This window comes from Pholis gunnellus (genome assembly GCF_910591455.1).
Source record: "Pholis gunnellus genome assembly, chromosome: 18".
NCBI lineage: Eukaryota > Metazoa > Chordata > Actinopteri > Perciformes > Pholidae > Pholis > Pholis gunnellus.
This window is the reverse complement of record NC_136545.1, coordinates 7,293,740-7,365,828: the sequence shown is the minus strand read 5'-3', so window position 1 is coordinate 7,365,828 and position 72,089 is coordinate 7,293,740. Positions and strand designations below refer to the sequence as shown.

General features: G+C 40.3%; 3 protein-coding genes across 3 annotated transcripts; 1 reads left to right on the top strand and 2 right to left on the bottom strand.

The window, feature by feature from the left end:
* The first annotated feature begins 21,155 nt into the window (after positions 1 to 21,155).
* spp1 (secreted phosphoprotein 1) lies at positions 21,156 to 28,251 on the top strand. The gene is made up of 8 exons (XM_079178474.1): positions 21,156 to 21,250; positions 24,676 to 24,747; positions 24,895 to 24,939; positions 25,025 to 25,099; positions 25,568 to 25,633; positions 25,770 to 25,913; positions 26,390 to 26,728; positions 27,037 to 28,251. Exons 2-8 carry the CDS (start codon positions 24,694 to 24,696, stop codon positions 27,442 to 27,444), a joined length of 1,131 nt encoding a protein of 376 aa, XP_079034600.1. The 5' UTR covers positions 21,156 to 21,250; positions 24,676 to 24,693; the 3' UTR covers positions 27,445 to 28,251.
* A 5,697-nt stretch (positions 28,252 to 33,948) lies between these two features.
* Positions 33,949 to 36,620, bottom strand: LOC306710787 (uncharacterized protein). Its single transcript, XM_079179475.1, has 3 exons — positions 36,492 to 36,620; positions 36,154 to 36,235; positions 33,949 to 35,169 (listed from the first exon to the last, which is right to left on the bottom strand). The coding sequence occupies exons 2-3, from the start codon at positions 36,214 to 36,216 to the stop codon at positions 34,798 to 34,800; spliced, it is 435 nt and encodes a 144-aa protein (XP_079035601.1). The 5' UTR covers positions 36,217 to 36,235; positions 36,492 to 36,620; the 3' UTR covers positions 33,949 to 34,797.
* A 16,740-nt stretch (positions 36,621 to 53,360) lies between these two features.
* parm1 (prostate androgen-regulated mucin-like protein 1) lies at positions 53,361 to 62,023 on the bottom strand. Its single transcript, XM_079178472.1, has 4 exons — positions 61,901 to 62,023; positions 59,886 to 60,419; positions 55,305 to 55,383; positions 53,361 to 54,780 (listed from the first exon to the last, which is right to left on the bottom strand). The coding sequence occupies exons 1-4, from the start codon at positions 61,932 to 61,934 to the stop codon at positions 54,702 to 54,704; spliced, it is 726 nt and encodes a 241-aa protein (XP_079034598.1). The 5' UTR covers positions 61,935 to 62,023; the 3' UTR covers positions 53,361 to 54,701.
* Positions 62,024 to 72,089: the final 10,066 nt, after the last annotated feature.

Below are 72,089 nucleotides of genomic sequence, written 5' to 3'. Positions count from 1 at the left end.
TAATATATCCTTACAGAAATGTATTTATTGGTAACTCAGCTACTAAAACAATTATGTTCATTCAACTTGGATTACTTCTTCACCCGCCTGCAAACATGACAAATGAATGCGACAGGGGCTGCGATCGAAAAGTCCTTTTTGCTTAGGAAGGTTCCCAACCTTCCTTGACCTCATGACATTTTCCATCAAGATTAAGGAAAAGTAGTTAGGAATAGACGTTAGATTATTTTTGGACTTTGACCGCAACCAGGGCAACTTCACTCTTGTTCGTTTAGCCTCGCTCAGCAGAATTAGGAAAACAACGGCTTCGCCACGTAAACGGCGTAAATCACTCACCTGTCGTAAAGCCTGCCTAAAGCAAAGTAAAGCGCCACCCTCCCCCCTGCTGGCTACAGGCTGGGATGTACATAAGTAGTTATGCATGTTGAAAACAAAATACATTACCAGACACGTGACAACACATTGGTGGGCGTCACATTTACGTTTTATTGGTAGAAATGTGCTAACTGGTCTGCGAAGGCACAGTTCAGCACTCTGGTGGTCAGTGGTAAATGACAAAGCGTGTATGAACCTCACTGATGCATTTACAGCAGGTCTGAAAATGTATAATCCTCCCAAACCATGGGACAGTACAGAGACCAGTCTGGGGTAAATGGGGTTACAGCTGAGTCAGTCTCTGCTGTACCAGTGGGTTTACAGTCATTTCCCAGAACAGCTGGCTTTACAGTAGACATGGGTGAGTTCATTACTGTAAGTCGGGTGGGGTGGTTTTATTTAGTCTGAACCCTGCACGAAACAAGTGGCACTTGTTATTTGAGTGTGATTTATTGTCAGATTGTTTTCTTAGTACAGATATACTGCTATCTAAGTCAGCTGATAAGTAAAAATAAATTAAATAATAAATGTAAAATATTTATTTAAAGTATTTTATGATTAGTGCCTCCTCTACATTGTTAGTCCACTAGAGAACACGTTTATTTTCCAACTCCAAAGTGTCTTGTTTAGTCGGCTACGGCCATGTCAGCTGATCTGTGAGGGTGTACTACGGGACAGCTGTGCTTTGAGCTAAATGCTAACATCATCATGCTAACATGAGATATTTCACAGAATAAGTGAAATGTTGACCTAAATAGCCTACTATTAAGCCACCAAACTAACCAAAAAAATGAGTAGCTGAGTAGCATAGTGTCAAATACAACATGGCCCCTCTTCCCCGGCTCAATGACATCAGAAACACACACTCCCTGACGGTGGATTCACTCTCATTTTGCCACGATCTTTATCCCTTTGGCGTTTCGCCTCGCTATATTTGTGCTTTTTTTCTGGCGCTGTGGCCGCCCTTTTTATAGCTTATTCTTGGATGCATGCTTACGATCTGGCAATTGGCACCTCCAAAAACTGAGACCGCAAATTCTTTTCTCCTTCCGTCTACTTCTGTGCGCCTCTTCATCTGCAGATACGAAATCATTTATCAATTTTGCCCAATTTAATCCCACAGAGGCTTTTCCTCCTCTTGAAGTGACCGTCTCTCTGATTTCCTGTGTATCCGCTGCCATGGTTTGCGTCAGTGTATAACGGTTAACCGTACATATTTTTTGCACCAACCTGAAAGCCGTTTGGCAGCACAGGATGTTTGCTGGACCGGTCTCATAAGTGACTGAAAACATGAGGTTTATGTGAGGTCACTTGCAGGTCCAGAGGCAATGGCTCCTTTACTTCCTGCATTATTTTAGAATGATGCACACACATACAAGTGTAGGGAGGCCCTCTGTGGTCACAACACAAATTCTTGAGGCCACAATGAGCTACGCTGGACCTCTGGTGTGCTTCTACGCCTTCACGAGATGCCGTGATTGTGGCTGCTGCGCTTCCTTTCAGTGGAGAGTGCAAAAATGCCGACCATCAACCTAACTGTACTATGGTATGGAGTCCACAAAACCACAAAGCATATTTTTATTTATACATCAAGACCATGATTTCTTGTTCCGAATGAGTGCAATGCTGCTTTGTCTGCAAGAGCTTTTGTAACAACTGGCAGAGTGAAGAGTCAGGCAGCAACCCCCGGCTCTGAAAAGTGAAGCCAATGCAGAAGTGCCATACACTTGCATTCTTTCTAATGGCTATTAGGGGGCGACTCCTCTGGTTGCAGAAAGAAGTCAGATTGTATAGAAGTCTTTGAGAAAATGAGCCCATTTCTCTCTTGATTTATTACCTCAGTAAACTTGAGTTTATGGTCTCAAGTCTTCTTCAATACAGCATGATGTTCATTTAGTAAATTATAGTCCCATGTAGAGTAAAATAGACCATAAAGCAGGGTGTGCTTTAGGGCATGGCTACCTTGTGAGTGACAGGTAACAGTTTGGTGTTGCGTCACTTCTGGTTCCAAAAAACCAAGATGGCGACAGCCGAAATGCCCAACTGGAGGCTTCTAAACCGTAGTCCACAAACCAATGGGTGAAGTCCTGACTATCTCCACTACTTATTTACAGTGATGATAAAAGCCTGGTATAAATTGATACGTTTTCAGTAGAGGTTAACACCTAATATCTGTCGAAGTAAAGATTCATAAAAACGCATTAAGAGGTTGTTCTCAGGGTCAGGCTTGTAGAAAACAGCACTTATCTTTCTTTATACGTAAACTGGTAGTTCGACAAAATAATGGCAGTGCACTGTTTGAGTCTTTTGGCCTGGTTAGTTTTTTAGTAATTCAGGTTTTTAATAGCAGGGTTTGTTTTTATAATTGTGTATTGGTCACTGTAATAGTTTTGAATACTGCTCAGGAAGTCAGACTCAAACTGAAGACTCAAAAGGCAGATGTAGTAAAGTGAACACAGTTCTTACTTCGGTGTGCACGTTGTAGGTCAATGGATCTCACACCTTCAGGATGCAGTTCTGTGGATAAAACAAGCGAAGTGCGAGCTGTTACAGCTGTATCAATTAAATCTGAAGTGAGGCTGCTCACAGTCAGCCACATATTTTGTTCCGATGACCAATCTGTAGCTTTGGCTGCCATAACCCAAAGGACAGAGCAGACAGACCATGAATGTATAAAGAAAACCAGACAGCGAGTGGATATTTCCAAAGGCTGCTTTCTGACACAGTTAATGCTACTGGAGGAGTAAAGATTGCGTATGCTTCTCGGAGAGACGGATGCATTTGCACTTTTTTTTCAACATCTGGCCAGAATGCGTCTCAAACCACCTCTGGAGGTGTGCGCATTCACACTAAGCTTTTTTTAAAATCAGATAGCTGTCCTATCCGCCCAAGATGCATGAAGTAACTGAGTGTAAATGATTTATATATATGTATAATCATAAATGTTTGAGTTGGCAAACTGTTTTACATTAAGGTAGTTTTGAATAGATTTAATCCTTGATCTTAATTAGTTATTTTAAATGAAACAATACCTCACAAAATGCTACTCATGCAGGCTGTGTCATGTCTCACAGCACGGAATGAGGACACGAATGACCACAAACAAAAATATATCTAGAACGCACATACCTGCATGCGCTTACACACACACACACACACACACACACACACACACACTTAAAAATGCAATAACGCTCGCACACACAACAAAGACAAACATCTCAAGGCTCACAAAAACATATTTGACATTTACGGTGTTGTGTTTTTTTGGGCGCAGACTCATGAAAGAGGATGAGTCTGCTGTCATGTGTCACTGACCACACAGCTACACACACACACATGCAACTTTATTACTTTTAACCACTGGGACAGTGCTGCTGTTTAAAATATCTTCATGCACACGCACAGGCAGACTCACCGAGGCACACATATTCATACAGGTTGCAAATTGGAGGGTCAAGACTCGTAACTTAACTCTTAAACAGTAATATATTTGAACAGAACATAAACTAAATGTCAAACAGTGTAGAAAATGCTGTTTCTAACTTCAAACCCAGAGAAACCTTTGGGAGGAAATTAGGATTTAAAACAGACAGTGATTCCACAGCTGACAGTGAACGTCTGTTTAACATTAAGAGGTGCCTGAAACGTCCCACTTAAAACAAAATTAGTCACATCAACAACCAAATCATTTATTAAAGTTGCTCCCACGTGACTTTCTCTCACACAACGTACGACTCCTCACTTGCCTTCTGCAAATGCTGCATAAATAACTACGTTTTTATTTTGCTGGCCTGTAACTGGCACACTCATATGGAGAAGGGTAATGTAATGTCAGTTACACGTTTTCGAACATTTATTTTAATTTTTTTATAAAAGGTACTGAGATTTGGCACATCAGGCTTATTTCAACACATTTTTCCTTTAAACAGGACCAGCCTCCTCTGATCAGCACTCAGTCGATGGTAAAACATGAATAAATAATGGGGCAGTAACTATGAAAGATGGAGATGAAATAGATTTCTCTGAGATTGCTTCTGTCCAATTGCGTCGGCACTGTAATGGAGTTTTGTGATCACTTTAGCAAGTTAACAACTGTACATTTAAACTGTCTTTAGCAACAACTGTAACACTAATGGAGGCTAGAGATGCAGGGGAGAATGCAGCCTTTATAAACACGTGTTTTCCCTTGTATGATTGTGACAGTGTCACTGGCTGTTTAATGTTAGGAACCTTGTCCCTTGTGTTCACAAACAGGCCTTTTTCACTAGAGGCATGTTGACACATTATAGCAGGATAATCACAGGTGTAAATAATAACACCAGCAAAGGCTGAACGCCATTCTGTCCCAGTTCCAGCATTAGCCTTATATGCAGAGATTCCTGCGGGGATGCATGTCAAATGTCCCAGTTCCAACGGAAAATGTTGGCAGGTTATATTTTGACAGTCATGAACATTTAAACACGTGGCCAGTAATTCTGACATTCATTTGTTTTCAATCTGGCCGAAATAAATTTAGGGCATTTTCAGGCCATGTTTATATGACTTCAAATAAGCGTGGGGATTTAATAGCAGATACAGTAAATGAAGATGCTGTGGACAGCAATAAGGTTACACAGAGTTTATGAGCAATAAGGTTGCAGAGGGTTTATGAGCTCCATTTGACTGCCAGATGGAAATAGAATCACAAGCTAGTGTGTGCGTGTGTGTGTGTGTGTGTGTGTGTGTGTGTGTGTGTGTGTGATATTATTAGAAAAACCATTAAAACAGCAGTGTCATCCCCAACACAGTCATGTGTCTGTGGAAAAAAAACACACGTTGAGATCATCAGGAATGGAAGGAATAGAAAAATACTGTATTAAAATGACTGTTATTTTTTAGAAGGAAGAAAAACAACCCCCAAACAGCTTTAACAAGGAAAAAAAGGAAGAAACCTCTTTAGTATTTGATTTTTATCATGATTTTTTTTTCTATAATATCTGTAAAAGACCTTGTAGTATATCTTTTAAATGAGGTTTGAAAGAAAACAAAACACATTTGTCAAAACTGACTTTGTGTCTGTCTCCCCGTCTCTGAAAACACATTACTTGGGAATGAAATCTGCTCTTTCCTCTGGACTGAAAGATGTAAACACGCGGGAAGCTCAGCCCACTCACTTTGGTTTCTGAGGGCTGGGTCCCAGCTGATGTTGTGCTTTTGTTCTCAACTCACCACCTTTCTGTCTGTGAGCTGCCGTGGCCCCATGTTAACAGCTGTAACAGGTTTATTAACTGCCTTGATTCATAGGGAAATTGCTGCTGCACGGTGCAAAAGTAATGCAGTTCAGCCCCAAACTGTGGCTCCAAATGAGAAGTGAGTTAAATGTTAAAATGTGTTTAAAGAAATGAATAAAAGCACAAAAAGATCATCTTTTAAAGGCGGTTGTTAATTTGTCCCTTAACAGGCAGCGTTTTGCTATGATAATCCCAGTGTACACTCCCTGCTCAGCACCAAACAGCAGACAATCACAGTAAGAGACTAAAAAGAGAGGAAATATTGGACTCACAGTCATCAGGAGGTAAGAAAAAATAAATAAATAAAAGGATTTCTTGTGAACGCTAATATTGCTTTCTATCTATCTATGTGTAAACATGCAACTGTTTGCTGATAAATTAATCCAAGTGGTCAAAAAAGCATTAATTTCAGGTTCAACTCAATTTAAGGTTTAAGTTTTCTGCCAAACCATCAAAGTTTATCCAATCAGATTGCAGCAGAGGGAGATGCTAATCTGGAGGAACCTTTTTCTATTTCTAGGGATATTTTGCCTATGTTGTCAGTTTCAGTTCCCTTTTCACTTTTCCTCACTTTGAACAGTTCTTACAAACATAGCAGGTAAATCATTGAATGGTGTGCTACTGTGGACCGAGCACGTTGATGCCTAGGTTGCATGTGAGTACATTTCAGCGTGTTGTCAGGACCTTCCACGCACTGTAAAATCATCGGTGGTCGACCATGAAAAGAAAACAAGAGAACCGCTGATCCCGCAGTGAGACGCTTTCGGGCCTCTGATCTCACAGTTGCATTGTATCAGCCGGGATGCTTTTGCCATTATGACGCTCAGCATCACATTTGCCACAGTGGAAATTCACATTTACTACCTCGCGGCGGTCGGCTTTACTACAGATGTGACATATAAACCCTGTTCATTAGAACTTAATGAATTAGAGGGGTCAGAAGCCAGTAGGACATCTCCTGTAAATATTAAAGAGAGTTTGGGGTCACTTTGGAACAGAGAGTAAATGCGATTGAGAACCAAATGTTTATGAGGACTCAGTGCATGAGGCAGGACTCTATACATAACTTTTAAATTAGGGAAAGCACAAATGCTTTCTTTTGCTGGTTAAGTCTAGTCCTTTATGGCTGCTTGGGAGTAAAACACTGGATGATTTCTTTTTTTATTTTCCTGTGGAAAAAAATGACTGGCATGTTACTGTATGTCCTCCGGCACACATAAAATGAACTCACCATACCACTCTTTGTGCCTCAGGGGAATCTCACCGCTCCATTCTCGCTTATCCTGCAGGTGAGGGGAGACTATCCCAGCTCACATTGGGCTAGAGGGATGGTACACCTAGACAGGTTGTTAGTTAAGCACAGGGCTTAAACATGGGCCAGTTGGAGTTGAGAGTCAGTGGTATGATTTCACTTTGTGGATTCCCTGAATCTGTCCAAATCTAGCGACCACCCTACTCACAGGGCTGAGAGGCTCCAATATTGTTTACACAGCAAAACAGTTATAGATTATTCATAATTCTAATGATTCTTGTTTTCTGCTGCATCTTGGAATTCATCCATGGGGTCAAAACAGTAGCAGGGCGGCCCATCTGTTAATCACTTTGTACAAACTGTTTCTGATGACTGTTTCAGATTTGTTACAGGAACATGTGAGCCATCTGTTAATCTCCATCCATCTGACAGTAATTCTACTTTCACCTCAGAAGCTCTTGTACCGTCAACTCACTGCAGGTCTATTGACTTTCTTGCTTGATTTTCCGTAACACACCGATTTGGTGAAAACACAAAGAAGGGGTTTTCCAACAGTAGCCACCACGATTTATACTGTAGGTTTGGAGAACAATAGAGAGGAACCTGTGGCCGACGTAGAGTTTACCACAATGATACCGTATCAGACACCACAGTGAGGCTGTGTATGACATGAGGCTGGCTTGTTGTTATAAGGGACTAGACTGTATCGTTTACCGTCCAAAACAAACTGCAGACTCAGCGTAACCAGGTCACTGAGATGCAGGTTCAACACATTTACCAGAGGACATCCAAGAGTGTGGCTATAGACTTAAGTCTTTTTTGACCTGTGAATCACTAAGTCAGTGCTTACGGAGAAAGGTTTATTATACTGCATAGCACAGTTGACTCTTTACATGTCATTTTTTTCAGGTGTATATTTCATTAAAGGACCATAAAGTAAAAAACAAACTTCATAAAACCATTAAAACAATGTTATAGTTTTCTCTTCTCTCCTTTCCTCCACCTACTTTACTTTTCCTCTCTTCTCGTGTCTGCCTTTCTCCTGTTTTTTACTCTTCTCTCTTCTGCAGCGTGCAACTGTCTGATCCGGTCGGAGAGTCTGACCACAACATGACCACAGCCGTCCATCTTCACAGACAAGAATACCCCATGCAACCATTCTGCATCCACACCCTCACGCAGATATAGTACAGACGACACAGGCGCTTGTGGGGAACTAAACTGCTTTTAAACCGAAAATATATGGAGCTGCAATATAGAGCTAAATCTTCTCAGAGATGTAACTTGATCAAGCATCTAGTTATTTAGAACCAAAGTATTAGAATAAGAATTTAAAGAAAATACTCAAAAACACGGTTACATATTGGAACCAAAGATATGTGATTGGTCAGGTTCAGCAGCGCCAATAAACTGTTAAGCAAAAAATATGTCTTTGTTTTATTGACACCACAGTGTTTTATAACCGTTACGGTACAACAGAACAATATTGGAGCTTAAATTTACGGCTGGCTTTACCATGCTGCTTGTTAAATATTATTGGTGAGCAGAATAGCCCAAAACACTTGACCAACACCCGAACAAGACAGCGGCCAACATGACCGGAGAACACAAGCCGGTACATGGTGGTGCATGGCCTGAATATCCTTCAGAACTTTTTTGGCGGGACAACCGGTCAATGTGCTTTCTAGCACCAGTGTCGCCCACCACAGCAGTCTCCACAGAGCGGTAGGAGTCCTTCTCAACCAAACCCATGTTTGAAACTAAAACCTATTGTCTCCCTAAAATAAATACACAAAGACCCATTTTACACCTCGGATCATCATGCAATCTGTATCTTAAAACTGTAGATGCGTAACCAAAAGACGTACATGACATGGGAATGCAATCGAATTGGCCAAACCGCATTTTATTGACCAAACAATTAATCCATTAATCAGAAAGAAGTCTATGAGTCCACAGCCTTGCTTGCAGCTCTGTGAGACTGGTGAGAAAGGTGTGCTTTGAGCTAAATCCTGGCACAGCATGCTCAAAAAAACTTCATATAAGAAACAACTACATTTTATCTTTTAAGCTGCAACCCTATGTAAATATGATATGATGAAATAAGAAGGTGGTTTGCATTACCCTTTAGTGCTGCTAAGGGCTGGTCTGCTGTGACCAACACAGCGCGCTGCTGCCAAAATATAGAGCAAAAACATAACTGGGTGGCAGACACAGCAGTAACCTACTGTTAGAAGGCACCATTAGTGCTTTTATCCTCAATACATCGCTGGTTGCTCACAGTGACCTTTAAAAAACAACAGACGGTCAACTATGAAGTGGGTGTTGGATATTCCCCAAGGTTTAAGTCGTTCGTCACAGTGGCGCAGAACAAAAATACGAGCTCACCCAGCCGTCTGAGATCAGTTCCTCTTTGTTGGTGGTCCAGGTTCTTCACATCAGATCATCTCGTCCTGGCTTGCAGTCTCCTTTTGGGGTTCCTTTATTATTCCCAGTTTGACTTAGTGACTTGTCGACTGCCAGTGTGGGAAGGGCCAACATTGGCTCACCGTCTTCTCAGCATCATAGTTAAGCTTTTAATGGTTGTCAATAGAAGTTCTTTCCAAGACACTCACCACATCTGAAACATTGGCCGATCAGGACTTGGACAAACGTCATTAATGTGGGCATGGGCAGAGGTCATATACTGTATGTGCAAGGAGTCTCAGACCCAGTCAACAGAGGGCTCAATGGGAGCTTGTTGGCCATGACCATTGAGAAACAGACCAATCACGAGATGAGCACCTTTCTGCTCTTGTCCCCCCCCCCCCAAAAAAAACTCTCTTCAGGCGTAGTTTAACACATTTCACAAATATATATGCAATAAATACTTACTCTGTCTGGCTTAGGTTTTACTCGATACGATTTAATTCTAAAGATTGAGTTCTTGACGGTTGACTTTGTTTTATCATTTTGATGCTTTAGATGACTTCAATTAACTTTTAATTGCTTATAAAACAGTTTAAATTGTATTCTGATGCCTCTATATGACCTTCATAAGCAAACAACGAGTGAGAATATTTCTAAAATCAGATGAAACGAGTAAAGGAACAGGTCCACCAGAAACTTCTTCAGCTCATACTCCAGTGGGGCCTCCGGAAGCGACCAGTCCGCCACGGACAGACCTCGATCCGGCTTCTCTCCCGCCGGTCCCCCGCTGGTAGCCAACACCGACACTACGCTGCTGGAGACCCAGGCCTCATTGATGGACCGGCTGGAAGGGAGGGAAACAAGTGTGAACCAGAACCAGGACCGGGCAGGGCAGACTCTCCAACCGTGCTGCAGTAAAATGAGTTTTGTAAAGGGGCTCTGGTGCTCAGAAACACGAACGCTTTTCTCCACAGGGACCGACAAAATCAACACAAAATGAAAGTTCTAGCTTTGAAATAATCATAGGCTCAGAAAATACTATACATTTAATTTATTTAAACAAAATAAATGTATATTAGAATATTTACAAAGACGATTATTCTTGCGGGATAATTGCCTTTCTCCTTCATAAACATCTCAGAGTCAGATAGCGTTCTCACTCCAGTTAAATTGTCCACACAGACTCTCATAACATTTTAACATGACACACACATATACAAGATGATATCAGTGCTGTTAGCCTCCGTGTAATCCAGTTAAATGAGTCCGTTCTGACAAAGCCTCTGATTTAATGTCCGTCTACGAGCATAATTAGCTGCTGGGTCTCGTCCCATTTTGATCTCACCCTTCAAGTCTGCAACAAATTAAACCACCAACTGTCGGGAAGCAGGAGTGACTTAAATGTCTAAAAAAAAATAATGGTTGTGGTGGTCGCTAATGAGTGAGGAACAAACTCTAAAAATGACTAATATGCATTAAAAATAATGGTCATGCTGCTTGCTAATGGGTGACATACGTTTATAAGACAGCAGCCAAGGAAAACCACACAGTGGTCTTGATCCTCGAAAACAGAATAGATTGAAGAACTGAAAGGAAATGTTAGTGTTTGTGATACAAGCAGGGGTGAAAGTATAGGCTGGTATGGTCTGATACTCCACCACATACTTACCACTAAAAGATTCAGTGCCGCAGGCATCAGCACTGGGATAAGGGGACAGCAGCTTGCCAGCCAAAACCCACATACAACAACTCATCAATCACGATGCATTTCCACAAGAAAACACATTCTGCTGTGTTTAAGTCGACGTATTAGTTACCTCCACTGAGGAGATTACGTTTTCGGCTGAGTCTGTCTGTTTGTACACTAATTATTTTTCCACTTCATAAACATTGCGAGATAAGGCCTTTCTGTGCTACACTGAGGTGGTGTCTGAAGAACCGGAAAAATGAGGTCCTGACTGGAAAAATGGGGGCAGGGCAAATCAAACATTGAATACGTAATCTGAGAGTAAATGATGACAAAACAGAGGTGACCTTAATTAGCTTTATTAGCATTTTATTGGCATTACTAATGTTTATTAGCATTCATTGAAGTCCAGACAAGATATAGACGTGTAGGCAATTTACAGTTTCCAATTGAGCTGCATGCCTTTGGAATATAGGAGGCAACTGGAGCACCCGGAAAAAACTCAACGTCAACACGAGTAGTACATGCAAACGCCACACAAGAGAGAGCCGAGGCCTCAAACCGAATTCTCCACTTTCATCCTGTGAGGCCACACTGAGGCACCGTGCTGCCCTCACTCTTAAAAAGGATGTGTTTGTTTAACCATATCAGCCAAGTGGCCATTTTAACACATTTTTAGAGCTGAAACGGAGACAGCTCTACCCTGTTCAAGTACACTTGCACACACACATACACACACACACACAAACACACACACATACACACAGACACTTTTGCCTCAGGCATAATTAGGAGAGGAATGTCTGAGAACTGAGAAAGGTTGTTAGGGGAACAACCCTGAGCTCCTCGCACAGACAGGAAGCTCGACGTATATTTCAGACATGTAATCCTGCTCTGCTCCTTGTCTCTGTGAATTAAAACTGACCCAGATCCTGGTGTAAAATCGGAGAAAATATAAACCTAAAATCTGTGCCTTCTGCTGGGGTCCACATTCTTTGAACCATTTTAATCACTAGAGCTGGAGAAATGTCCATTTTGCTGAAGCGCCTCACCTTAAATATCATCTCAATAATGACACGGTCGGGAAGACTGTGATCTTCTCCACAAGATTGGATGCAAATGTTTACCAATCCCTCCTTATTTGTCTTGCAATTTTTCCAATCTCAGCACAAATAAACACACAACAATTTTGAAACTGTTGCCAATGCAGTCTCTCAGGAGAACGATCCAACCCACAACCTTAATTATGGGGCAAGGTCAAAGTTATCTTAAGGGAAGACATCCCAGGCAAACAAAACATTTCGTATACTATACTATATTTGGTCACTCATAGCCTGATTTATAGCCTGATTTATGGAATATTTCATTTAATGTATCTTTCTATGGCTGTTGACAGTATTTTCTGAATTTTGGAGTGATATAAAAGACCTCTGTAAAACCTTCAACTCTATGTGTCAACAAAATAAAATAAACACTTTGAACCTGGCTTTATCCAATATTTATCCATATTTAAACGTAGACTTTCAGAAAACTTGCAATACAAAAAATAATTGTCTTAATGTAATCAGCTGGGGAGGTTTAATGGCGATATGTATAAGTTACATGTTGTGTCTTCTTTACCTGGTGTGTCTGCCCTTAAATGTACAAGGGACGTCTATCCAACGATCTGTTCAGTCACTCCACATTCTGCTGGACTTCAGATAGCCCTCTCTACTCTGAGGAATTCCTGCCTGACACAGTTGTGAAACACCAGAAGTGTTATTGTACAACTCTCACTCAGATCCAGCGCAAACAGGCAGGATTTCAACCTCCGGAAAGTGAATCTCTTCACGCAGCAAGCACACAGCTGCACTGGTCTATATACAGAGTGCACAGTTGGCAGGATTGGCAGGAAAAAAAAAAAAAGAGCGTCTGTAATTATACAACCTGCTGTAATGTCAGAGTGAATCTAGAAGAGAAGAAAAACTACACTCTGGAACCGAGGAAGATTCTCAACAGAAGCACAGACAAAAACTAAAAAAACTCATAGATCTGCAGGTTTACACTGTAGAAAAGAAACTCAGGGATGAAACCATACGTCTGTTTAAATCCTGTAATTTGCCTCTGATTAAAAACCCGTAAAACACCAGTCATGTTTCCACCACATGACAATCAGCATGCACCAGAGCGGACAAGCTGAAGGACATCCTTCACCAAACCGGCATCTCCACAACCTCTGCCATTACGGCAAAGCTTGCTACCGCCACAAACGTGTATTTTCTTTGGTCTGAAGCAATGTCGACTCTATTACTGTAGTCGTGTTTAGTCTGTTTAGGTTCACAGTGCTCATCTACAACTGATCCAGGGCTTGTAAACAGATCAAGTAGATTCTTTGTTGGACTGTCATCCTGCCATTTATATCTGTTTTAGCTATTTATTTACTAATGTTTGGCAATAGGGAAGTCAAAACAACTGCCTATAACATGTGTTGGATTTTAGCATCGGTCTAAACTTTGTTCTCCTCGGCGTTCCACAGAGGATACATTTAGCTTTCTGGCTGTCAGACGTCAACCTCAATCTTCTTCCAACCCGTTATGTTGGTGTTTGAGTTTGTTCCCTGTAGTTTAATCAGATTATGTTCATTTATCTTGGACTGAGACTCAAACTTAGAGAGTTTAGTTTGGGGTCATCAGAATTCAAAGGTCATCAATCTCAGCTGAGTTAAGGCCTTTACTCTCCGGGGGCGTGAAGGACGAGCGAAAATGCACAATAAATAGATAGATTTACGACAAATTTGAGCTGTTAAGAGAGTTTGATGAATCTGAGTTTGAACACTCAGATGAGCAAATCTCTCAGAATAAAGTGATTCTGTGATGGTTTAAAATCATCCCTCCGTCTCAGAAAAACTGCTCTATCATATGAATGAAAGAAAATTATGATTCGGCCCCACCTAGAACATTTTCAGATGCGCTGTTTTCAAATGACTTCGTGACGACATGACTTGTCGCGCATGATCCTAAAAACACACACACACACACAATAAAAGCCATGCTATTCCATGGAAAACTTGCTGCTGGTTCCAGGAAGTGTGACACAGTAGCCAAACCAGATACAGGAAGTGAACGGCCACCAAGTCATGGTGGAAACTGGGGGTGGAAGCTAAGAATACGACAGACCTGTGTGCGTGTATGTGTGACTTGTGTATGTGTGTGTTTGTTTGTGTGTGTGTGTGATTTGTGAACCTGTGGTCAGCAAGAAAATAATCACATCAGGAAGTGATAAAAGCTCCAAAAGAACAATTTAATTTTTCTGTTTTTCAAAAACATGTTTTACTACAAGCTGTTTGTCCCTCTTTCCCCCTTGTTGGTCATATTGGTTTATTTTATATTTCATCCGGAACACGAAAAACAATGTCTGCTTCAAATTCAGCAACAACATCCCAGAGGAGTTGTTTCTTAGCTTGCCAGCTTTGGTCCTTGTCCTGCTCAGTTTTGAAGCCTGTCTCGGAGAGGTTACTGTTCTTTATTTAGGGCTTTTCACCAGATTAACTGTGTTGCAGAGGTCCAATGGTTGGCATGCTATACTCGATAGATAGACCACTTCAACTACATAAAGCCAGGAGTCTGTTTCACAATGTATTTATTTCCCGTCTCAACAACCGCGGCTTATCCAGACTTTGTTTATGGAATATGCAAAATGAGGGCAGAAAAGATCCAAACTGTGGCCGGTTTCACCATTGTTATAGCTCAGAGCTTGTTTTTTCATTTTGTTTTGTGAAAACTAAAAGAGCTGGCACATTCTGTGAGTATGTGTATTGTGAGTGACTGTTGTTGACTGCTGCTTCTGTTTGTTGTCATCTTTTCCTGTTTCTACTTGTGTCCTTTCCAACTTGCTCTTTCATCATACAGACCCCATCTATTAACTCACTCTCCGTATCTACATTATCTGGATGACGACATTTGATCGGGCGGGCTTTGGAATTACACCTGGTAATATCAAACACCGTTCTTATTTCAGTTCTGGCCACATTGACACATTAAGTGGGTTTAGGTGAAACGCTCTTGAGGGACTGCTGTGGAATGCAAGGTGAGGGGTCACATGACGGAGATATAGCTGGTGCCGACTGGACTTCCGTTGGACTTCTCAGACTATAAGAAGGTAATCAGTGTAGAAGCCTGCTAGTCGGTCATGTGACCCTCCTCTTGCACATTTGACTGATCCTTTGACAGTTGCTGTATGGGCTCTACTTATGTTTCATATAAAGCCCCCTGTAGTGTTTTGATGGGCAGCTAGAGATGTCAGTAGGGAGGTGGAGTTAAGTGACCTTTCAATTTGTTGATAATTGTCGGTGGGATTGGTTGCCTCGTCAACACTTTCCTGCTCTTCTAGGCCGGCTTTCATATATTTGATCATTGCCCTTGTTCACTATGTGCCCTCCGCTCGCTGCCGGGTATACCATCCCAGGCTGGTCTCATCCAGCATTCGTAGCTATACCTACGAAAAATGATGCGCCATAATTCACAGATATCCCACCAAATGTTTTTCTTTACGTTATCCTCGTAATCATAAACGAGGATGTATGAAGGCCGCAAAAGCCCACACAGGGCGGACTGGAGGGGCGGTGGATGTGTCCAACCACAGCGATCTATCAGAAGATCGCAGTTCGTTCCCTTTGTGAAACAAGTCAACGCTGATAGTTTTGTCACGTAACTTGCGTACTTCAATAACGCCACTTCCGTAGTTATTTTAACCCAAACGAAAATCTTTTAGTAAGATATATCATACGAACCATTGCATGAGGATACGTTGAATGGCACTGGGCTGTGAGGAGATTTAGACGTAGGAGCCACAATCTTTCTCCTGACTTTCTGGCAACATCACGTGACGTGCACTGGTCCAAAGTGTTGGGCATTTTTATCATCCACAATCATTTTGAAACAACTTAAAATATCAGATCATGTACATTTATTTACTTTAATACATCAGAATTGATGGGATGCAGCAAGAGGAAGTAAAGTATTTTTCTCATCTTTCTGGTGTTGTCCTCATAGAAGCAAAAAACACACACACACATACAGTCTAGGAAAGTTCTTATTATAGTGGGTTTCACACTTTTCTCGTTAATTTCTTGTTCCACTGTCTGCCAGCCAGTGTTCTACCACATTTACAGCCTGGAGAGTGTGTGTGTGTTTGTTCCTATGTGTGTGCTTGCATGCATTATATTCATACATGTCTTTGAGTGTGTGTGTGTGTGTGTGTGTGTGTGTGTGTGTGTTAAACTCCACATCAAGTTGTTGCATCTCCACCAGCAGCCAGACCACATCTGATCTCCCCCAGCACCCATTAACACTCTCGTATATATATTTTTTTTACGATAACAGAACTTGATGGACTAATGGACTATTAAAGATTAACGCAGCAATTTGTATGGACACACAAATATCCTGAGGTTGCTAATAAAAGGAATATTTCCATACTGAGGCGACCACAGAGATCGAGGCGAAGTTGAGGCCCCCTCAACTTCGCAAGGCACGTGTGTGTGTCGAGTTCAGTTCATCTTTCTCCAGTAAACAATGATACTATTTGATATCAGGTGGCATTGAGAATCCCGAATGTGAGTTTCAGTCCAAAGGGAATAAAAAGAAACACATATGATATATATTTACATGTCTATATGGTGCTGAGCAGGTAGTGTATAGTGGGTTGTTAGAGCTTTATCTCTGAAAACAGCTGCCTGCTGCAACTGAAAATGACACCATGAGAGTGGTGGGAGTGAACCAGTAACATATAAATCTGCAGCCGGACAGCTAAACAATGAGCTGAAAGTCACTATAGAGCCCCCTAAAGCTGGGGGGAGCTCATCGCTATGAGTGACCCCTTTCACATGGCCACGTTTTTTCACTTTGTCATTTGATACATTGTTATTATAAAAATATCTATTATAGCCGCTTTAAGGCCTTACTCTTTGCCATATCTATGATATCTAGCCCCATATGAGCCATTTTCATTGGTGTATAATCACTTGAAACTAAGAATCTTTGTGTTTTAGTTGGCTTAGAATGAGCCCTTCGTATCTACATATGGGAGCTGGTCCTCTTTAGAGTCTGCCATGTTTCTACGGAAGCCCAGAATGGACAAACCAAACACTAGCTGTAGAGAGTGTTTATTGGTGGTCAGTTAAAATACACACACATGCATATGAGGAATGCAATAATGTATAGAAGACACAGAAAGCGAGAAAACACAAACTGACAGAGAAAAACACACAAATGAGATACATTACACACACACACACACACACACACACACACACACACACACACACCCACACACACACCTACACACGCACGCACACACACTAACAGAGGTTGATTTGTTTGTTCAATTGGTCCTTTTTTTGGGATAATTTTATTGAACTATGAAACAACACTTCTGCGTTTTTTCCAAATAAATGGTTCACTCAACTCAGATTTGTTTTTGTTGCCAACGTTGTAAAATTTAAGAGTCCTTACTGGAGACTCCGTGTCCCAGACCAGTCCATCCTACGCTCATCACGTTTGATGTTTTTACTGTTACATTTATTTTTTCATCGTTGCTGGAGCAGTTTGTCTTAGTAGTCATCTTCTTCTTCTTCTTCTTCTTCTTCTTCTTCTTCTTCTTCTTCTTCTTCTTCTTCTTCTTCTTCTTCTTCTTCTTCTTCTTCTTCTTCGTCTTCTTCTTATGGCTGTTTTGGTGTCACTGGTTTCATCCATCTTTAGTACTTCTTTGATCTTTAATTTTCTGATCAGAAACTGACATCACAGTTCCCTATACTCACCAGGTCAGTGGCCCGCTGCCGCCTTTTAATGAGCCACACCTGATATTCAACAGGTCAACAGAAAAAAAAGTAAAAAAGTATGCTGGTACTACTCAAAGGACATTTTAATTGTCTCTTCATGTCTAATTTCTCAGTGATTAGATTTCATGGGAGTTTTTGGCTGAACTGTTAGTTGATTTATGACCCTTTGAGTATGTGGACTAGCAGTAGTCTGCACCTACTAGCTTGCAGACCAATTTGGAAATCCATCAAACCTGATGGAAAAAAACTAAACATTTCCAATTGTGGATCATGAAAAAAACAATGTAACCGCTGTTACAATACACTCTGGGGTGTGCTTCTACACAATTATAAAACAGGTAGCTGGTAGCTAGACTAAACTTTTGATGTTTTGATGGGAAAAACATGGCATGCAACACTGTAGGTAGGGCTTGTTTTTAGCCTCGCTGATTGCTGGAAATGCCTTTCACTACTGAAGCAGGTGTTGATCACTTGCAGGCCCTGCTGGACGGTTAAGAGGAGCAAGAAGTCAGCAGTCAATGACGGTATCAAACAGTCAAAAAAATATGTTTTTCAAAAATTGTGAATCACCGCAGCCACTAGAGATCCTTGAGCATACGATCATATATTAGCACAAACAAATATTTGGCTGATGGGAAAAGCAGTATGCGAGATTCCCCGTGGACATACAGACAGGTTAACACACAACCAAACGCATGATCCCCCCAAAGGCTTACGCCCGGCGGAGGTAATAAAAAGCCAGTCAGTATTCCTGATACAAAGTCACAGGCTACTGCAGTTTATTGGGGAGGACAAATACTCATCAACTCTTCAACAGAGACGTTTCTGAGATGATCTAACATCTTCAACTATCAGACAGCGACGGTTATCCGGGTTCAAACAAGACCGAGCAGGACGCTGTGGCTGTGTCTCATGCGCATACATACCTCAGTACCTCGGTAGAAGAAGAAAGCTTTGATTTGAGCGTTTGAGTAATTGTACGTTTACGACCGTGAGGCCTCAGAACCCATCAAGCTGTCAGAGCTCCACACGTCTGTACGATCAGAGCGATGACACACTGTGCTACTGTAATCAGACTGTCAGTGTGAGTGAGTTAACCCAAGTGACTAACGGTGTCGACAGATGAACTCAATGATTCTTCTGTGTGTTTGTGTGTGTTAAAATATCAGTGTGTCATTAAATGCATTAAATGATTATTTATGTGACTCCTGTATCTGTGCGTGTTTAAATGTGTTTGTGTGTATATTCTGAACCCTGCATTAGTCCGATCCTACTTTATGTTTTCCAGCAAAAGGGAGACGCTTTGCTGTGACATTGTGTCTTTTCACGTCCTGTAAGAGCAGGTCTTGTTTTGTTGGGTGACTTCTGCAGCTTGTGAACACCTTGTGTTGGAATTTTTGCAAGTATTTGTCCAATTTTACAATACAACATATAGCATTGTCTGCCACAGCCGGCTTACGAACGTCAATCACTTTTTCGATTAGTTCTCCTGCAGTTACCTTGCACCTCAAGCTGGATTCTCGCGATATCACTCGACCGTAAGAAAATCCATCTTGTCAGGCTCTGAGTAATGCGCTCGTGTCCGACATATGGTTCTTCCATTCACCGTCAAGTATTTCTTGAAAGCGCCTGCCCTTTTCCAAACAGTTTCCAACGAAGGTTTCTAAGATGGTGCAACAAACCAGATTACCTGCACAGTGCCATTTACTGAGTATGGTCATTCAAAAAGCGTGTTAATACAATATTTCCTGATTCTAAACATAGAGTGCAAAGTGGATATTGTGGATAATACATTCAAGAATTCCTTAAGGACTTCATTAAAGCTGCTTTAATTGACCATTTTGGGCTAAAACAGAGGTTGAATAACCTGTTTTGTTGAGCCAGATCAAGACATATGTGTTCCCAATGTGGGACATGTGAGCTGATCAGAACTGAGACTGTTAACTGGTGTTTGCGACAGTATAATCGGCGATAGCAAAGAAGGAAACGGAACGGGCAAGGAAAAATGAGCGTGCGTGTGTGAATGGCCCGATTTTGCGTCGCAGCTTGCGGGATCCCATCGCAAGATGGTCTCCAGTTCGTTTTCTGTTGTTCATCCATCGGTCTTACTAGATCATGAATCTCAAAATATGTAGGAATATGTCTACAGATGTAAACAACTTTGCATCTGCTTGTGAGTGTGTGTGTGTGTGTGTGTGTGTGTGTGTAGTGTATATCATCAGACAGACTTTACGAGCCAATCAAGTCTGATGATGCACGAACGCTGCAACCATAAAACCCAAATTACAAGAGAATTCTTAGAATGCATGTCTGCTTAGACACAAGCCACCTCACCCCCTTTCCATTTTCTTTTTCATATAAAAACCTCATCTTTAAAGGTATCTAAACAATATGTGTAAACTTTGCAGAGAGCACTTTGTTTGGCCTCCCCTGACCTCTGCTTTATCACACAAAAGCGATCAAATCGTCTTGTACAGTGTCTGATTTATAGACCACTCTGATCCATACCTTTCATCTATGTTTGAAACACATTCGAATAAAGACTTCTCCTTTTCCAAACATGGCGCATCACAACCCTGTCGGGAGAATGCAATTCTACGTTTCTGCAGACCAGGGATACGTTGAATCACGTTTCTGAACCAAAAACAAGTTTCATAGCAACATTTCTACATACGTGTTTATCAGCGTGATAGTGTTTTTACCGCTCGTGGCATATTTGCCATTTCATATTCAGACATACAGACATACACACACACACACATACAAAAAAACCAAAAGGTCACATATTCATATACTTGGAAACATAACATAGACTGTTACACACATACACACAAATCAGTCTGGTGTTGCAGACATATTCTCAATTATCCAGACAGACCTCAGTCAGATGATTTCCGTCTGTCTGTGAGGAAGCTGAATCATTGTCATACCACTCGACACTATATGCCGCTTTTTTTTTTCCCAGAGCCTGTCACTACACGTCCTTAATTAAATTAACTTCACACACAAGGAGAGAGAGAGGAGTGAAAGAGAGAGGCACAAAAAAATACGTCCACATACTTCTGTCTGGGCTGTAAATGTCTGCATGTCTTTATCCATGTATATGTCTTTGCATTGTGCGTGTGTGTGTGTGTGTGTGTGTTTGCCCCCACACCACCACAGCACCAACCACAGGAAGAGTGGGAGAGGGAGAGGAGAGGTGGACCACGGAGCGGTTAACCTCATGACATCACAAGCTCCGAGCTGATTGGCTGCTGCCTGAGGCTGGAGGGTTTATAAGCCAACCAGGGGCCTCGCTTTCAGCAGCAGCATCACTCAGCAGCGAACAACATCCAGGGAAACCCAGGAGATAAAGTAAAGACAAACCACGTCTATCTGTTTCTGCTCCACAACCTGCAGCCGCTGAACTCCTGAAGCTTCCTCCCACTGCGAACAAGGTCAGAATGAATATATATGTATATATATATACATATATACATGACATTATATTTACTGTGTCCAGGGTTGAGTTGGAATTTTTCTGCAGGACTGTTGGTGTGATGAGAAGTGGGAGGGCAGCCTCATTTTTGTATGAGCTGTTGGAAATGTACATTATTTATCTAATTTCATCATTTAGAAAACTTGCAGTGTGAGATGTCTTTCATGCATTTTAAATATACAATATATGGCCAAAAGTGTGTGGACACTTATGTCTACATACTTTCTGTCTGGGGCTTTTTTTCAAGGTGTGGACTGGACATCTCAGGTCCAATGAAGGGAAACGCTTTTAGACAGTAGTCTAACTTTGTGGCAACAGTCACCACCCAACATCAGTGTTGGACCCCTCTTATGCTCTTGAGTAAATCCGTGCAGCCAGGTTCCAACATTTTGCAGAAAGCCTTCCCAGAAGAGGGGAGGTTGTTTTAGCAGCAGATTAATGTTCAACTATCTAACTATGAACATGTCGGGTGTCCACATACTTTTTTACCACAAAGTGTATTTTCTTTATTCATTTCTTCTTCCAGCACTGAGAATATACGTAATCAAAAAGCTATTTTTACGGAATACACTGCAAAATAAATAAATACATTTTATTTTATTATATTTTTCTCAACATTTCTTTATAAAACATTGTCCAAACAAGTCCAAACGGTACAGAGTCCAACTGTAGCTGAGGGTTTTTCTAACTAACTGCAACTTAATTTTGATCATTTTTTTCAACGACACCTGCACAACATAAGCAGAAATTAAAAGTCAGTGTCGAGCAAACTCACATTGATCTTGTGGAACCACAAAAAGGGTTTGGTTACCCGCCTTGAAAGTTAATTATGAGTTCCTTTTTAAGACTTTACAGCTGTGGAAGTCCGCCTGTGATCGGTCAGAGGTTGAAGCTGGAGGCGGCTGTGTTTGATTGGCTGATTAGCATCGAGGCGACACCAAAGCAGGAAGGGGAAGCTGTGGGCAGCAGAATACTGATTTCTGGATTTCTGTGTCACACGACCAGGTCCGGCCCCGACTAACCACACTGAGTAAACACACCGACAACATACACCCATGCTGATTAACTACCAGCTCAGTCAACAGTGTTTTTTAAACTGAAGAAAGAAGTGGGAGACATCATCTTGTTAGACCCCTCAGTCTACTTTCAGAATAAGATGTGTGATGGTTTGGGGCATCCTGGTGGGCAAGTGATTGAGTCTCAAAGTCGCCGATACGCCTGGCAACCTCCCCATGATGACAAGACTCCAGGAAGTCAATGCCCCTAAAAAGAAATAGCCTGGCCCATAAAAAACCCAACTTGTCGACACTTTATAGAATGAACACAAGAAGGAATATGTTTTTTCTGCTGCTTTACCTTGCATTTAGACAGCCCTGTCCAATGGGGAACCAGACACCAGTCACAAAAAGTAATTTTACCTCACAGTAACACGGATGTATACATACAACTCTACTACAAAAAAATCTCAACTAACCCTTTCAGTTATTTCCAACCTTAGCAAAGCTAACGTTGACTCAGCTGATGTTAGGGTTCACATTATTAATAACCTTATCGATTAGCTTACTTTGGTAACCTACTTCACTGCTTTTTGCTAACGGCTGAGTGGGCGTTTCCATTTGAAAAAGGACACAGATGGACCCGCCCTTTAATTTAATTAGTTAGCTTTGCAGGGTTAGGTGGTGAATTTAGTTACTTTTGAACAGACTAACTAACAGCTAACAGTTCCCCCCCCCCCTGCTTCCAGTCTTTATGCTAAGCTAAGCTGATTCCCTGCTAGTTTTAGCTTCATAAATGCAGCGTACAGATATGAGGCTGGTATTGATCTTCTCATATAACTCTTGGAAAGAAAGCGAATTGAAAGAAAGCTGATTTCCTAAAATGATGAACTTGAACCACCACATCTACGTGTCTAATCCCAACCCTTACCCTTAACCTAAAAAGCTATTCGGACCTGTACCCTAAAACCAAGACTTAACATTCAAGCAGCCCTTGAAAGACGTGGGGCCAAGACAAAATGCAAATACCCTCGAGGTCTGAAACTTAAATTGGGCGTCTCAAAAGCAGACATACAGAAATACACACGCATACAGTCTTATGGCCATGTGTCGTGTTTCTGCTGCTCTGTGGCTTTCCAGTTATAACCTGGTGAATTACACAGTATAGGAAGAGTCTACCATTAAAGATAGACGCAGACACTCAGACTGCTCCTCCCTTAGCAAATATAAAAAAAGAAGAGCTTGTTACAGTTAGAGAGGGGAAAACAGAAAAATATAATTTTTTTAAAGCTGCTGTTATTAAGATGTAATACCTGCAGTGAAAAATGGGATGCACAACATTTAGCTGATGGGTAGAAAAGTACTCTAAAAGTCTACTTGGGTAAAAGTTACTGTTGCTGTGACTGTCAACAAACCCAAGACTAAAACCAACTATGAACTGATCCCACAAACAAGTGTTCATGTTGTCCAAAAACTGTTAAAATGTTTAGCATGTCAATCCCACATACATCATCTTGGTGCTGTAACTACTCAGAAGCGCACTAAATGTCTTCTCTGCTGAAAATAGTCCCTCTTGTTTTTCTTAAAGTCTGTTCAGCTCTTTGACCTATTCCTGGATATTTTAACATGCAGACACTTTTATAGAAAATCTTGAAGAAAGGCGCTGAGCATATGTGGAATTCAAGATAAATATAGTGTTTGCCCTCAGGTCTAAAAAGAAGAAGCAATGAGTTTGTAGTATGTGGTATTTTTGATCTGTTTGCAGGACAACAGCTGATTTAAATCTCTCATAATAAACGTAAAGATGAGTACTTCCTAAGAGAGTGCTTTGCAGAGTGATTGATGGAAATGTAAGCTAGACTCAGATAGTTGTAACTCTAAATGTTGCTGTCTTACATTTTTTAAGCCCAACACCCACATTCTTCTATTTTTACATCAAACCTGTTATTTTCTCACATCTTCTTGACCAGAATCTGCCAGAAGCATCCTGTCTCATAGTAGAATAACCCACTAAAATGATGTAATTTTCTCGCTCTGATGACAGAGAAAATGTTTTACTGTGTCGAAACAGAGTTGTCAGGGACGCACATCCACTCGTTTGGGTCTGTAATTAAGGACTTAATGACTTCCTGTGAACTACCAAGGCCTCAGGAAGTGCCACTGCTAGTTAACGGTCATGTGACCACGCAGCCTTCATTTTTAGGAAGGGCGAGAGGATTCACTGAGGAAACTAGCAGCTCCTTTTTTTCTGTTTGACATGTCATTGTGTTTCCTGTGAAGCTATGGCCTCCGGACGGGTTTTTCGGTGTCGTACGAGCTCTGTGCATCATGAGTATGTTGAATTGTTTTATTGTGTGACTTCAACCTCTCTGGTTGTCTCCCCATCCAGATACCAAATTGTGACACAATGAAAGCGGCCGTTGTTTTCGTTCTGCTCTTCGCCACAGTCCTCTGCCGGCCGGTGAGTTGTTTTCTCTGTCAAGTCAAAACTTCATGTTTACTTTTCCCGAATTAGCAACAGATTTATCAAATTACATTTTGACATTAGTTTCGATCAATTTTGACATTGATTTTTCGTTTATTGACATTTATCTCTTTTGCTTTTTAGGCAAGAAAAGTTCCTGAAAGCAGTTCAGAGAGCTCTGAAGAATTGGTAAGTACCTGGAGAGAGCAAGAAAAAGAAAAAAGAGAGAGAGAGAGAGACTTTCCACTTTGAATGATGTTGGTCTCGTCCACAGGCTAGACGACCAGCAGCTCCACCCCTCACGAGAAAGGCGGCAGAGGTTCCTCAGTACCGTGCAGCACCTGTACAGGTAAAATATTCTATTTTTCCCTCCGCCATGTTTAGTTCAACTTGTTCTCCTTTTGTCGTATTAGGTTTCGTTGATTGGATGATATTTTTATAAGAAAAGACGGGTTACAAACGGCAGGTCTTGGGCTCTAAAAATGTGGGCATTTGAGTTGCATTATGGGAAATGTAGGACCCAGTATTTTTGGAACTGTAGTCTTACAAGGGAAGTCAGGATATCTCTGCCTCTGCTTCTTCTACTTTGACCATTCCTTTTTCAATCTGTCTCTAATGAGTCCCCCAACTACATGGAAGTTGAACACTGAAACACCTTTAAGTTTTGCATCAATACCTCATCCTGAGGCCCTGTGTTGTTAATACAAAGAGAGCAGGAGGAACACGCAGTCAGCAGGCACCCAACAGCCTATTACGAAGACATATTAGATAAAAACAGTAAAAGGTAGAAATGTATTGTGTCTCTCTCATGTTGCAGAATGTTGAAGAAGCAGCAGCAGCTGCCGGCTCCGACGAGAGCGCAGATAGTTCAGATGAAGACGAGGTGAGACCGTATTTCCCATCAGATCACTCCTAATTTATCGAGACAAATCTTGTTAAATCATCAGATCCTTCTCATGTCTTTAGCAGAGTACAGCTCTGGTGAAGTTTATGACCGTGTCTTTCAATGATTCTTGCAGCAGGCGCCAGCAGAGGCTCTAGTAGAATTAAAATCCGCCAGCACGGACACAACTTCATCACCAGATACAGCCTCTGTCGACAGCCAGGACAGTGAAGACAGCGATGATGATGATGATGCTGACGATGATGATGCTGACGAGACTGTGAGTAAAAAACACACCGATAACGCATCTGGTGACATAACAATAAGGCGCAATACACAACTGTCAATAAATGTAATGAAAAATAGACATTGTTTTTCTCAAAACTGTTCGACTCAAATATTGTAGGCTTGCTATAAGTGCCTCTTTAAATTATGACTACTACCTAATTCAGTATAGTAATATGAAGCTCATGCTTTTCATGGTGACTGGTCATTTTTCAAGTCAACTTTGGATAAATGCTACTTAAGCAACAACAGTAACAAGCTAGTAGTTTTGCTTGACCTTTGTCCCAAACAAAATCTAGTAGAATATTCGTGAAAAGGCAATGTCAGCAAATAGAATTGACAAGAGACGCCACGAGTCAAACAGATGGTGACTTCGATAGGACATTTCAGGGAGGTATTTTCTGAGGCGGCAAATCACATTTTCCAGCCGCCAACTCTCCGACACCTCACCTCCCACCTCTGTGTCTCCAGGAAACCGAGGAGGATGAAGATAGTGAAAGCTCAGAGTCGGGCGAGTCCTCCTCCCCCGCTCCCACCACCGTCAGCCCGGCGATCGTCACAGAGGAACCCGTTGCCGAAGCCACTGCCGAGCCCATCGTGCCTACCATCGTCACTGACGTGGAAACCGCCCGCGGCGACAGCTTGGGAGGCTACCCAAGCGACTACAAGTCCATTGTCTACGTGGAGGAGAAATCCTACCACAAGGTCCCTGGTCCCTACAAGTCCTACGAGTTTGCCGGCACAGGAAAGAAGATGGCGTACGACATGACAGAGGGCAACGACGTGGACAAGTCACTGAAGGTGTACAAGGTACAGGTCAGTTTGAGTTTACGTAGAGTCTAAATGAAATCCAATCCGACATTAAGCTGCAGCAGATTGTCCTGACCACTAACTGTCCAATACTCACAGAAGTGCTACCTTTTACCTTGCACTTACCATATGTCACCAGAGCTCCACAAAACCGTTCTCTTACTTCATTCTACAAAACTCCTGAATATACCAAGATGTAAAAACAAATGCACTGCACAAACTTCCACCATTGGTGCAATTTTGTATGTACTGTGTGCAGACAAATCAAACAAACTAATCGTCCCGTTCCTCCTCCGCCTCACCTCCAGGCTTTTCAGGTCCACAACGACCTCCTGGAGGAGGACACCAGCACCCCTGATGTGGAGAGCCAGGGCCTCGACGCCTCTTTCAGCACCTCTCAGGACCAGGACCTCAACCCCCGCCAGGCCTCCCTCCAAGAGCAGGAGAGTGCTGGCACCAGCGACGTCACCACCAGCGAGAGCTCCAGCGCTCCGGAGGAGGAGGAGGAGAAGGAGCAGAGTGAAAGCACTGCCAGCGCAAGCACCAGCCAGGAGTCAGAGGACGAGGACAGCCAGAGCAGCGAGGAGGCCACGGCCACGGCCACGCCCGGAGCCGCCGACAGCGAATCAGATGAGAGCGCTGAGAGCGATTCAGATGAGGAGGTGGCGGGACCTGACGCCACCACTGACATGCCAGAGGTCCTCACTGCCAAATAGATAATATTTCCTGGAAATGGGAGTGGGTGGCGGTGTCAAGAAAGAGTCACATAAAGAGCACACGCTGCATCCAGGTGCAAATCGCTCCCCCCCAGATCCACTTCCCACTGTGGGGCCAAACAGGGACCACCACGCCTAATTAATATTGATTTCAATGTGTTCACACCATATTTCTGTGATTATTTGTGCATCTTTTTGGGAAACAGAAATGCTTTTCCTTCTAGATTGTATTTAATTTAAATAAACCAATAACTCCTGCATCCTGTGGTCTGGTTGCCCTGGTAAATCCCATGTTTGACCCCGCAAGGGAAAAGTGGTAGGATGTTGAAACTTGACGACTGCAACGTGGAGGTTGACTGACCTCATGACCTTTGTCCCTGCCCCTCTCCCCTCTGTTACTGTAGGGTTACAACATTGGAAAAGAACAAAGACAAAAAGTTCAGTCCTGATATCTACACGAGCACATCACTGCATTTAACCATGACCTAATAACTGCAACATGCAAACCTACCTTGTTTTTGTGCTTATAAGACAAGAGCGAAAAGTGCACCATCTATTTAAATACTTGTAATCATTTCAAGCATGATATAATTTAAACTTGACATTAGGCCATGCATTTGCTGCCTGTGTGGCTTAGCTTCGTTGCTCGCTATAGTATCAACTCTGCTGGTGTAGATAAAAGGAAGTAAACAGAGAGAAACACCCCATCATTCACAGGGTTCAGTCAAGTATAGATGCCGTACACACACACACACACACACACATCCTGTTCATTTGCACAGTTACTTACCTACACTACATGTTGTTTGTCCCATGTTGTTTACTGTAATGTATCATATTGTACCATTTCTAAAATATGAATAAAGTTCTTTTTCATAAAAAGAGATGCTGGCTGTCTTAGATTTGTCTTAGATGTAAAGACGGAAAGTCTGGTGAGAGAAGATAAATCATAACAAGCAATGTATAATCATAAAAAATATAATACGAGATTATGATAGGGAGATCACCACTCCTCTCATGTCTCTGTGTTACCAATGGAGCAGAAGCTAGAAGGCACTTTGTTACCATAAAGACTGGAATCAGTCCATACTTGTCCATACACACAGTCATGAGATTGATATACATTTTCTCATCTCACCCTCCGCGAGAACATCACACACACACACACACCTACACACACACACACACACACACACACACACACACACACACACACACACACACACACACACACACACACACACACACACACACACACACACAAACACACACACACACACACACACAATCCTCGATAATAAAGCTCAGCCTATAAGAAATCAGCAATAAATCAGCAAGCAACTGCTAAAACTGTGAAAAGTAATTTAGATATTAAAAGTAATTTTAAATGAAGTAACAGTTGATGCTTATACAATCGGCTCAAACTTCACCCAAATCTGCACTTTGCATGTGAAAATGTCTTGTATTTGTCAAGTCAATGCCTGGGCCTGAGTGTAGACTTAGTGTCCTCCAAAGGCAGGAATGTTCAGAACAAGCAGCAATACGAGAGGGGTTTCTACAGAAATCACATATCGAAGCCCCTTTGTCTAGACTTCATCTTCTCGTCTGTTAATGTCCTCCCTGTGTAGACACATAAACACAGAGGGAGCTCTGACTGATTACAGGCTTTGTATCGTCTGTGGCCCCAAACTGCAGCAGTGGAGCCCCTCGGGTGCAAAGACGAGACAGGTAAAAATGTGTTAAGACTGATGATCCTGTCACGGTTAAATATAGATTTCAACCGACACAGATGGCGGGAAGAACAGTACGAACTGTGACAGGAAACCATTCATTTTACCAAAATATGGTCAAGAATTTGAAGAGAATCTTTTTTCCTCTCTTTTTAAAAAGTATTTTGTCCAACAATTTGGGAAATTAACCACATAAAACAGAAATATACACGACATGGATTGATATTAGTGATGTTATTTTATTCAAATATTGTGTCTGATGAAGACAAATGTTCATGCCAAGAGTTTGGATAAAACATCACCAAACAAAAACACAGCGCAGACGTCCCTCTGAATATGATCCTTCATTTAGGATCATGTTGGCACATTGATGTGATAAAGTCCAGATCATAGCAAATATACAAAACATAGTTTGACACTGAAAATACAGCAGGAATCTTGTCTCTGGTAAAGATGAGGAAAACATAAACAGAGAAAATGAGATGATTGAAATGTAAGAGGTCTTATAATGATTGAGGCTAAATATTTCAGGTATGTTGCTTCTTTTTTATCAATATGCAATTTCAAATAATGCACCCTTGCCTTTGACGGAAAGACATTTTCGTTCAAATATGAATTAAGACAAATACTTTTCCCGATAATTCAAAAATAAACAAACAAATCTGGCCCCTTTTCCCAATACAATCATCACACGAATACCACTTTTCTGATAATTGATATTTTTCCAAACTTTCATACATCATTTCAGCTACATCAGGGCCCTAGACTATATCACAGAAATGTATATTCATCATATGTTATCTCTCACTGGGATTAATCCCATAATATCCACATCTCTTAACTGTGTATCCATCTCTCTGACCTTCTCTCTTCCATCAAACTGTAAACCACGTTTTGTGCTACTGAACCATCAGTTGTCTATATTGTTTCACCCCTACTGTTCATATTTTAGGCTGATAAAAATAAAGATAAAAACTTACAAGAAGATAGAAAAACATTTTGAATTGTTTGTGATGGGACTTTTAGACCAGACAAACAAACACTTCTGTTTTCTGAAGGTTTTCATGGGAACTAGAATATAAAGAAGCAGTGATGAAGCTGCTGTCACATGTCAACACGTTGTTGTTGTTGTATCAGCTGTTTGTTGAACAGTAGAAAGAGTGGGTTCCGCTGTGTTACTCGGGCTGCACTACAGCGTCTATTCACAGACTACTTGGTTTTTGCAAATCCCTCTTCTGTGTTTTAGTTTGAAAAGAGACGCACGACAGGTAGACCGGAAGTAAGAATATGTCAAAATAAAAGTCAAGGCAATAGAATGACCGTATGCAAGAACATTGTTAGTTTATGAAGCAAGCACATACCAGGGTAACATGAGAAGAACAATAAATAAATAAAAACAAATAAACGTGGGCCAATGGGAGTATGTTAGCATCAGTAGTTGACTACATGTGATTTAATATTCATTCATTCATGTACAGCAAGAATAAAGTTTTCAATTAATCTGTGGATTGTTTGATGAAATACAGTTCGTAATATGGTTTAATCAAAGTCATTTTTGTGTGCCCAGAGTTGTTGCTGTGAGCACTGATATTTAAGTTTCCACCGCATTGTGCTGTTGCTCGAGTGAATGCAGAGCATCGACTGTATAAGGACACGCAGAGTAAACGTGTTTACCATTTCTACCAGTAGATGGCAGTATAAGTGTATTTAAACCAAAGATTTAGTTACCATTACCTGTGTCTTTGTTAATTATCTAGGTTATTGATACAGATGTATTTAATGCAGTTCATTTCATCTGATATTTGATGTTCATGGTTCATTTGCAACCTAGTTGTATACATGATGTATTTACTTGTTATTTTTATGTAATTTCAGAACCAAACATACATACATGGAAGAGTGAGCATGTGTCTCAGCACCTCTGACAAAATCATCTCATCATAATGTAAGCAATTGGGTCTAAAGAATGATTTCTCACTGTGCTTTGTGTGTGAACACTGAAGTTGACTATATGAGCTATTGTATAAGACTGAAACATGGAGAGCACAGCTACTCTCACATTTATAAGATGTCTCATGTTGTTTTATAGTAGTCAAATGGTTGTTGTTGAGCGCTGTTGCCATTTTAGCCGTATGTCTATCTATGTGCATGTACTTTAGATAAGTTGTATTCATTGAATGTGTAGCCTACACACTTGCTGCGGTTGAAAAGTAAAAAAATGACCTAACGTCTGTTCCTCACCACTTTTCATTGACCTCAATGGTAAACGTCATGAGGTCAAGGAAAGAATTCATGAGGATTTAGGAAAAGACAACCGTTGTGTTTAGAGAATGTGTTTAAACTGCAGCATGTCAGGATTTTTGAGAACAGAGCAACAATAAAACAAACTGCATTTTACATGCTTTTGTTTCAGAATTGGACTCTGTGATGTCATTATTTACACTCGCAGTAATGTAAGTGATTTATGATCAGTTCTGCACCGACAGGTCACGGCTTGTTGCATTTCAATTTTCACCAGAAAATAAAGCCAGACACTGTAAATGACTTGAGTGCATGAACACAGACAACATTAACACCTCTATTAGTACAGCGACGCTGATTGTCATGTATGTATGGGGAGCAAAAGTGGTTCTTCTGTGTTTTTTATCACAGGAAATAAGGCAATCCAGGACTCCCTGATACAAAGAATAGTTGTCCTCATTAAATTGGTTAAAAACAGATTTAATAACTCTTTTTGTCACATCAAATATACCTTGTCTACATCGTTGTGTGGCCTTCTGTTCCCCAGTTTTAATTGAGTGTCTGCAAAATGAGGGAAACGGCGCCCCCTGTGTTACAACGGTAGATGTCAGTCAGCCCGTGTGATCAAAAGGGCCTATCGACGAGAACCCACATGACGTTTACACTGATAAGAAACATAGCATCAAAGAGTCAGCTACACTGTTACTGTGTATCGGGTACTTTGCAAGAGAGAAGTTGAACTGAAAGAAGTTGCTCTCTGGTAGTTGTGAGGTTGTATTGTTTAAATGCACTTTTTGCATTTTTGTTTTGTCTGGTAGCTGGAGCTGTTGTGTTAACGCTGTATTCTACACACGCATGTATTTCCTGTTTGTTCAGTCAGCTGTTGACTGTGTGTGATTTGTGAGTGTCTGCAGCTGTGCAGAAGGTTTTGCTGTGTTGTGATACTGTGGGCCTTCAAGGCTGCTTTGAAACACACAGTGATACTTTTTGATGCACTTCATGTCCTTCTTTATGTTATCGTTTTTTTCGCTGTGTGGTCTTCAAGGATTCAAGGATGCAAAGCAGTGTGTGTGGTGAATGACTATGTCTGTGCTAAAACACCAGTGGGAAAAATAAGAATTAGAAAAAAGATACGCCAGAAATGTCAGAATTTGAACAATTTAAAACTGAGGATTTGATTGTCTTGTTGGTTCGAGACATTAACGCTCTGGTAGCCCCTCTCAGACTTTTTAAACACTGTTTTTTTTAACAGGTTTTTGATTGATGAATGATGTCCTGACCCTGCAGAGGTTGGCGTAGATCCCTCCTGCCCTCTTCTTCACATCGTGCCACTCCTTCAGGGAGGGCCGCTGACAGCTCACCAAGCATTGGAAATACGTCTGAGTTTATGGCTTTTATGTGGGAAAACTGAAGTAATAATAACAGGGTAATAGGCTAATTGTGTTTACCATTTTTATCCATGACTCATAGTGAGACTTGTGTAATCCTGCAGTGGGGATTGAGACGTGACGGACCGATCAACAAATCAAGTCTTTGGAAACAGTGACTGTGTTTTTGAGCCATACAGTGTGTTTCGAGTCCCAGACCTCCTCTTCCTTGAGCTGGCCATTTGTGTACAGTCCGATTAGAAAGTTGAGACACAAGAATAGAGTTGGAGTTGAGGGACGACATGCACAACCGGATTGTTTCACAAGTAGCCAATTTACACTTATTTTTGAGGTAATAAAAAGCTAAAGAGCTGATTCGAAATCCTCATGGTGGTCTGTAGACTGTAATTAATCACCTTTCCCACTAGATGGGGCTGATTCATTAAAATGCTATTAGCAAGAGCTTCTCGTCCACCCTGCTGGCTTTGGATATATAATATACGGATATATGTTTGTTATTTAGATTTTACTTAAAGGGAACACACAGGATGCTATCTAGTGATGGGAGCATGTTTTGGTCTTTTTAGCAATTAGAAATAACTTTTAAGAACTGAAAAGTCAACATTACTTACTTACACTATGTGACACGGCACATACTTAAGGACACTTAAGCAGGACATATGAGTTGGATATGAGTTAGAGCAGTGACTTACAGTGCAGGGAAATCTATCACTTACATGATTTGCCCTCTCACTGCTATATACTTATGTTGTGACCTTTTTAAGGGACAGCGTGTAGGATTTGGTGGCTCCGAGCGGTGAGGTTGCAGCTTGCAACCAGCTGAATCCCCCTCCGCTCTCTGCTCCCTTTCCAAGATGGCACTTTACTACACTTTACCTAAACTGAACCCCCACTTAATTTCATATGTTTATACTTCACCGTGGGGGATTTTATTTCCTGATAAACCGGTATATTTATTCAAAATTAGTTTTAATTAAAAATAAGTTAGAATAATTGTCTCCAGCTCCCTCCGTGCTCTTAAAAATAGACTACAAAACATGTTATATTCTCTGAAACTAGGGGTAAATAAAACATTAAATGTACTTTTATTGTATTTATTTATTGTATTCTTTAATTTCCTTTAGAAAAAAACAACATTACTGTCATATACAACACGCACAATCCTGCACACCCAGTAGATCCAGTTTAACAAAATGAAGTACAACACACGCTAAAACAAACACAACGACAACATTTGTGTATATAGTTTTCATATTTAATTTGGGAAAATATGAATTCACAACCCATAATTAAACCAAACCGCTGTGGCAATAACTCAGCTTGTCTGTTGTGTGTACATGCTGAATAAGACACAACAGGACGCACCCTCCCCAGTCTATAAACACTCTGGGATACATACTCTGGATGCTTCTTGCAGAACGGAGACTTTTTTATGTTGTTGTAAAATATGTAAATGCACTCGTTGTAACAAGCTTGCCCTGCTCAATGAAAGAAATCCAAGTATCATCCCTGTACTTTCCCGATCAGTTACCACTTAAAGGTCAACATGACTGAGCCACAGATTTGTTTATGTAAAGTTAACATATATAAGCATAAATGTGTTGCCTCATGGTCTCTATGAAAGTTGCAGCGTCACCGTTTGATGGCTAAAACTGTTAACATTAAAAAAACAATCAAAGTGTAGGCCTGCATTTATAACAAAATAATGCTTTTAAGAGTATCATTTATCACAGAATCTTTCTTAAATTGGTTATTTTTTGTGAAGCATCTAGTGGTCTTTAAAAGAGATACTGTGTTTTAGTTATTGTAGAGGACCCTCTTATTTCACACTGGCCTCACTGACTATCTTACTTATATGTCGACCTTTTGCTTCTTGAAATGATAAACGGTGATTGGAGGTGTGATCTCACTTCCCAGAGAGCACCGCTTGGGATTTTTCCCGGTAATGTCGCCACCCAGTTTGCCCTAGTGACGCAGTTTTAATAGGACCGTGGTTAGTTGTCTCCTCTGCTCTCTGTGACGGGAGCAGGTGTGGCTGACGTTGCTGCCGGGGGAGTTGCCACTCTCACAGTTGACTCGTCTGTAATAACTGTGTCCGGTTCAGGGGTGGACGTGCTCCCGTCTACCGTCGCGATGGTTGTTGTGGCAGTGTCGATCACGACCAGTGTGGTCCGATCTGGGATCAGATGTTCCTCCGAAGAAGAACGACTTTCTGAAGATTCACTAGATTCCGAAGACTCCGAAGACTCCCGTGACTCTGAAGACAAGTCTCCGTATCTAAAGGACGACCTGGTGTTCCCGTCCAGCCATCCCTGCGTCAAGTCATGGTCAGCGATGTCAGCATCGTGATGCCGAGGCCGACCAATCTGTGGAGGGAGTATCGAATGAAAGAGACGTTACACTCTGATGCTGTCAAATAATCAATTTCTGGTGGGTTTTTCCAGCCCAGTATCCCTAGATAGCACCTCTATATGTGATGATTCTGCAGCACATGATTTACATTCAGCGCCAACGCAGGAGGAAGTGTGTTCTTTGCAGTAGCGAGGCCGGAGGTGAACAATGTTTGCCATCTTTCCTAAACCTTAACCATACCTTAAACCCTACTGTGAGAGGGCTGCGATGTGCAGGCGTTGCAGAGATATATACTTTTGACAATGGTGTCACTGAGAGTTGAACGTCGTTGAAAGAAACCGTAAGCCAGCATTAACAATACCTGCACAGTATCGAGTCATGGCACCTTTGGCCTTCACCTTGGAATTGACTTGATACAACAAACAGTTTTTAGTGTCCGTCCTGTCATTTTCGGAAAATCACGCACTGATGCTTATTTTAACTAAACACGTACACAAGTCAAAACAAACACCACTGCCGATAACTTAGCAAAAATGTATTCTAATTTCAGTACAATTTCAAAATGTCTTAGTTTATGATTAGTGAGCAAGTTATGATTGATTAGTTTATGTTTGTGATATTTGTAAAAGAATGGGAGAAAATAACCAGAGAGGATTTTACCATGTGTGCGAGCAAATACAAACGGTCACAATAAACACAACTCAATGAATGTGTCAGTTGAAACAAACTGTTCCTCATAACGTAGGCTTATCAGCAATAGAGGCTTATCAGTAATGGGATAAAAACTGTGTCCTTAGGGTGGCACTAGAGTCAAGGTCCTGTGATCTTTGTAATTTAAAAGAGTAAAGCAGGTATGTAATCAACGAAAATACTGCACTAGAGCAGTTGGAGACATAGGAAATGTAACAAACACAACAGTAGGCAAACCGAGGCACAGTCAGTAAGAGAGAAAGTGAGGGTGGAGGATGAGGGAAGATTCAGCTTTGTGGTGAGCTCACCGGCTTAGCGGAGGCTGTTGTAGACACAAGAATGATGGCGAGGGCGGTCGTCAGGAACTGCATCTCTTGATTGGGTTCTTGTCTGCAAAGGAGGGAAGCCACAAACAAAAACACATTCACTTACACACAACCAGGAACAAAGCTCTGTCAAGAGACATAAGAATCCGATTTACACTGGAGAATTGCAATAATCTATCCAATGAAAAACATCTTTTTTTGAGAGATAAATACTCGCATACCTGGTGAGAAGTTGCTCATGAATCCATAAAGCATCACAAGACATACAGTAAATTCAAACAGACATGTAAATCTAAATTACATTTAAATTTGAAACTCACCAGTTGTCTGTAGCAATACTTCTTCCTTACTTCTCTTAAATCCTAAATACAATCAATGGGATCCTGTGCAGCTGTGTTCACTCTCCGGTTCAAGGCAGAAAGATGTCTGACCTCCATGTGAGATTGGCTGCTGCTCAAATATGCTGCCTGGATGGAGAGGCTGGCCCGGGCAGGGCTGTGACGGGCAAGGGGGGCTGGAGGGAGGATTGGGCAAGACTGGAATGGAAGGGGGAGGGGGAGGGGGAGGGGGGGGGGGAGGGGCAGGAGAGGACGTTTACCACAGACTTCTGGATTACCTAAATGCATGCATGAATCAGAAAATATTATTTATAACTTTCCTGAGTCATGTATTTTCTTCGGCTTATTTGCAGATATTTTACACTCTTGTTATTTTTGGGGCTGTAGAAAATACCAGGAGAAACGGAAGTATTCCTCCGTCAAATACTCTTGTTTGTGTACTTCAGCATATCCGACGGGAGGATCGGCTCTGAGAGTTATTTATGTAGACTGAGAAATAGGGCCATGAGGGTGCCTGGGGTGCAGCAATGTTTTGGAAAAGGATAAGAATGTTAATTAACATTCCAGGGTATGTTGTGCATGAAAGGGAACACAATTATTAACATGGCACACTGCATGTACTAGCTATAATAATTTTAAAAAAGCACACAATAACACACAATTAAAGTATAGCAGTAAATAAACAATATTAACAGTTGACCCTTCTTATGTCCCGTAACTTATCGCTCTGTGCTCCAATGACAGTTGAGCAAGCTTGGAACCCGGCAGAACCTCGGTCCCCCCTGTCCTGTTATACTTGGATATGCTACGTCTCTTCAAAGGGAACATTATAACGGTTACATCGGTGTCACAATGTCCACGGACACATTACATGGTGTGTTTTCACATCTTAAGTTAGCCAATGTTAGCAAACCATTAACCAACAATTTCTCAAGAGTTGGCCTAATGTCAGATCACAGACGTCAGTCAGGTTTTGCTTCCTCCTTATTTCTGTGGTAACTTCAAAGAGATTTGGAAAAAGACAAATATAGGTTGCTTCCTGACCTATTTTGAAGATGACATGACTTATCACTAGAAAAGTAACTTTCGGTGTTATTAATACAGGACGTTTAACTTCATAACAGGAAAAGTTCCCAGAATAAAAGTTGTCATTGTGAATGTATCTTCCCATCGTATGCTGTAGTCGTTGCTGTTGGCCTCTTGAAGGAATATTGCCTGGCGCATATGTACTATCTAACACCAGACTAAAAGGAACCGCCATCGCTATGTTTCTTTTTGTCCGACATAGCAACAGTAACTAAGTGGGGTGGGACTTCGGGAGGGTCACTTATGCTCCTCAGGATTCACAATCAATGCAAATGTTCAGTATCAATACAGGAAGTAGTGTACCCTTTATGCAGTGAGACAGGAAGTTAGGCTTTTGAGGTGGTGATGGTGGATGTCTTAATTATAGATTTAAGATGTTTTTTTAACCGTAATCACAGTGTTCCCCAAACCTTAACCATACCATAGTTGCCATTTGCAGATATTGTAGAAAGAAAGAACTTTTAATTATGTGGATCAGATGTTGGATGACGCTTTGCGTTAAAGGCGGAACTGAGATGTGACATGGCGACAGGAGGCGACTGAGAAATGACGAATGGAGACGGAAGTCTGAATGAGGTGATCCAACATACTGGCTGATTCAAGGTTGAGCAGTCAGTGGAATGTTACAGTAGAGTCAGAGTGTAGCCACACTTTGATCAGACCTGTGTGTGTGTGTGTGTGAGTGTGAGTCTGTGTGTGTGACACCACTATGCTACCTCATCACTCATGAAACTTTCCCCCTCCTTTCTTCCCATCTCTCTTCTCCTTGCGAAAACACCTCAGGATGAGTCATGAAAAGTTTACACATTTTAAGTTTAAGGACACAGATACAAACCACATCCATTTGGGGTTTTGGACTCTTGGTTAGACAAAAACAAGCCTTTGCCTCTGGGAATTTATGATGGGTTATTTTCTTAACCACGTTAGCGGCATTGGCTTTAGGGATGACAACGTCGGCCTGTCAGTCAGACTGGCATATCTTAACAACTAGAGGTTAGATTGCTATGACATTTTGTATAGACAGTCGTTGCCCCCATGAATTTGGCGACCCTCTGGCTTTTCCTCTTGTGCCACTACGAGGTTGACATTTTGGGTTTAAAAATAAAAAGAGAGACGTCTGTGGTTCCCAGATGACGCATCCTAATACTTAACTGATCGTCTGACTTTTCACAGGTCAAAGTTTGACATTTTGTGGTGACATATCTCAACATCTACTAGATAGATTGGCGCTAAAATTTGTACCGACGTTCATGAATCCTAATGACTTTGGTGATCCCCTCTTTGGGGTTTTGGGTGAAACTATTTCCAGGATACGTTGTTTGGTTACCCTGTAATGTAATTCATACACTCATGTTCCCCTCTGGATGAACTGTAATAACTTTGGTGATCTCTTAACCTTTCCTCTAGCATCATCATCCGGTCATATTTTATGACCAAATACCTGCAGAACTAATGACATTCCCATCATCCTCAGCTGTATTTTGTGGTCAGTGATATTTAGCAAATGTTAGCATGCTAACATACCAAACTAAGATGGTGATGGGGGTCAACAGTATACATGCTAAACATTAGCATGTCAGTAATGCCACTGAGAATATCAACACATGTTATGGAAAAGCCATGTAGTGTTACAGCAGTACAAGACACACCAGAGTCTATCCATCATCATCATCTTCATCATCATCATCATCATCATCATCATCATCATCATCATCATCACACGCAAATCAAGTCTCCAACAGCGTGAGATATAAACCCACTTCCTACTGTGCACACATCCTCATTCACGTACACATATGTAAGCATCTTTGTACAAGTTAAATATATCTGTTCTGAGTCAGAGTCAGAAACAGTTTTAACCACATTGATTAATCTTCATCCAGAGCAGTTCAGTGAAAAAAATTGTAAAAAAAAATCTAAAAATCTCATCACAATAGAAACCTTGACGATTGGAGAATTGAGGCATGGTTGTAGGAGTTGACAGTAAAAGTCTCCCCCTTAGCGTACTTTCCCCCTGTGGTAAAGGTCTGGCTCTCTGTTTTCATGAATAGTGCCTGTTATTCTAAGACATCTTGCTCTTGCTTTCCTTGGAGTATGTAAAGTTAAAATAAGTAGGCTGTGGCTGATTGTGGGCTGCCGAGCATATCCCATAAGTCTTTTGCTCAAAGACGGCCTTACAACATTTCCTGCAGCACTGCTGCTCATTTTAACAACACAGAGCTGCCTCCTACTTTTGTTGTTATTACAGGAAGTACCATTTTACCTTAGAGTAACAAATGAGGTTACAAAGGATGGGATATATATATATATATAAGCAGACAATATATTTGCAAAATGGTTTCTGATTCTGCACACCGTCCGTTAACCTTGCAAATGGAAAGAGATTATTGATTAACAGACTGTGTGATTTTGCGGCACAAGGATATCTTGTACTGCAAGTCACACTATTTCCCTTCATCTTATATGCATCTAAGACATGGTTAAGGTCTGGAAAGGCAAATAAAAGACTTGGTTAAGGGTTAAGGAAAGATTGTGTAGTTAAATATTATACATTTCAATGCCAGCTTGCAGTTTGGGACGAGGCAAGACCGTGAACCTCTCATGTAAATATCACAGATCCATTTACTTAATGCATTTACACATATCTGTTGTTTCAGATGGGGAAAAAGACTGCACACATTCAAACTGAGTAGAAGTGTGTGAGTGTGTGTGTGTGTGTGTGTGTGATGATTTGATGATCTGTTACTTTTAATATATTGAAACACTTATAAATAAAGCTAACTAGAGAATGACACTGGCTCACTAAACTGAGCACAAGATCATATTACAACAGCATTACTTTAGTGTAGATATTGTTATATTATCAACAATTTCTAGCAGTGGTACTCAGTCTCGGTGTGGTGATGAAAAGGTTTTATGTCTGCTGTGCATGTGTTATGTTTGAATCCAGAACCTACATTTGCAAGTACCCCGCACTGCAGTGTGCAATTTGGGTCGATGCTCGATGTCTGCCCACGTTGAGCACCGCTCTTCCCCTAACAGTTGACTTAATCAAAGGCACCACCCGGTGGCGGAAGCCGCTCAGTACATTCACAAACGTCACATATTGAGAAGGAGCAGAATTATGACCATGAAAGGATTGCGATCGATCAGTCCTAGGTGGGTTTAATTTTGGGTACTTGAGGTTTTGAGAACATACAGCGACAGTAAAATTGGCTGAGAGTAGTAGGCGAATGTAAATCACAGACTATTCTCAATATCATTACTATTACTCATGCATTAATGTAAAGGCAGGATAGAGCTATTTTGTATTGGACTGCAATTTGTTTCCAAAATTAGTATTAAAATTACGATCATCATTTATCTATTATGAATTAATCTGGCAATTCTTTTTTTATTGTTGGTTTATATATATATATATTGTCAGCCCAACAGTCATGTTTCACATAACCGAAACAGCCAATCATAATGTTCCCAACCCTTAGCCAATCAGAAAATTGGATTGCTTCTTCATCATCTAAATTCAATTTCACTTGCACTACCAGAGTGTGCTCAACAGGGGTAGACACGAACACTGGCAAACACACACTTGTCTGTACACACACACACACACACACACAAACACACGCACACACACACACACACACACACACACACACACACACACACACACACACACACACACACACACACAAACTTGAGGTAGAATTTCAAACAACATACTCGTCACGTGAAGCCTGACGAAGCGTTTCCTCTGATCGAATGACTTCACGTGAGGACTTTAGGTTGGCAGCACACAAAAAGCAGGTTTTTTTCAAAGAGTATCAACATATTGGAGTTCTTAAAATGTTTCTCAAGAGCAGAAATAATGTACATTTATGTTACAATGCAGAAAAAAAGAAATCTATTACATTCTTCTTCGGACAATTTGTCCTTTTCAGCTTAAAGAAGGAATTTGCTTTTCACATTCGTTCATTTTATTGTGAAAAGTGTTACGCCCGGTCTAGGGGAACCTGGACGCAACACAGTATAAGGACTTCCTCTCTCTCTCCCACTCCCAAGAACGACCAGTTATCCCAATGTTCAGTCCATGATATTTATTAGTGACGCCATTGGTCATACGTCAGGGTGAGCCTGGCCCAAAATAATAAACAAAACAAGCTTCGTTAATCAACTATCTAACCTACCCAAACTGAACAAAAGAAAAGACAGGCAGCTTCCCTAACTCCCTACCCAAAACAGGAGAAAACAGAGTAAACAAAAGAGCGGCTCACCCCTACCACTACAGGGACTGTTTATAGAATGTACTAGGGCGGTCGCCCCGATCTGTATCCGATGCAGCACGGTCCGTTTGGGAGTCGGAGAGAAGAGAGAGAGACGGCCGGCCTCCACAGGTGCCTTCTTATGTCCCGCCTCATGAGTCCCCCGTCCAATCACCGGTCACCTACAGGACACACAGAAAACTGTCACACTACACAGCCCCAACCTCAGGCAGGGAGGCACACAGCATATAAAATCCTATATTATGACTCGCAGTCATAACAAAAGTGAAATAATAATTTGCCTTTTGAACAAAACTCAAGTTAAAATCTGGTTGGCCAGCTCTCTATTAATACAGGCGATGACAGAACTCTCTTTTTTCCTTTATTTCCTTTCATTTATTTCATTGTATTTATTTTTATTCTATTATATCCATAATTGTTGAGGTAACACTACAGGTACATTGGTTAATGTGTTTGGGTTGGAGAGGGGAGGCTGCTCATGTTTATGTGACATGAAAACCTCCTGAATATAAGTTAAAACAAGTGTAATTGTACAAAAATCAAGGCATCCTGAGCCAAATAACAAAAAGTGGTAGCACTCAAAGTCTATTCTGAATCCAAAGTTACAGGTCAGATATGCTACTGGTTTACACGACAGGAGTTTGGTGCAAGTATCTTACCACAGCATCCTACATCAGACCCACGGGAAGCTTGAAGTGAGCTCTGAGGCAGACTGGCACAAAGACTTCCTGCCCCCAGGTAGCACTGAAAACTGGCCGACCATCTTTACACTCTGCTGACGGCAGCCTGTGGCTTGCCCCCTAACAGTGAACTAAGCCACACAGTGACCTATCACTGGCAGGACTCAAGAGCGCGACTGAGTCTTCCCCCCAGTTCAAACACTCACCGTCAGCATGGCTCCGAGAAGCCAGCTACTACCTGGGGGTAGTTCTGAAAATATGCTGTGGCCTACCTCAGAGCTGTCCAGCTGTCCTCTATGGAGTTGTTTTTTTTCCATACTATACAACATTTCTACAACTGTGTGATTATAAATACCGTGGCTCATTGGGTAGAGAGGGTCGTCCGGTAACCGCAAGACCGGCGGTTTCATCCTTGGCTGCTACATGTCCTGTGCCGAAGTATACCTGAGCAAGACACTAAACCCAGCCCACTGCTCCCAATATGCTAGGAATTGGTTAAATGCAGAAATTGAATTTCATCTGTATATAATGACGACTATAATACATTTAATTTCATTATATTTTTTAAATAAAGATGTCTACATTTCCCTTTCTGTCCTGTAAGCTAAGCTCTTTTTTATTCTACTAAGTAAATAATCAATGTGAAAAATTTGATATTCAAGGAGGGATTTGGTAATCCTAAAATCAGTATGGTGGCACCAAACATCCTGAGCCAAATAACAAAAAGTGGTAGCACTCAAAGTCTATTCTGAATCCAAAGTTACAGGTCAGATATGCTACTGGTTTACACGACAGGAGTTTGGTGCAAGTATCTTACCACAGCATCCTACATCAGACCCACGGGAAGCTTGAAGTGAGCTCTGAGGCAGACTGGCACAAAGACTTCCTGCCCCCAGGTAGCACTGAAAACTGGCCGACCATCTTTACACTCTGCTGACGGCAGCCTGTGGCTTGCCCCCTAACAGTGAACTAAGCCACACAGTGACCTATCACTGGCAGGACTCAAGAGCGCGACTGAGTCTTCCCCCCAGTTCAAACACTCACCGTCAGCATGGCTCCGAGAAGCCAGCTACTACCTGGGGGCAGTTCTGAAAATATGCTGCGGCCTACCTCAGAGCTGTCCAGCTGTCCTCTATGGAGTTGTTTTTTTTCCATACTATACAACATTTCTACAACTGTGTGATTATAAATACCGTGGCTCATTGGGTAGAGAGGGTCGTCCGGTAACCGCAAGGCCGGCGGTTTCATCCTTGGCTGCTACATGTCCTGTGCCGAAGTATACCTGAGCAAGACACTAAACCCAGCCCACTGCTCCCAATATGCTAGGGATTGGTTAAATGCAGAGCTTGAATTTCATATGTATATAATGACGACTATAATACATTTAATTTCATTATATTTTTTAAATAAAGATGTCTACATTTCCCTTTCTGTCCTGTAAGCTAAGCTCTTTTTTATTCTACTAAGTAAATAATCAATGTGAACAATTTGATATTCAAGGAGGGATTTGGTAATCCTAAAATCAGTATGGTGGCACCAAACATCCTGAGCCAAATAACAAAAAGTGGTAGCACTCAAAGTCTATTCTGAATCCAAAGTTACAGGTCAGATATGCTACTGGTTTACACGACAGGAGTTTGGTGCAAGTATCTTATCACAGCATCCTACATCAGACCCACGGGAAGCTTGAAGTGAGCTCTGAGGCAGACTGGCACAAAGACTTCCTGCCCCCAGGTAGCACTGAAAACTGGCCGACCATCTTTACACTCTGCTGACGGCAGCCTGTGGCTTGCCCCCTAACAGTGAACTAAGCCACACAGTGACCTGTCACTGGCAGGACTCAAGAGCGCGACTGAGTCTTCCCCCCAGTTCAAACACTCACCGTCAGCATGGCTCCGAGAAGCCAGCTACTACCTGGGGGCAGTTCTGAAAATATGCTGCGGCCTACCTCAGAGCTGTCCAGCTGTCCTGTGTGGAGTTGTTTTTTTTCCATACTATACAACATTTCTACAACTGCAGTTGGCAGAGCGCTACTGAGTCTTCCCCACAGTTCGAACGCTCACCGTCACCTTTGGTTCCGAGAAGCCATGGGCTACTAACCAGAATGTAGTTGTTAACATATACTGCAGGACACTCTCCAAACAGCTCAACACAGTGAGCATGAATCTGCTTACATGAAAGGGCAACACCCGACTGTAATAGGTTGAAAAGCCTCAGCCAACGAGCCGGATGATAGACCTTCACGTCAACAGGGAGCCCCCCAGGAAGCCTGACCACAGTCAAATAAAATAAAACTGTACTATAAATTATGAGCAGTTGTTTTCCCACGGCCTACCTCAGAGCCTCAGAGCCTCAGAGCTGTCCGGCTGTCCTCTGTAAAGTTTTGGAAGATACTGAGTTTAATTTGCATAAGCACCTGGCTTCATACATAAGATGACACGTCAACATTCTAATTTATTCGAGTCACAGAACAGTGCATGTTCCATCCAGCATTCTATTCTATTCTCAAGGGCAGATAATGTCTTCTTTTAGGGATTCACTATTTGCTAGTCCAGCGTTCACTATGTTTTCCATGGCACAGTTTTCACAAAACTCCACACATTATGACCCGTTAGCAGTAATGAAATAACCCAGTATATTACAAATAAAATGTGTCTATTGCTTTGCAGAGTCACAAGTCAGAACAAAAGTTTAAGCTGTTGCAAGTAACTCAACAAATTCTCCTTTTAAGTTAAGCTGTCTATGTTTGCAAATTCATATTCAAATGCTAATATATTGCATCCCGTGTACTTGATGGTAACTATAGCAACATCCAATCTCACCTGCTCCTGAGTTTGGGAATTAGTCAGTTGATGGATTTAAGACCTTAAAACTGTTTTGAACTGAAGTATTTGGTGGTTAATAGTTATTAAGACAAATAATAATAATAAGTCTTTCTATTAATTATTTTTTGTTTGCGTGGCACGTTTCACCTCTCTGATTGGAAGAAAAGATTACCCAATTTACATTTTACTACTATGAATTTTTTTGACATAATATAGGCCTACTATGACTTTATTCAATATGCTATACTGTGACTTATTTATTACTTTATTCGACATGCTAAAGCTAAACTATGACTTTTTTAGCTTGTGAAGTAATTCATATTTTGCTAGCTACAATGTTAGCGAGCAAGCAAGCTAAGGTTAGCCAGCTAGCTGTAATTTAGCTATGCTGCATGGATTTGGCAAAAACCTTTTGGACATACTTTATATGACTTTTTTCAATATACAATACTTAAACTCTTTAGACATACTGTAATATAGCTTTTCTTTGACTTGGTCCATAATATTTTGCGACAAAGGATGTTCTGCTTAATGTTTAAAATGTAAAAGGTATTGTGGACTCTCATCTTAGTACAAATATTCATTTTTAATTGAAAGCTTTCTAAAATTCCTCTTTTTGGGGTCCCAGTAAAGGAGGACGATGCTGTAGGATCTCTGAAGTACTTAAACTGCAGGCTTGCTATCTTAGTGAGCGTGCAGTATGAGAAAAACGGAACTGTGATCTCTTCGTATCACCGCTGTGCTTTCTGAAAGTTGGCATGCTTCGAATGGGATCAACATTTATATGGCCTGTGAGAATGCTTCCTGTTAAAGGGTGAAATTAGCCTTGTGTGTTTCTATTTTTTGGAACCTTTATCAAATGCAGTCAGTTGTAACTTTTATTTTCTCACTTTGTTACCATAGACCTTTATGTCTTTTTTTTTTATTGTATCTGATATCTCTTTGTATCACCGCTGTGCTGTCAGAGTCATGCAGAGATTAGCTGTGAAATATTGTGTAATTTACATAAACACACATGACTGGATGAGATGCAAGACGAGGAGGAGCTTGTTGATGGCAGAGAGGAACCCTCAGAGGGAATTATTGTCCTGTGAATGACTTACTGTTTTCACCCGTAAGATTGTTAAGACTATACTTTCAGGGATCATTTCTATAGTGTTTGACTTGAGAAATGTGTTTCTAAAGTGTTTTGTCTCGCTAACCACGATGATGAGATGCAATATTTCCCACTGAGCGTGAAGCGGGCACAGAGAAGTGATTCAGTTCACACACTTTCTGCCATTGATGACCGTTCTTTACTTCCTTGTGGAGTTAAGAGGTGGAGAATATGGACAGAGTGGTTTTCAGAATAAGTAAATGTCAAAAGAACACGGTTGTTTCGCCAATACATGTTAACATACAGCAGAGCTCTAAACAAAAGTGGAGACAACACGCTTCGATGGGGCTAACATGTATATTGCCTGTGAGACTGCTTCCTGTTAAAGGGTGAAATTAGCCGTGTGTGTTTCTATTTTTTGGAACCTTTATCAAATGCAGTCAGTTATAACTTTTATTTTCTCACTTTGGTACCATAGACCTTTATGTCTTTTTTTATTGTATCTGATATTTTTGGGGCGATTTCTTTATGGTATACTAAACTATGACATATTATTGTGACAGTGGCAGTGTGACTATATCCGTCAAACTATACTGTGACGTTTTACGACCTTTTCGACACACTATACTTTGATAATTTTTCAGCATACTATACAATGACTTTGTGACTTTCTTCGACATACTTTACCTTTAATGTTTTTGACATACAATATTGATTTTTTTTTTGTGGACCTCTTGTCATTCCATACAATACAAGTGTTGACCTTTTTCATCCTGTACTATGAATCAACAACAATAATTCCAATAAATAAAGCTTGAGGACAGAGATGCATTGTAAAATTGTTTGAAATCCAGTGCTTGTAAAAACTGTCCAAGGGAAAAGTCTCATAATAAAAAATATTTTAAAAATTAAAAGTGAAAAGAAAGGATCCAAATGTGACCATTTTATTCTTAATTTCATCCTATTTTTTTTTCTTTTTTTTTTTTTTTAGATTTTGAAGTTCTCATTACTTCCTTGCCTTCTGGGTAACACTTCATTTTAATAGTGTTGAGATTGAAAATGGTTACGCCATCCACTACAGCTGTGCCTTTATGTATATTTTTCAAAAACACAACATGTTTAAAGAATAATATAGAATTATTTAGTTTAGATAATTTGTTTCACAAGTACTATTAATTTAGCTTATTTCTTTTCATACGTGGAGTTTTAATGTCACTCCATGCTATCCAAGAGGGAACTTGTGTCATTATTTACCAACCAACGGTGGACCTCTGTCATTCCTTACAGTACAAGTGTGGACCTTTTTACTGTAAAGTGAATCCAAGTGTAGACTGAGCACACTAGTATATTGAAAAGTTGATTTACATCCAGTGCTTGTGCAAACCGGTCAGGCAAGTATTTTGGAAAGGCTGATGACAAATCAGTTTTTAGTGAACTAAAACTGAAAAGAAAGAATCTTATTAAGTATTTAGGTACTTAAGTATTATATTCTTAATTTAACCCTGGTTGTTTTTGTATTTTCTTCCATTCTTTTAGATTCTAAAATACACGTTGCTCTCCTGCCTTCTTGGTAGCCATTTAAATTAATACAGTGCCAAAAATAAAACTTAAGGTATCCACTAAAGTTGATTATTTTGTTACCATTTTTCTAAAACAAACATGTTTCAAGAGACTGATGTCTTCACTAAGTGGCCTGTTAGCCCCTCCACAGTCTGAAAGACAGGCTTGGGGCTGCAAGCCATTCACACAATGCAGGAGTGTTTAAACGACGTGTGTGAATGGGGTCGTTAAAATCCCTGCCCCAGCCTGTAGGATAAGTGCTGCGCATGGACTTAAACACTCACACACATGCAAGTCCCCACTTGGCTAAAATTAAAAAAAATCTACCAGAGGGCTTTGGACATGATTTCAGCTTGATATAAGGCATGACCATCAGGGGACCTAAAAAATGTCCCCTGTTTGTTCCTCGGTGCACAGTTAGTGGCTGTGTAACGACGCCTAAGCCCACTGTTGGATAGGTGCGCCGGTGCACACATGCACACACACTTTCTCAGCCTTTATATTCCTCTCAGCTGTCTCCTCTGTGTTTTATCTTGTATGTTACAAAAACCTGTTGATTAGTGACATTGGTGATAAAACTCATGTGCTACCTACAGCAACCACAACTTCAGGGGGTTGACAAATTAACAGAAACACCTCACATTGCTAACATCAAAATGGAAGGAGGACCCTTGTGTTTAAAATGCAGATTTCCGAATCTAAATATAACACTTTTTGCACGAGTAGCGATACTTAATATAAACAGTGGCTTGCTTGCTAGAAGAAGTTAACGCTTCACAGCCACCAGTATTCATGCAGCTGTTCTCACTGCATCTCCAAAATCTCCCCCTCTTATATACTTCTTTCAGTTTGAAACTTATCAAACGGGTCATGACATGTTTTCAGACCCTAAAGCATGTAAAAAATGATAAGAAACCAGAAAGAGTGAAGCTTCACTCTCATTTAGGCAGAAAGTGAAACCTGCAACCGTATTTTCCAAGTAAATGAAACAGCAGACGTTTCCGTTCTGTTGGTAGACACACACGCAAACGTGTGTGTGTGTGTGTGTGTGTGTGTGGGTGGTTTTGAAGTTATCAGACTAGAGATAAAATATATTGCACTTCAGAAATGCTTCCTGTATGGTTCAGGTTTCCAAATGCAATTGGTACACATTTCTATAACTTTTTTTTATATATTCACAAAATGGTATTACTCAAGAGTCCCAAAATATAACTTGGTTTATGACTAAATACCTTCAAAACTATTGACAGAAGTCTCAGCTGTGCTTTGTGTTTACTGCCAAGTAGCAAATGTTTAGAGGTTTTTATTGTCATTGTAGTGCTACAATGACATTTAGTTTGGTAGCCCTCAGCCAGCCAGCAGCAGCGAGTAACAACAACGATAAACAATATACAAGATAAAAATACACAAAAGGAATAAAACGTTACTAAAGTAATAATAAAATAAAGTTTGTGCAAACACTGTGTTAACACAGTGCAAACAGAGTATAAAGTGTGTCAGTAAAGTCAGTAGAATTTTCACAGCTTGATGGGTGAGGGGGGGGGGGGGGTGCTAGCTGTTTATGACTGAGTTGTAGCTACAGTGGTGTGTGTGTGTGTGTGTGTGTGTGTGTGTGTGTGTGTGTATCTCAGTCTGTTTGTACGTGTTTGTATAGTTCTGTACCCTCTCCCCGATGGCAGGGGGACAAACAGACTGTGACCTGGGTGGGTTGGGTCCTTGCTGATGTTGCTAGCCTTCTCGTGTAGGCGGCTAGCGTACACCGTACCCAGAGTCGGGAGCTTGGTTCCTACGATCCTCCGCGCTGTTTTAACTCTCTGCAGTGCAGCTGGTGTACCACACGGTGGCGCAGTGGCAGAGAATTGTCTCTATGGTGCTCCCGTGGAAGTTGACTAGTTAGCTGAGAGGGGACTTTGGCTTTTTTGTTTCCTCATGAAGAAGAGTCTCTGTTGGGCTTTCTTCACCAGGTGGGAGGTGTTAAGGGCCCATGTCAGATCCTTTGTGATGTGGATTCCCAGGAATTTGATTTCACTTACACTCTCCACCTCCTCACCGTTTATGTGGAGAGGGGGAGGTGGGGTCTTCCTGGTTCTCCTGAAATCCACGATGATCTCTTTGGTCAGGGATGTGTGAAGTGCTATTGAGACAGCATCCTCCGTAGATCTGTTTCCCCGGTAGGCAAACTGGTGGCTGTCCAGATCAGTGGGGATGTTGGCCTTGATGTGGGATAGTACAAGTCTCTCAAAGCACTTCATCACAATTGGTGTCAGAGCTATTGGGCGATAGTCATTGAGTTTTTTGAACACGGGGGTAATGGTAGTGGATTTGAGGCATGTTTTATATGCGTCTGGGACGTTTGTGTAAACCTGATCAAGAATGTCCTTGCCTCTGGTTGGAAGTCTTACATTTTTGTGCAGTTTGGGCATTATAGTCTTTAAGTCTGTGTGATTAAAGCCTCCTGCTCTGATCACAGCTCCCTCTGGGTGTGCATTCAGCTCCTCCAGGGCTAACGTAGCGTTAGCATGTGGTGGTCTATAAACAGCTGTGGTTAAGTCTAAGAGAGCAGTATACTCTCTCGGCATGTGGAAAGGTCTGCATTTTAGAGCCAGATATTCTATGTCCGTGGAGCAGTGTGCTCTTATGATGTCTGTAGATGTACACCAGTCATTGTTTACTCCTCCACCTTTGCTCTTCCCGGAGAGCATGGTGAACATGGTAAACACCATGCCTGCTAAACGTCAGCATGTTTGCATTGTCATTGTGAGCATGTTAGCGTGCCGACATTAGCATTTAGCTCAAAGCACCACCGTGTCTGAGTACAGCCGCACAGAGCTGCTTGAATGGCTGTAGAGTCTTATTGCGTGTAAGCCGCCTCTCTGTTAACTATGTCGATAGTGCATGTTGTCAGATTGTGGTTACAAACAGTCCTGAGCAAGTGAAGAGTGAGAGAGGAAGAGGCTTCTTCCTGTATCGCTTCTTCCTCTGTACAACGACGGCAGTAAATGAACTGAAGAATAAAACACCTGATTATTCACTCTCTTCAAACGCACCGTGCTGTGCAGTGCAAGTCCTCGTGGAGTATATCATTTCGGAGTTCTGCTTTCCAGATGTTTGTAATGTCAAAAAATGGTCCAGCACTTCCCCCAGTGTAATTATAATGACACACACACACACACACACACACACACACATTGCTTGGAGTATTTAAGGCCTGATAATAGCACTGCATCACCGATATCTGCACCCTCTATTATTACTGCTGCCCTTCTATGACGACAAATAGAGAGGCGAGTAGTAGCAGCGGTGGAAAGTAACTAAGTACATTTACACTACTATGCTTTTGTACATTTTAGTACCTCCATTTGATCTAATTTTACACTGCACACATCAAGTTGAATTCATAAACAATGAAATGCACCCTGCATCATTTCAATAGGCTCAGTGGTTTTCCTGCTATAGCCTCACTTAGTGTGGTATGGTGGCAGATGTTAGCCAACTCTTGATATTGATGTGTAACGTGTGTCCGTTTGCTGGCTTCATGGCTCTTGTCTGCCTGTGCTAGCATTACATTATGGTATGTTTTAATGTGGTATTATGTCAACAGTAACACAAGTGCCTGATGCAATTTTTTTTTTGGAGAATTCATATTTGAATCATAATTCAAATGATCTTGTAGTTTCTTGTTATCTTGTGGCCACCCTGGTCGCTGTTCAGCAAAATCTCTCTTCTTTAGAACTCAAACCAGCACATTTTCTTTTATTTCTAAACAGACCTAACCGACCTCCCATGTCTGAAGTGACATCACTCGAGGCAATTTATCAGACTTAACGCAGATCCTTCTGTAGACAAAAGGCTTTAAAAATAAAATATACTATTTACCTTCAGGTATACTGAATGCAAGACTTTTCTTTGTAAAGTACTTTTACATCATGGCGTTTCTACTTTTAGCTAAAGTAAAGGATCTGATCACTAGTTTAACATGTCAATTGTGTTTTTTTTAATTCAATCTTGATAGAATATGACAATAAGTAAATCTGTGAATAAATAGGAAGGGAGCGTTAAACTGTAACGCAGGTTAGGAGAAGAAGTTATCATAACTGGCGACACTCAGGTTCTTCCCCTTCTCTGCTGAGGCTAACCAGTCAATGATTGTCCAGCCACAATGCAGTATTTTAGCAATATGCAACCATGGATGTTGTGGCCAAATGACTGCAATAGATAGTTTTTTTTAATATGTCAACTAAATGACAAAGCCAGAGTTGACAATTTTAGGATCTCGGTGGAGATGAAGAAAGAAGATGGGAGGTTAGGAAAACAAAACAAGCTGCTGTGGTTTGAAGTAGAAGAGCGTGGGTAGGAGAGGAGGATGTCATGGGAAAGTGTTGGAGGAAGAGGAAGAATAGAAGCAGTCACGATGGGAGGGCAGTGATGACAGCACCGTTATTAAAGCTCCCACTAATAAATGCTCTACAGCCCATTGAGGAGCAGAGACGAAGACATCGTGCTGAGTATCCATGAGTGTTTTACGCACACGCTGTGTTGTCATATCACTTTATCTGTTTCACATGTTTCAAAAGATATCATGTATTCTTTCGTATTAACATAGTGTATATTAAAATAAGTATAAACATCAGTATATTCAAGGCAATCGGATAAATAGGCATATTTTGACCAACTAACAGTATTGCCATCTGCAGACATTTTTGTAAACAATCTGTTTTTCGTATCAACAATTTTCATATTAGTGCTTCCCTCACTTACATACAAAAATGTCACTACTTTTGTCCAAAGCTAAATATTTTACAAATAAACTATAGTTTTTCTAACATTTACTTGTTGGTATTTATGGTCTCCAGAGGAGGAATCCTGATGTTTTTGGAGACTTCTGATCTCTTGTTTGGCACTTTTATCAAATTTCTACTTGTTCACATAAAATATGATGAACAAATGTAACATGTAAATATACAAATACATATGATAAATATATATAAACGTAATGGACCAGATTTAAAGGACTTCCTTGACCATTCCTCTTCCACAGGGGATGAACCTCTTCAGTTTTATTGACCCCACTATCTTTCCTCTAGCCCGACTTGCAGAATTTTTTATAACCATTAGTTATCGGAGAGGCTTGTAGTGTTTGTTTTGTTTTGATGTGTGCTTATTATTGTACACGGTACACCAACAGACTGACATTGTCATCCAGAGAACAGCATATACATGCTTGTGTGTCTTTGTATGTCATATGCCACTCATTAACATTGTGTACATATAAGCACCTTGAAGTTTCTCTCTGAGTCTCTTTGACACAACAATCACAGGGACTCAAATGATTACTTTATTGCTTTTATTCCACAAACAATTAAATACAATCATATCACACAATCAAATGTTGTCACATCATTCTTCACCTGAATGCAAATAAGCAATACTATAATACTGAAGGAATGAAAATTACAATCAGAAATGCAGCCTGGAGCACATGGAGCAGGAGAGGATCCAGTGTTTTAGTTCACTTCAGTGGGATGAATACAAACAGGGCTTAAACCAGATATTATCCTTTTAAAGGCCAGTCTCTCTCTGCCTCTGCACCATTCAGTTTGTAGTATGAAAACGATTCATGTTCACTTTAACTGCATGTGATATAAATCTTTTCATGTAAAAACTCTTTTACACACTTAATTTGAAAATGAATGAATGAAGCTACAAACCTTTCTTGGTTCCCGTGGCCGCTAATGCTAACTTTGCCCCTTTTGTTTTGGCTAAAAATGTCTCTACTCCCCAGCTTATAGGAGAAATTCTGAAAGCTCTTACTTTTTTTTTTTTTTTGCCTTAATTAAAAATCTATTTCTATTGTCTTATTCCTATTTTCATCCTCGATAAAAGCTAAGACAGTCATCATCATCCTTTTTAGCACCTTTCTCAAAATTTCCCTTTCCGTATGCAAATGTCTAACTCTTCATCTCCTCGAATCTAAGAGTATTAATGTTAAACCAGGACATTTGTAGATGAGTGCTGTCTGAGCTTTGTACTTTGTCTGGCTGGCTACATTCAGGTTGATAGCAGAACCTTTTTCTACTTTTGCGACAGAAACCTCATTGTTTCACAGTTTAATTAAGAAATAGGTATCTCAAGTGCCTCAACAATCATGATGTATTGTTTGAACTGTTTTTCATAATAATACTATTGCTGCTGCCAGACAGTGGTAATTTGTCAGAGCTTCCTCATCTACTACAGTTGCTTAGAGTAAAGTTTTTTTGTACTTTTTTGCTGTCAAAACATCCTGGTTGAGCTTACAAAATTCCTCCTTTTTGACAAAACTGATGAACACGCTTGTTTTCACTGTAATTTAACATTTTAGCTGTGGTAATATAATTATGCGCTAAGTCTATGCAGCCAGAGCTGTTTTAAAATGTTTGTCCTTCTATGTTTACTCTACCTAGCAATAAAACAAATGAGGCTACTTTAACAAAGATCAATAGAAACATCACATTTGCTTTGCATTTTGGCAATCAAGCGGTCAGGCCGCAGCTATAAAATGTGACCGCGCTGAACTCATCACGCACACACGAAAAACGCACTCTGATCAGAACGTCTCCATCCACAGACTGAGGGCTCTGGGTTTAGGGGGTCGCTTCTGGAGTTGGAGGTTCAAAAGTTAGGATTCATGGGTCATACATTGGGTTGCTGAAATTGGCCATAGCGCTGCGGTCGTTGTCCATAAGAGAGCCATAGGATCTACGTCTGGAACGGAGAGGAAGTAGAGAAAAAACAGTGAGAGAGAAGTTGAATGGAAAGAAAGGAATATGATGACAGTAGTCTTTAAAGAAAGACGCTATATATATATATATATGAAATAAAGATACTTAAAAAAATACTCTTTTGGTTATACAAACATTTTATAGTTACTCTGATGCTTGACATAATCATTAATTTACTATAGTAAGAGTAGCCCCTGAAACCTGTACACAACAAAAAGTGTTTTTGATATTTGTTAAATAAAAAAATGTAACTAATGAAATTATATATATATCATCTTCATTGTGTATATATATCATCCCGTGGATATCACGGGATATCATCTTCATTGTGACGGCAGAAATCTCAGAGACATATACCTTTACAAAAAAAAACTCTAATTCACGGCAAAATATGTTTATCTTATAACCTTATCACCTTTCCCACAAAATGTCATCACTTGAGTTTTACTACATTAACAATAACATCATAATGCACTCGTTATAGATTTGTTTGAGCTTTGGACTCACCGGATCCTATGGTAGTAAAGCCCACCCAACACTGAGGTGACAGTCACTGTGACCACAATAAGAATAACTACAATAGTTCCTGGAGAGAGAAAGAGAGAGACAGTAAGTATCATCAGATCCATTGTTTGTAAAAACGGTTTTAGTCCTGCAAACAAGTAATATGTTTTTCCAAGTACCTTGTGCCTAAGTTTCTTCCTACATTACTTCCTTTCCACCTTTTACACAATACTTCTGAACTCAAACTGTATGTCTTCAGCGTGCTTATCGCTAGTGTTGTGCAAGTTATTTGAAACTGTTTTAATTACTCTTTTTGCAAAAGTAATGCATTACATTACTCGTTACATAGTTTTTGTTACTCAGGACGGTTCTGTCAAAGGTGCCTTTTATGTCCAACTGAAATATATATATAGAGATATGTGTTTTTTAATAATTAAAAGGAAGGAATAAAAAGGTATTTGGGGAAATATCAGAGATGTCTCAGTTGACTCTGCCAAAATGTATTGTTTGAAAATTGTTTGCATTATTTGCGCGGCATCTCTGGTGGTGAACAAACGCACTACCCACATTCGAATAAATGGGAGGACTGCGTTCAATTTTCATGGCAGTCCATCTTTCAGTTGTTGAGACATTCTACACCAAACCTCAAAGGTCAAACTCATGGTGGAGGTAGATGAACACAGGAGATAATACAATTGATTAAAATGTACTGTCTGGAAACCAATGGATATCTGGCAATAGTTGGCTGATGGGATGACCAATAGACATCGCCATCCATACAGCCATGACACCAGCAAAGCACAGCAAAAATCTAGTTTCAGAATGAATTTGAGACATAACATTTCACAGGATAGTTTTTGTTTGAGATTTACAAAGTCCGACTTAAAAATGTGTTTCTGCCATTAGTTTTTTCACGAGGTTGCAACTCATGTCATCATCCAAACACACCTCATAGTTCCCTTATTGGTCGGACCCATACAGTACATGGCTGGCCTCAACTGATTATACTTTGTGTGTGTGACTTCAATCTTCCTCTGTCATGTACCATGACCTTAAGATAATTTCTTTGCCAGCAGACCACACTGACCTTTGAGCTGAAGTATTAATTAGTAATCTCGTAGCCGGAAACTTAACCAAGCACATTGCTGCAGGTGTATTACTATGTGTGAGATGGCACTAATGCCCAGAAAAAATGTTTAGACGGCTGTCACACTCCAAGTCACTCCTCTTATTCGGAAGCAGAATTCAATCAATAATCACCACCTTGGGAAATTAAGCTGTCTCCAACACCTCTCTCTAAGTTCAAAGTGTAAGTTGCTTGGCTGACAGACAACCAAGTAACAGATAACTTTGTTGAGTTTCAACAGTGATCTGGGAGGACACTTTAGGGAATTGAGGGCTCCATTGGATGCTCTGACAAAATGGCCTTTTTTTTGTTTGGTTGCTGTAGATTATCAAATCAATCTTCAACTCGTCATGGAACAAAGTGGTCCGATCCTTGAACTCATTTGGCGATAGGTGGGTGGAGTGGAAGATCGAGGTTCGTGCTACACAAACACGGAAACAATTGCAGAAAAGCTGCGTCACAATGCAAATATTAGAGGAAAACCTTTGCCATTTTAAAATAACTTCTGTTTCTTGTTTTCCACTTTCTTGTGGCTTTCACAACAAAAGAAACCAAGATAGTCTGACCAGGGCCGATTAAATCAATTAAACAGACGACCATGAACCAAAACTTCTCTGGTTCAAGTCAGGCCAAGGACCTTTGTTGCAGCTCATTCCCCATCTCTTACTCCTTTCCTGTCATCTCTCTACTTTCACTGTCAAATAAAGGCATACAATGGACAATAATAATTATAATAGAAGTGATAAGTTACAGATGTTGAAACCAGCTGTCAAGACAATTGTAATTGCTCACTTGGTTGTGTTCTAACATTGTAAAACTTTTTTGTTTGTTGTGTAAGCATGCTATCATTAGCCAATTAGCACTAAACACAAAGTACAGCTGAGGCTGATGGGAATGTCGTTACTTTTGCAGGTTTTTGGCGTACATGACAAATGGAAATTAGGACCTCATGATAGCAAGGAAAAGTTAAGGTATCATGTTATTGCAATTGACACTGAGGAGAACACGGATGTCTGCACCACATTTCATGGAAACCAACCCAATAGTTGTTGAGACATTTCGTTAAAAAACAAAAGTGTTAACCTCACTGTGTGGCACTGGAGATTGCATTTCTAACTGTTACCAGTTGTGGTGGAAAAAACTATTTAACAGTACTGAGTGAGTCCTATGATACTGAAACAAAGAACATTGAGAAAATAAGTTTGTCTTTGAAGTATTTATTCTCTGTGCAGAGAAGGTTCAATCGTCATACAGAGTGCAATGCAGTCTGAAGGAGGACGAACCCAGGGTGCAGGTTGTGCACGACTTAAATAAAGGACCTGAGCACCGTGTCATCACTAAGACATCTGGGCAACAGTGACCATTCTGTGGATAACTATTGAATGGTCTGCATCCCCATTCAGCCCCTTATCTAAGCTGACAATATCATCTCCTTGAGTACGACACACACATTGTATTACTCTACTTGAGAATACCCTCACTGACCATGTCTGACATTCATTAACCTTGTTTATAACTGGGAGTCCTAAAATCTTGAAGTTTTATCTCACAAGACAAAAATGGCCAAAACACTGAGTGGTCCGACAATAAAAACAGATGAATAAGTCACAGTGGAAATTTGCCATCACACATATTAATTTGCTTTCAGACATGATGGTAAATCAAACAAGAACTTTCAGTTTTGGACTTTTGGGTGTGCTAAAGCATATAACTGCAGAGAAATAATTCCACATTTAGTTCCGGACTTAAGTTTCTGGGGCTATGTCTAGCCGCCGGGTGACTCATAGTACTCATAACACTTATATTTAGACACCTAGCCAAGAAGCAGCCTAAGATCAAAAACTGTGCCCTGGCGGTATGTCATAAAAGTTCTGAGTCAGATGCATTATCAGATTCAATGGTTACTGATGACGGGAATGTCTTTTCACATTCCTGCACATGAGGGACAGAGTTCAAACTCTGTTAAAATGACATACACAGAAATCCGTAATAAGAATGGATAGATCTATAGAGCTGAGAGACTTGCTTAACGTGTCTCTGTAACGACTGGATGCCATTTAAAAAAAAGTTTTGTGAATTATAGAGTGAGCAGGGAAAGAACTGGCACACAGCCATTTGTCTTCAAACTGATGCCGTTCGTTTTCACTCATTCAACTAGTGAAGACTCAACTCCAAAGTAAACAAGGAAGTGTGAGAGTAAAGTGTTGTGTTCAAATATTAACCACAGATCGACACATTGCCTAAATAGGTCAAAGAGAATGAGGAACGGATGCATGGACTCTGTGTGTTTACATTGACCTCTTTAATCAGAGAGGTGTGATCACCGGCGCTTTGTTCTTTGGTTCCCTTTTTTCACTCAGAGACCCTCACATTTTGATGTTTTAGGACAGATGGACCATTTACATCAGAAACAAATGGTTTCGTCAGATGACATGCAGTTTAATATGTTTTGACTATACTTTTATAAAATTATTTATACAAAATGGAGAGGTAGGCACCCTGGGCCTGAGGGCCCCAAACAGCTATAAATATATTATGATATTCGGATAGTATTGAATTATTTTACTATTCTTATTCATTGTATCCCAAAATAACTAACAAAAGGCGCCCAAAGCACTTAAAAATATGCAACAGATTCAGATTTGACTCACTAGTACATTGTGCTGATAAAGCCTCTCTTTAACTCTTCACTACGCAAACATTTTACTGTGCAGTAATAGTAGTTTAGAAACATTGGTGAAATGGTGGACAAAAAACGTAATGCAGATCATTTCCAATCCTATCAGTTGCTTGCTTTGACATAACCACCGCGGTTATAAAGACGAACATGGATTTATAAGTGGAGGGAAGTTATTCACCTGTATTTCTGCCTATTATTTCCTGCAACTAACAGGCAGATTTTTTGTACTCATTATGCTGAGCCCTGACTATTCCTCTTGCACCACCATTACGTCGATATTCATAGCTCTGAGTGAAATATCTTTACAACTTTTGGATGGATTGCCATGAAATTTGCTACATATATTCAAGGTCCCTAAAGGATGAACTCTAGGTCAAAGTTCTCAGTGAAATATCTCTGTGATTTTGTATAGCTACTTGATTGTTTGGCACAACATTTGGTATAAACATTCATGGTCCCCAGATGATGCATTCTGTCGTCAGACGGTGACTTTTCCTCTTGTGCTGCCAGCTGATTGACATTTATGGTTGTAATTGAAATATCTTGACAGCTATACCGCGTAAATTGCTGTGAAATTTGGTACAGACATACATGGTGCCCAGAAGCTGAATTGCAGTCAAATTGATCCCCTGACCTTTTATCTAGCGCCAGCATCTGTTCTAAACTTTAATTTGCCCAATACTTTGGTTTATGACCAGTTAACTAAAACTAATGACGGTCTCACCTACTTTGTGTTTCGTTATAATTATCAAATGTTAGCATTCTTGTCGCTACATACCTGAGCTCAGAGCCTCGGACTCATGTCCTTCTTGTCCCAGTGTGGTGGTTTGGGTGGTACTTGCGGTGGTGCTGCTGGTGGTGGTACTGGTAGTAGTTGTTGTGCCGGTGTTTTGGGTGCTGATGGGGCTGGTGGTTTGTGCTGTGCTGGGGGGGCTGGTGCTGGTACTGATGCTGGGGCTTGTGCTGGTACTGATGTCGGGGCTTGTGCTGGTACTGATGCCGGTACTGATGCTGGAGCTTGTGCTGGTACTGACGTTAAAGTCCTGGGTGTCAGTTGTGATAGATGGAGATGAGGAAGAAAATGAAGACGACGTGGTTTGTGTTTCTGATGAAATTGTCGCATTTGGAGTGTTTGTTTGCTCAGTGCTGGATACATTTTGGGTGGAAGCTGTATTGTTGGTAGACAGAGTTGTACTGGTGGAAGTTATATTGGTGACATCAGCACTTGACGTGGGTGGTTGAGTAGTTGATGAATTCAAGGTTGTAGCCTCGGAGCTGACGTTGGTAGGCCTCAATGAACACAACAGTAGACCTGCAATTTAAAACAAAACATTTTTTTTATTTAAAGTACAATCCGGCGGCAATGTGTTTCTACAGATTTAAGAGCATACAACAGCTATTCTTGTTGTTATTACAGGCCCCACAGTCTCTGAGGACACCATAGAGGGATGATAATGATCTTACACTCCATGTATTTTACACATTACGGTCAGTTTACTCAACATGAGCGCTCCAAAAAGTTAACACGATGATGTCATGTCATGGAAGATGTCATGATGATGTCATGGAGGTGAAATACTAAATCACTTGAGTACCCCTTTAATATTAATTGTGTGTGTGTGTGTGTGTTTTTTTATTAATACCATCACTGACGACTCTGAATGTGGCAATTACAAACGGTACACATGAAACACTTTAAAGTTTTGGGGCTTTTACCAATAACAGTAATAAAACAGAATACGACACATTGTTGGTTTTAGTGTTTTCCAGGGATTTGTTGACTTTAAGAAAAATATAGAATTTAACACGCAGTTCAACAACTTTCAACTTCACCTTTAGAACAAGTAGGTCACAGTTAACAGTTAAAAGTCATGGCAGAATCAAGTTCTGTTTTCGGAGAACCGTATAATGCTATAGGGGGAGAGGCAGAGTTGTGTCCTCAGTGTTTTAGTGAAAAGGAAGTTGGGGCAGAGATCAGGTATGATGCATTCATTGTCACTCCACATTTCTACTGGAAATGAATAACAACATCATCCTCTGACAGAAAGTCAGTGATTCAACTCACCACATTATCCTGTGATGCAAGAACTCCATTACTACCTCCAGGTTTCAAAACTGCACGGTGTTGTTCACAACCAAAGTCAAAGTTAAGAAGAACTAAAAAGATTCCACGCCCCTGAGCATTAGTGGCACCTACACAAATGCGTTTAATCATCCCAGAGTTGAAAGAGTGAAAATATCCAATGTACTTTCTCACTTGTTAAATATTGTTTTTACAGCTCAGCACCAAATCAAATGTTACACAACAAAGAAGCATTCCGTTGTTTAACGCTAACCCTCATCAGGCAGAGCCGGCTTGTGATTTTAACTTTATTTGTATTGAATACAACTAACTAACATCATTTTTTTAAACCAGTGAAAAAAGTCTGTTCTTCAGAGATGTTTCAACTGTTGCAATTTAATAAAAAATATCTTGAAACAAGTCTGTCTTAGTCATAAATGGGAAATAATTTCACGCAGATTTTTTAACAATTTCCAAGAGTTTACACAACACCAAATAGTAAGAGGGACATTTTTACAATGAAGTGGTATGTCTGCATTCCCTCCACCTCCCTCAGCAAAACTTTTCTTCAATTTATTGAATTATCTTGATAGTTGTGACGTGATCTTCCACATATTCTGACTTGTTGGAAACATTGACAAGTCTTGTACATAATAAGACAAAGAGAGAAATCAGATTTCAAGGCTAGTCACCACATCAAATAGCATGCATTGATGTCAGTGTTTACTTACATGATATCAGAGCCTGCAGGCTGACCCTCATCATAGTGCTCTTTTCACTGTATATCTCCACAAACACTTGTGTAGCTGCAGCTCTGCGCTCTGTGCTCCCTGAGGACAGATGTAGTGTGTGTGGCTGCCTGTGACTGAAGGTGACTGATTACAAGAGCCTGGAGGCGAGGCTACGTGACGACTGAGTGATGCAAGAAAAGAAAAAAAAGGGAGGGGGGGGGCGGCCCGGTCATTGAAGCTGTTTTAATGATGACTTAAAGGACCAGTGTGTATGATTTAGTGGCATCTACTGGTGAGGCTGCAGATTGCATTAAAATAAAATACCCCTTCGCACACCCCTCCCTTTCCAAGGGTGTCTGAGTACTATGGTGGCTTTCAGTTTAAGTAAGTACGTGAAAGTAAAGTACGAGTGAGCTTATTGTACGTAATAGTATTTGGTATCACTAATATTCCTATATGTGATTATAATGTGCTATACTATAAAGTGAGTACAGGATTTATATATTGTTTAATTCCATTCCTCATCCCTTATCAGTGTAATATGTCCAAAATATCCCAGTATTTATGTATATTTTTTATAGTAAAACATTTCAAATACACATCATGTAATATATTATAAAATATGTTACCAAGTATAGCTTATTAGTTTCATGTGTGTAAGGTAGTCAATTTAAATTGAATGTTGTTCTTAAAAGTATGTGATTGATATAAATCAGTGACACTGTATATAATATATACCTGTGTGTATATACACTGAGTATTACAGCCGACAGATAACCTAGGAGTCCATGAAGCACAATAAAAATTGATGAAAGTATTCATTAACTATTTATCTGTTAAACTGTTTCCCACCAACAATAGTTGGACTTATGCAGCTTCCCCAATCACTTCAGGCAGTGTTGGTTGGAGTTAAACACTTCACGTTTAAAAATGAATAGAAAGCAGTTCAGAAAGAAGTGACCTTACCAGACCTCTCTTTCCCGCTCCTCATCTCTGCTCGAGGCGATTGGCCCAAGGCTAAATGGAGCCACGACTAGCATAGCACACATGCATATCTGACTGTGGCAGGTTTTGACAAGGAAGACGAATGTGTGGAATAATGAAAGAAAATATCTGTTTCTGATCCCTCTTCAAACTCTCAATCATGAGTCCAACAATGCAATGCTCAATCAATCATCAGGTCAGCGTTTCAATTTGTCCAATCCTTTCATTTATACCCAAATACCAGCCAAACTAATGTCACTGCCATCAGCCTCAGCTGTAGTTATGCAAAAGTTAGCAGGTTAATATTCTGAACCAAGAAGGTGAACATTATGCGTGCCAAATATCAACATGCTAACATTGTCACTGCCAGCATGACACTAGCATGTCTGTAAAATCTTAGACTTGTTATGATGGCAATGTCACTCGGCCTTTCTGTCCAGACTAAAATATCTCAACAACTCTTGGCGCTGCCACTAACAACTAGTTTCTGTGGATTAATCCATTGACTATTTGACCAATTAGTTGATTGTTCTAAACAATACATTTTTCTCCAAAAAGTCAAATTGACCATTTCATTTAAGTACATTTTATTTTGACGAACTGTAGGCTTTGTCATTGTATTGAACATTATCCCTGACATCTTAAATAAAGTAATTGTAATGGACTATCTGATCCTTTTTAATTTCTTTAGAATCTTAGACTTGTTACACTAAAATATGTTGTGATCAGATCAACTTACCTGAGGAATTGAGGCTGACAGAGGCATTGTCCTTATTTAAAGAGCTGCTGCTGATGCTGCTGCCAGCTGAGGTGGTTGTGATGGTGACTGGTGTAGTCCTGGTCACAGATGACGGGTCAGGCCCTGAAGTAGAGTTGGATTGGGATACGGAAGCAGAATACATTGAGGAGGTGTCCACTGGTGATGAAGCTGGATGGACGACGGTACTGGTGTCTCTGGTATCTCCCATCCTGTCTGTCACTCTCTCGGTGTATTGAGTAGAAACTGTAGAGGTGCCTTCAGCCTCACTGGTGGACTGAGCTGAATATGTCGTGGTCACCTCAACAGATGACGGGGTAGTTTGGGCGGATGAGGACTGGAGAGTTGTGGTCGGTGTTGCAGCGGAGGATTTCTTTCTTGTGGTCGATAGAGGAACAACTGTTGGAGGAAGAGAGTTTTGCAGTGTACTTGAGGATGGTGATGGTGTTGATGGTGAAGATAGTGTGGTGGAGGGAGCTGCACTCTGTCCTGTTGGGGCACAGAAGAACAACAGCCCTGCAAAGTCAAGACTTGTCTGTTCATTATACCATTGGAAAAACATCTTTGTTGGATCAAAGCAGAAAGAATATTTGAGGAAAAAATATTCTTCAAGATGTACTTATGAGAGAGGTAGAATTGGAACCTAGCGTTATATCCAAACAGATATAACGAGCAAGCTTTTCATGCAGCTAACTAACTTCAACAGCATGATCACTGGTGTTTTTTCAGTGAACTAGTACTGTACACACAGGCAGTATTTGGGAACTACAACGATTGATCTTCTTTAATTGATAGCTTGATGGTAAATACACAAAAATTAAAATGGACAATTCCTAATTTGTGCCATCTACTAGCCACATGAGTCTAGGGATGGCAATGTCACTCGGTCTTTCTGTCCAGACTAAAATATCTTAACTCTTGGCGCTGCCACTAACAACTAGTTTCTGTGGATTAATCCATTGACTATTTTACCAATTAGTTGATTGTTCTAAACAATACATTTTTCTCCAAAAAGTCAAATTGACCATTTCATTTAAGTACATTTTATTTTGACGAACTGTAGGAATTGTCATTGTATTAAGCAGCACAAAACAAAATAAAAGTAGGTCATCCTTGACATCTTAAATAAAGATATTGTAATAGACTATCTGATCCTTTTTAATGTTTGTCGAATCTTAGACTTGTTACACTAAAATATGTTGTGATCAGATCAACTTACCTGAGGAATTGAGGCTGACAGAGACATTGTCTTTATTTAAAGAGCTGCTGCTGATGCTGCTGCCAGCTGAGGCGGTTGTCATGGTGACTGGTGTAGTCCTGGTCACAGATGACGGGTCAGGCCCTGAAGTAGAGTAGGATTGGGATACGGAAGAAGAATACATTGAGGAGGTGTCCACTGGTGATGAAGCTGGATGGACGACGGTACTGGTGTCTCTGGTTTCTCCCATCCTGTCTGTCACTCTCTCGGTGGATTGAGTAGAAGCTGTAGAGGTGCCTTCAGCCTCACTGGTGGACTGAGCTGAATATGTCGTGGTCACCTCAACAGGTGACGGGGTAGTTTGGGCAGATGAGGACTGGAGTGTTGTGGTCGGCGTTGCAGCGGAGGATTTCTTTCTTGTGTTATTTTCAGTAACAGAGACCGATGCATGCTGGGAGTCGATGGTGGTGACATCGTACACAGTAGTCAATAGAGGAACAGCTGTGGGAGGAAGAGAGTTTTGCAGTGTACTTGAGGATGGTGATGGTGTTGATGGTGAAGATAGTGGGGTGGACGGAGCTGCACTCTGTCCTGTTGGGGCACAGAAGAACAACAGCCCTGCAAAGTCAAGACTTGTCTGTTCATTACACCATTGGAAAAACATCTTTGTTGGATCAAAGCAGAAAGAATATTTGAGGAAGAAATATTCTTCAAGATGTACTTATGAGAGAGGTAGAATTGGAACCTAGTGTTATATCCAAACAGATATAACGAGCAAGCTTATCATGCAGCTAACTAACTTCAACAGCATGATCACTGGTGTTTTATCAGTGAACTAGTACTGTACACACAGGCAGTATTTGGGAACTACAACATTGATCTTCTTTAATTGATAGCTTGATGGTAAATACACAACAATTAAAATGGACAATTCCTAATTTGTGCCATCTACTAGCCACATGAGTCTAGGGATGGCAATGTCACTCGGTCTTCCTGTCCAGACTAAAATATCTCAACAAGTCTTGGGGCTGCCACTAACAACTAGCTTCTGTGTATTAATCCATTGACTATTTTACCAATTAGTTGATTGTTCTAAACAATACATTTTTCTCCAAAAAGTCAAATTGACCATTTCATTTAAGTACATTTTATTTTGACGAACTGTAGGCTTTGTCATTGTATTATGCAGCACAAAACAAAATAAATGAACATTATCCCTGACATCTTAAATAAAGTTATTGTAATGGACTATCTGATCCTTTTTAATTTCTTTAGAATCTTAGACTTGTTACACTAAAATATGTTGTGTTCAGATCAACTTACCTGAGGAATTGAGGCTGACAGAGACATTGTCCTCATTTAAAGAGCTGCTGCTGATGCTGCTGCCAGCTGAGGCGGTTGTGATGGTGACTGGTGTAGTCCTGGTCACAGATGACGGGTCAGGCCCTGAAGTAGAGTTGGATTGGGATACGGAAGGAGAATACATTGAGGAGGTGTCCACTGGTGATGAAGCTGGATGGACGACGGTACTGGTGTCTCTGGTATCTCCCATCCTGTCTGTCACTCTCTCGGTGGATTGAGTAGAAACTGTAGAGGTGCCTTCAGCCTCACTAGTGGACTGAGCTGAATATGTCGTGGTCACCTCAACAGATGACGGGGTAGTTTGGGCGGATGAGGACTGGAGAGTTGTGGTCGGTGTTGCAGCGGAGTATTTTTTTCTTGTGGTCGATAGAGGAACAGCTGTTGGAGGAAGAGAGTTTTGCATTGTACTTGAGGATGGTGATGGTGTTGATGGTGAAGATAGTGTGGTGGAGGGAGCTGCACTCTGTCCTGTTGGGGCACAGAAGAACAACAGCCCTGCAAAGTCAAGACTTGTCTGTTCATTACACCATTGGAAAATTGAATTTATTTTATTCATTTATGCCGTCTAGTTAGCCACATGGGTCTAGAGAGGGTAGTCACTCTGCCCTTTTGTCAGGACTACATTTTCTCTTGGGCTGCCACTAAACTCTAATTTTCTATTCATTAATCTATCAAATATTTTACCGATTAGTTGATTAATCGATTAAATTAAATAAAACGATTTGTTTTCCCTTAAAAAAATCTAATTGACCATTTCATTTAAGTAGTAAAGTAAATAGTATTTTGACAAACTTTGTCAATTATGTACGGACTAAACTAATGCCAATCAGCTTCAGCATGCTAAACTAAGATGGTGACCACAATAATAAGTACTTGCGAAATACAAGCATTGTGAGTGTGTCAACATGCTGGTAGTATTTAGTGCAGAGCCTCACAGTCTCTCAACTGTGGGACTCTCTGTGTCTCTCAGCCCATTGGTTGCCACTGAAGCTGTGAATCTTTAAAAAAGAAAAAGAAAAAATTAACGAATGTATTTTTTAAAAAGGCTCAGTAATTTTATAATTTAGTGTTTAGCAAATATTACACAAACTGGATTAAAAAGTGCATTTGTTTGTTCAAAGATTAATTAATACACATTTGTTGCTCTGGTGAGTATTTGGGGCAGCACAACGATGTATGAGCGATTGAGTCAAAATAAACTACAGTGCGTTTGTTCAATGAAGGAACATGTCACCCAGCCTATATGAAGAAAATGTAAGACTGAATAATGAAATGAAACGAAATGGCGACTATCAATAAATAAAATTGATGTATTAATGTATTAAATGAATGTACGTTCAGTCACGGTTTACTTTAGGGAATACTACAATTGCACAAGACACATGTTTGATTACAAGCCAAAGCATTTGCCGCTTCAAGCGACAATGTATCAAGGCAGAATAGAACTGTGAGGGAGGAGGTGTGTGTGTGTCTGTAAGATGAAGGAGGGTGTTTCTGTCTGTTAGCGATGGGGAGGAGGATATGTGTGTGTTCCAGTTCCAGGGAACGGCCGAGCTGCCATGCCTAATACAAGCGCCTCACATAAAATTTTCCTTTCCAAAAAGAAATCATGATTATGTTTCTTTTGCCGCAGATACTAATTACTAATCATTGATGATCCATATTGGCAGATTCAGATCCCTTTGTTGTTTGATTATAGCAGCTGGTCTACAAGGCTCCAGGCTATTTATTTTTTGCCACCGGCCGAAAAATCATTTCAACTGCTCTGAAGTCTGTAAACCATCAAAAGTTTTAAATGTTATCCTTCTACTTTGTTATAGTCATCAATAGTGTTTTTTTTTCTTCATCAAAAACACAAAATTCAAATGAAATAAAACAATTTATTTTCATTGATTAAAGCAAAACTTGTCATTAGTAGTTTTGAATGATGTAGTATAATCTACTCAGAGCTGGTGTAAACAGGTCATAATTCCCTCAATCTATATCTATTCATGTTGATCAAACAACTGATTTTATTCAAGTTTCTCACCACCACTACATTTTACGAGATTACATGTAAACTCATCACGATAACGTTATAATTTACCTTCTCCCAATACTCATTTTCACCCAACAGAGAATGAACGCAGTGCTCCCACAGTTACTAGCTTTACTGCTGTCAATTTAAAGACTTGATTGATTGTTTACAATGTAACATTTTTACAGATCGGCGACGAGAAAAGAATAAATGTCCTGGCGGCATATTTTACTGAATCAGTGGATAAAGATCGTCAGTAAAACTTTATTTCACACTGATGATTAAAGTTAAACTGTGTAATTAATCTGCGGTTCACAGTATATATATATATATATATATATATATATATATATATATATATATATATATTATTTTAATCAATTACAAATCTTAATTCTCATGATTTAGTCTTTCCCCCAGCCTCATTCTGTAACTGTTTTTGTCATACAGTACTTGACTCTGAGATAAGTTTCTGTTTGCCGTAAATGGCTCATTTACCTGGAATCCCAACTGAAATGAAACGGAAACTGTAGATTTACTGCCTGTTGAGTGGTTTATAAAGATAGACTGAAAAAAGCTGTTTCATCCAGCCTTCAAGCTTTATCTTTTTGGGGTTTTTATTACACAATGGAGAACTTAATCCACAGGGAAAGAATTTAACTTTTTTCTTAGCATTGAAATGTGAATCATCATGTTGATACCTAAAGAATGACTTGTTAATGGAGGTATTTAAAACAAATAGCACAATTTAATTCAAAATCAAATAAGACTAATGATACAGCGGAGAAAAGTACAGAGGCAGACACACAATTACATTGAAAGGGGTCTATGATGACCGTTATGGAGATTTTGGAATATTTCATGCCATCAGCCAGAAACAGTCCTAAGTGGATCTTCACAACTGAACCTTGAGCAATACCTGATCAAAACCTTAACAATAATAATAATAATATTTATTGTTATTATTATTATTTGTAATTAAACTTTATTCATAAATAATTTTTTAAAGCATGAAGTTCTTTTTGCTAAGAAAGCAATATTTAATAAAACGAAGGTCAAATAGACACAAAAAAATATGATATCATTTATTTTTATATGCAGTGCATGGCAGCATCCCCAATATGTAGCAAAAGAGCATTAATCGATTAACGAAATAATCATTAGTTGCAGCCCTAGGTTATATTGCAAATTGATGAAATATATATTTTTAAAGCTGTAAGGATTTGTCTTTTTTCTAGATTTTTCCGGCTGATTCTTATTTATTATTTTTATTTTATTATTTTTATTTTATTTATTATTACTTGTTCTCATACATTGTACCCAATTTTAACAACTTTTTTGTGAAAAAAAAAAAACCTTATTATTCAAAGACGCAAAGACTTTGTCTTTGTGTCTTTGAATAATATTGGTAGGTTTAAATATAAATCTGGGATATTTCCTGAAGTCCTCTTAAGCAGGCAAATGTTTCCATCTTTAAAGAGTAGAACCAGATTTCAGGGTCTAGCACTATACTGAAACAAAATACAAAGATGAAAAAGTTAAAGTGCGGGTGCATGGCAGAGTTTACTTACATGCTAGCAGAGTGTGCGGGCTGACCCTCATCACTGTGTATTACCCCAAATTGTATACTTGCTGTGCTGGATGCAGCTCTGTGTTCTGTGCTTCCTGTGGTTAGCAGTAGTGTGTCTGGCTGATTGTGACTGTAGGTGCCTGATTATAAGAGCCTGGGGGGTGAGGCCAAACAATGGAGGCGAACTGACCACGCCATGTTGAGCTGGAATGCCCTCGTTTGTCAGGGAGCAGAAAGTTGAACTGAACTGTGTGAAACCGTATACTTATACAATGTTAGAGAACTTGAAGTTGGTTTAATTTGGCCTTCACCCAGACAAAGAATCAGAAAGAATCCCTGAAGTTGTCCATAGCTCACAGCCGGAACATATTTTATTGACAAATACACAATGTTGTGATCCAACATGAATCATCATTGTACGTTTTTTCCAATAAAATTGTCCCTCAATATGGGCAAAACAATCCCTTTTTATCTGTTTCCTTTCCTTTCAAAGTGTGCCAGCATTAGCTTCAGAGAGAATATCATTGCCTCCCAAATCTTGGTCTGACAATGTCCTCAAAATCCCCTACACTGGCTAATGACATTGTCCAGTCGTACTCTCCTGTCAAGCAATACAAATTCAGACATTATTTCCAGACTGAATTTGATTCACTGGTCTTTCGCTCCTCAGGCATGTCATTCTACAATGCAGAGGCCCTGGTTTTAACAGCCCTGCCTCTATATTCTGGACAGGAAGAATAATTCTAGATGGCTTTACCTAAGGATCCGAGATTGTGCTCGTGGTGACTTAAAGGTCTGCAATGAGGATCACAACACGTAATGACTTTATTTCCGAATCTGTCGGGTGGTCCATTTCAAAGTAAGCAATGAAGCGATGCTGGGATGCTACTTTGAAAATTGGTTTTAAAGCTTCAGAATGAAACTGAATTCGGTTCCTGAGAAAAGGGAGAGGCGACAGTCTGAGCGCGGAGATAAGAAAAGACGAGTTACTGCCTCAAGGTTAACGAATGATAAATGCATTTTAATTGGAAAAAAGGTGTAGGCAGAAAATGTATATGTTAATAGGTTGTGTGTTCCTTGGCTAATGGTAGCCACTGGTAAGCCTACATTCAGGCATCAGCAGGGTTTGTTCAGAGTTGGAGGGAGTATGAACCCCACTGTGACAGCATTACTCAAGAAATCCTTTGCAGTGACAGTGCTGCACGGCTGCCAACTATATTCAATTTAGTTTTGAGTGGAATAGTACATTTACTTCACACTTTACATGGTCGAAGTTACATCCTGAACTGATTAGCAAACGTTTGAAGGAAAAGATTTACTTATTTAATTTGAGAGTTTAAGATGAGGACATTTTCAATGTGTTCAAATATAATTTGAGCTAAAACTACTTTATCATAGTCTGGAACATTTTGAGCAGAAATCCATTGTGCTTCACAGCAAACCTATAATGAAAACAGTTTTATCAAATTAGGACTTGCTGACGGTTTTATTTGGAATATAAAATGTGATAGATTGTTACTGAAATGCGTCTTTCGTTGTACTTTTTGGCAGCTCTAAGTACCAGTACTGTGATGGAGGCTGTGACATTCACATTCGTTTTTCATAGCGTGCTTACAGATTGTACATGTAAGTGCAGAATCTGTTTATAGAGATTGTTAGTAAAGTAACACTATTGCTTTTTCAATGAATCATATGTAATGAGTAACTGATTACATTTATATTACATGAGTAATTTGCCCAACACTGTGCGCAATAAATGGAACAAAAGAGTTATGATAATGCACAGGGTATGAATTAAGAACAGTGGACCGAGGATTGAGCCTTGGGAAACGCCACATCAGAGATTATATGAGTCATGCTCCAAAATAACCAAGAAGCTTTGGTCAGTAACAAGGAATGACTGGCCAGCTGGACGTCTTGGTGACAGAAAGATGAACTGCCACTAACAATTATTTTCATTATCTACTAATTGTTTAGTCTGACTTCATTAATGATCAAACCAAAGAGTTGATTCATTTTCTGTAAATTGATTGATTGAGAAGTGCAGCTGTCTCCGAATTCAGCTGCTAAAATGATCTTCAACACTGACCTAATTTGACTAGAAATAGTGCAATTTGTTATTTTTTATTTATTTATTTATTTTATTGATGAATGGAATGATAGCAGCCCAAGACCAATGAATGGAGATAGAGCACATTGGAGTAACTTTGTTATCGTGTGTATTGGTATGATTCACCAGTCTCATTCTTTCAGTCTGTCAGAAACACAGCGGACCCTGTGGTGAGCTGGTAACAATTCAGA

What these genes read in the sequence shown, in the direction of transcription:
- spp1 (XM_079178474.1), top strand. Translation starts at nt 24,694, where the DNA reads ATGAAAGCGGCCGTTGTTTTCGTTCTGCTCTTCGCCACAGTCCTCTGC. An exon ending in ACCGTGCAGCACCTGTACAG is followed by an intron (nt 25,100 to 25,567) that starts GTAAAATATTCT and finishes CTCATGTTGCAG; the next exon opens with AATGTTGAAGAAGCAGCAGC. An exon ending in ATAGTTCAGATGAAGACGAG is followed by an intron (nt 25,634 to 25,769) that starts GTGAGACCGTAT and finishes TGATTCTTGCAG; the next exon opens with CAGGCGCCAGCAGAGGCTCT.
- LOC306710787 (XM_079179475.1), bottom strand. Translation starts at nt 36,216, where the DNA reads ATGCAGTTCCTGACGACCGCCCTCGCCATCATTCTTGTGTCTACAACA. An exon ending in CAACAGCCTCCGCTAAGCCG is followed by an intron (nt 35,170 to 36,153) that starts GTGAGCTCACCA and finishes CTCCCTCCACAG; the next exon opens with ATTGGTCGGCCTCGGCATCA.
- parm1 (XM_079178472.1), bottom strand. Translation starts at nt 61,934, where the DNA reads ATGATGAGGGTCAGCCTGCAGGCTCTGATATCAT. An exon ending in CCTGCAGGCTCTGATATCAT is followed by an intron (nt 60,420 to 61,900) that starts GTAAGTAAACAC and finishes TTTAAATTGCAG; the next exon opens with GTCTACTGTTGTGTTCATTG. An exon ending in GTCCGAGGCTCTGAGCTCAG is followed by an intron (nt 55,384 to 59,885) that starts GTATGTAGCGAC and finishes TTCTCTCTCCAG; the next exon opens with GAACTATTGTAGTTATTCTT.